The following is a 72,089-nucleotide window of genomic DNA, read 5'->3' as shown; positions in this document are numbered from 1 at the left end:
ATAATAAAGATTTAGATAATATCAGAATTTAGGATTATAAACCATATTTAACTTATAAAACTGTCAGATGCAGTTTAAATGTGAAACAATATCTCCTTTGTTACTGGCAGCAGTAAATAGTGAGAAATAATCAAGAAGATGCAGAACAAGATAGCATGTCTTGCATGACTTCTAAGTAAAAAATATTAATAATCTAAACTTCTCTAAAAAAACCTAGATTTTAGCAATATAATTTTTTTTCTAAGGAAATTTTTATATAAACTTGGTCTCGAGTTTAAAAAGTAAAAAAGAAGAAATATATCGTGATATCAATACATCAAAAGATAAAAATTTATTAATCTATCAATAGCTGCTGACAGGAATTAATAAAGAATGAAAAGCCTGTTGATAAAAAAAAAAACTGCATCATTACTAAGAATACAATGATACTTTCTTAACTTGATACCTCAAAATTACTGAAATAATGGAGGCATTCTAATAATATCAGGAATAAGCATGTATACTCTATCAATTATTACTTAATACTATCCTAGAATTTGAGGCAATGCAATAGGATATGAAACAGAAATAAAAGGTACATTCATCAGAAAGGAGGTGAACTTGCAATATGCAGGTGATCTTTATTTCTCCAGAGAATCTAAAAGAATTATGTTAAAAACTACTGGAATTAATCAGTAAGATTTGATCTGAAATCTGTATATTAAATCAATTGTCTCATAGACCAAAATTGCCAATTAGATACTAAGCCTATTTGCAAAACCTTTTCTAAGCAATGTATAAACATATATGAAGAAAACTTTTAAAAGTAACTGAAAGAAACTGAACAAATAAGAAGATAATACCATTCTCCTTAAAATCAAGTCTGTGTATTATAAAGACAGTTCAATATTTCACAAATCAGTCATACAGCTATACAAGTCTTAAAATTCCAATCCTTAGTCATCTCTCTCTCCTGTCCTCCACAGTGGGACCTTTAAATCTTTAATATAATCTACATTTGTGATCTTTTCTGGCTCATTCTTAATGGACTTTCCTTCTGCCTTATAGAGAAAAAGTAATCCATAAGCTAACTAACCTTGATTTTCTGCCACCAGATCCATCTATCTCTTCTTTCTTCTCTGTTTCAGTGGGCAAGGTTACCTTCATTTCTGGATACTCCATGCCCTGAATTGTGCTTTCTTAAGGACAGTGTAATGGATCGAATTGTGTCCCCCCAAAATATGTATCAATTTGGCTGGGCCAAGATCCCCAGTATTCTATGGTTGTCCTTTATTTTGTGATTGTAATTTTATGTTAAAAAGGATTAGGGTGGGATTGTAACACCACCCTTACTCAGGTCACCTCCCTGGTCCAAAGTAAAGGGAGTTTCTCTGGGATGTGGCCTGCACCACCTTTTATCTCTCAAGAGATAAAAGGGAAGCAAGCAGAGAGTTGGGAACCTCATACCAAGAAAGCAGCACCAGGAGCAGAGCCTGTCCTTTGGACCTGGGGTCCCCGTGCCTGAGAAGCTCCTCAGCTGGGGAAAGATTGATGACAAGGAATCTTCTTCTGGAGCCGACAGAGACAGAAAGGCTTACCCTGGAGCAGACACCCTGAATTTGGACTTTTAGCCTACTAAATTTTTTTTTTTTTTTACTGTGAAGTAATAAATTTCTCTTTATTAAAGTCATCCACTTGTGGTATTTCTATTATGGCAGCACTAGGTAACTAAGACAGAATTTGGTACCGAGAGAGTGGTGTGTTGCTCTAACAGATACCAAAAATGTGGAAGTTGTTTTGAAACTGTGAATGGATAGAGTTGGGACAGCAGCAGAGGACCAGTGCAGCAGAGAACCTGTGGCAGCAGAACCAGGAGACCAGTGCCAGACAGCACGGGATCCAACCACAGAGCGAGAAAGCTGAGTGCCTGTGTGCAGGAGGCTTCCTGGTGGAGAAGGGTGACTCCAGGTACTTAACGGTAGAGCTACAGGGCTTCGGAACACTTACCCCAGCAGGACAGATGCCTAGAGGCCTAGAGGCCAAGAAACCAGGAAGCAGAAGCTGAAGAGACAACACAAGAAGCCAAGCTGCCTCAGTCTCAAAAGGTATGGCCATGACCTCAGGGGTTTCAAAGGTGGAGCTATGGCCTCTGATGTTTCTAAGGATGGAGTCGTCACTCAGATGGACTAGGAAAATGGTGTGCCTAAAAGCCAAGGGAGCAGAATTGCTCTCCCAGTGGGCCTGGAAGATGGAGCTGAACCCCAGGGCTAAGGGGCCTCCACTCAGAATCCAGAGAGTGTGGCCAATACCTATAGGCTGGAGGGCAGGGTTATCGTGTAAACTGTCTCAGAAAACAGAGGATTATTTTCAAAGCTTTGAAGGCTAATGTAAACTGTTCTGCTGACTTTTTTGGTTCCCGTTATGCCTTCTTTCCCTTCAGTTTCTCCCATTTGTAATGGAAATGTCTCGTTTGTACCTGTTCTGCCATTGTACCATCAGAAGCAGATAACTTGTCTTCTAGATTTCACAGATGGAGAGGAGTGTTTAGATTTTGGACCTGGAGTTAAGACTTTTGCTATGACATGGTGGGGTAAATATGTTTTGCATGTCGCAAGGATGTGAATTTTTGGGGACCAAAGGGTGGAGTGTAATGGATTAAATTACATCCCCCAGAAAATATGTGTATCAGCTTTGTTAGGCTAAGATTCCCAGTGTTGTGTGGTTGTCCTCCATTTCGTGTTTGTAATTTTATGTTAAGAGGATTAGGGTGGGATTGTAACACCATCCTTACCCAGGTCACAACCCTGATCCAATGTAAAGACAGTTTCCCTGGGGTGTGACCTGCACCACCTTTTATCTCTCAAGAGATAAAAGGAAAGGGAAGCAAGCAGAGAGTTGGGGACCTCATACCAACAAAAAAGCAGCACCAGGAGCAGAGCGCATTCTTCAGACCGGGGTCCCTGCACCTGAGAAGCTCCTCAACCAGAAGATTGATGACAAGGGATCTTCCTCCAGAGCTGACAGAGAAAGAATGCCTTCCCCTGGAGCTGACACCCTGAATTTGGACTTTTAGCCTACTTTACTGTGAAGAAATAAATTTCTCTTTGTTAAAGCCATCCACTTGTGGTATTTCTGTTATGGAAGCACCAGATGACTAAGACAGGCAGTGTATGACACCTCAGCCCATAGTACTCACCTGACACTGCTGTCACCATTGTCTTCAATAATGTCCCCCATCGGTCAGTCTAATACCTCTTATTAAGGTCATTCAATAGCTGTAACAGTTATTGTGATTTTTGCTAAATGTTATCACTTCCACCATCACCCTCCTCCAGACATATAGTCAACATTGACTTGTTGGCCCCCTTTTGGTTGGGGAAACTGTAACCCCATTGTTAGGATCCATGAGTTATGACGTGAAGAGATACGGTTTTTCTGGGCCAAAAAAGTATTGGTTGGTGCACAAATCTGAGAGCTTCTGTGTTTCTCTGGCACAGTGACAGTGAACATCCAATAATATAGATACTCTACCAACCCGGGTCACCAAGCAGGTATGTTGAGAATGGGATAAATATGAGGCACAAGTGAAAGCTGCCTTTGTTTTTTATGCCACCGAGATTTGGGGGCTGTTTGTTGCCACAGTGCCATCTGGCCTATCTTCACTGATACAGCACCTTAGCAAAATTCAGCACTGTTGGCCAGCCCTTTTTTTAATCAAAATTCTATTTCTTCATTGCTTCTGATTATATCATATTTTTTCCTTCCCTCATACACTTTTCTCTTCATCCATCCTATAAATGTTAATGCTTCCCAATATTTGGTGCTAGGTCTTTCTCTCATGTAATTTTATGGCTTCAATTACTATTTGCAGTCAAATAACTTTCCAATCTTTTCCTATAGTCCTGAAAATAGATAAATAGGTAGGTAGGTAGATTGGTATATAGATAATTGTTGTTAGTTGCCTTCAAGTCAGCTTTTGGTTATGCCAACCGCATGTACAACATCGTGATCCCATGTACAATCATCTTTGGGATGCCTGAGTCCATTGTTGTGGCCACTGTGTGTTTTGAGTGTCTTCCTTAGGTGCTCATCTTTCAGCACTATATATACTCTATTGTGATCCATAGGTTTATCATTGACTAATTTTTGGAAGTAGACTGTCAGGCTGTTCTTCCTAGTCTGTCTTAGTCTGGAAGCTCCACTGAAACCTGTCCACCATTAGAGATCCTGTTGAGTATTTGAAATACTGGTGACAAAACTTCCAGCATCATAGCAACACACAAACTACCACAGTATGACAAACTGACAGACAGGTAGTGGAGATAAGTTGTTGTTCACTGCCATCGAATCAGTTCCGAATCATAGCGACCCAGTGTACAACAGAATGAAACACTGCCTGGTCCTGTGCCATCCTTACAATCATTATGCTTGAGCCTATTTTTGTAGCCACTGCCAATCCATTTCATTGAGGGTCTTCCTCTTTTTTGCTGACCCTCTACTTTACAAGAATGATGTCCATCTCCAGGGACTGATCCCTCCTGATAACATGGCCAAAGATAGGTATATAGATAAAAATGCATAAAAGTTTTTGCTTAAAGGCTTTTTATTTATTTATTTATTTATTAAATCCAATTGCCTACCATTTCACTAGGATACCTGGCAGGCATTCCTGTCATATACTAAATGGATGAGCTTCCTTCATTCAAAAAATTTTTACTCCCTTTTCCCTGTAGATTCCCGATTCAATGAATTAGTAAATTCGGTATTTATGTGCCATACCTTGTGCACATATGGAGCTTCCATTTCTGGGAAGGAAGGTTGATCACAGTACCATACAGTTTCATGTTTTTAAGGTCCACCCCCAGAGATGGGAGCAGGTTGGGTCGTATAAGTTGCAGATGAAAACAGTTCAAGTTTGTAGGTGCTAAGAAATTATTCAAAACCACATGGTAGGAAGTGTTAGTGTCAAGAGCAAAAGAGAAATCTGATGCAGGGCACAGTCTTGTTGATGTTTTCTTTTATTCAAGGGGGCAATGTAATTCCTGTATGGTGTGTTTCCCAGCTTTTCATTTTGCATGCCCCTTCTTCCCCCTCAGTCCTTGACAACCTGTATCACAAGAGGTCATTGACTTAAGTTTTATAACCGTGAGAGGCCTAAACACCAGAAAGAGTACTTTAGAAGATGAGGCACTAATATTTATACATGGCCAATGTTAAGGCACACTTTTTCCAAACTAGTAAAGTTAGCCCCTCTTAAAGTAAAAACCAACATTAATTATTATTAAATTATAATGTCTTGCCATTACTTTCAACCCAAGAGGTGAGTAGTTGTTCCAGACACACGACATGACAAGGAACAACAGCTGAATGAAAGAGGGCACATTGAGTTTATAAATCAGCTACTTAATCATGTTTCATTGAAATTCGCATTCATTTTTATACATAAATGGTAGATTGTTTTCTATTTTCATTGAAGGTAAAGCTTACAAGAAACCATATGAAGTTAATGAACAAATGTGTTCTGAAATTATTAAACTAAGTAAAAATAGCCAATGTATACAGTGATTACATGTGATAAATAGAAATCATTAAACAAAATAACTAGGAGGCGGGGCCAAGATGGCAGAATAGCCAGATGATTCCTGCAAATCCCCTTACAACAAAGACCCAAAAAAAACAAGTGAAGTGATTATATTTATTACAACCTAGGAGCCATGAACATCAAAAGCAAAGTTAGAAAATGGACTGAGTGGCAGGGGGAGAGAGAGGGGCTGTTCAGAAGTGGAGAGGAGTTGCCGGACCTGAATCACTGGGAGCCGTCAGACACCACTCCCAGGAGTGGCTGCGGTGGGCTGGTAGTAGCATTCAGCCAAAGTTTCCATAAGGAGAAGCAGCCAGCCACACAGCCTGCTCACATGTCCGGAAGCAGAGAAGAATGGCACTCTTGGCAAAAGCTAAGTACTTCCGTATATTTTACCTTGCCCCCACACCCTAGCCAGTGCCAGTGGCTGTTGATTTCTCTGGCCGATATAGGCCCTGTTCAGCACCTGGAGCCCTCCTCTCAGCCTTGGAGGAGGAATAAATTTGCAATTTGGGGAAAACATAATTTGCAAGCTCCACTAACATGGGAGCTCAGGACAGAAGTGGCTCCTGTCCAGGCATAAATGGTCTGTGGACTTTGAATACCTTTCCCCAATGCATGGACATGTGTGGGCCTATTTCAGGAGAATAGGCCCTAATTGGCCGATTACAACTGTTTCAGCTGTGCAGTGGAGAGGTAGGTGTTTGATGTTTGACACCACTTTGCCTATTAAACAGGGTCCTCATCTACCCACATCAGGGGCCTAAGGACGGGTGGCTCCACTCAAGTCACCCAGCCACCCATGACAGTGGTCAAAGAATAACTGGTACCTTCCAGTCCTTACAACCAAAAACACTGGGTGCCCATGGTCCGTCTGCAGTACCCACCCACCTGTACACTCTTGGGAACAGGGACACACTTTCCTCAGAGATACATGACAGGTGATTATTAAACCCCTGCCTTGTTCAGAGCGTGACACCTGCTGCAACCCGATACTGGTACCTACACCAATTACCCCTGCCCCTCTAAGACTGTAGGGCAGAACCTATAGCACACACTTGATGATCAGCTACCTGGACACCTGAGCTGAATTCAAACAGAAAAGTGAAAGGACTCCTAGACTGCTTTACCTGATAACAGCTCTAGCCATCTGGGGACAGAATGTCAGAGCTTCAAAGGGGAAAATAATCAAGGTAGCTCACTCAAGCAAACCATTTGGACATATCAAAACAAAACAAAGAAAGAAGCTATGATACAGTAAGCAAATGGAAAATGAATTAATACAATAAATTACAGATGGCTCAGAGTCAACCATCAATACCAAATCACACGAAGAAACAGACCATGATCACCTCAACAAGCTCTCAAAACAAAGAATCAATGAATCTTCTGCATGAAGGTGCCTTTCTGGAATTACTGGATGCAGAATTCAAAAGATTAATATACAAAACACTTCAAGAAATCAGGAATGAAATTAGGAAGGAGATCAGGCAATATGCAGAACAAGACAAGGAATACACAGATAAAGTACTCAAAGGAATTAATAGGTTATTCAAGAACATAACAAAAAATTTAATAAGCTGCAAGAATCCTCAGAGAAACAGCAATCGGAAATTCAGAAGATTAACAATAAAATTACAAAATTAGACAACTCAATAGTAAGTCAGAGGAGCAGAGTTGAGCAAGTGGAAGGGAGAATAAGTGAAGTCGAAGATGAAACTAGGCACCAATATATTTGAAGAAAAAACAGATAAAAGAATTAAAAAAAAAAAAAACTGAAGAAACCTTAGAGATCATGTGGGACTCTATCAAGAAAATAACCTACAAGTGATTGGAGTACCACAAGAGGGAAGGATAACAGAAAATACAGAGATAATTATGGAAGATTTGTTGGCAGAAAACTTCCATGATATCATAAAAGACCAGAAGATATCTATCGAAGATGCTTATTCAACTCCACATAAAGTAGATTTTAAAAGAAAGTCACCAAGACATATTATAATCAAACTTGCCAAAACCAAAGATAAAGAGTGAATGTTAAGAGCAGCTAGGGATAAACGATAAGTCATCTACAAAGGAGAGTCAATAAGAATAAGCTTTGACTAATTGGCAGAAACCATGCAGGCAAGAAGGCAATGGTATGACTTATATAAAGTATTGAAAAAATTGCCAGCTAAGAATCATATATCCAGCAAAACCGCTTCTGAAATATGAAGGTGAAATTAGGACATTTCCAGAGAAACAGAAGTTTAGGGACTTTGTAAAAACAACAAACCAAAGCTACAAGAAATACTAAAGGGAGTTCTTTGGTAAAAAAATTAGTAATATCAGGTTTCAACACAAGACTAGAACACTGGACAGAGCAATTAGAAATCAACCCAGACAGGGAAATCACAAAAATAAATAAATCAAGATTAAAAACACTCAAAACAGGGAAACAGCAATGTTATTATGTAAAAGAAGACAACATTAAAACAATAAAGAGGAACTAAGAAATACAGACATAGATCTTTCATATGGAGAGGAAGAGACAAGACAATAAAAGAAATAAAAGTTAGGTGTAAATTTAGAAAAATAGGGGTGAATATTGAGGTAACCACAAAGGAGACAAACTCTCCTACACATCAAAATAAAATACAAGAAAAAAATAGAGACTCAGCAGAAAGAAAATCAACAACAATGAATATGAGGAAAAGACATATAAAGATAAACTATTCAGCACAAAAAATTAAGTGGGAAAAACAGTCAATAACACACACAAAAAAGACATCAAAATGGCAGCACTAAATTCATACCTATCCATAATTACCCTGAATGTAAATGGACTAAATGCACCAATAAAGACACAGAGAGTGGCAGAATGGATTAAAAAACACAATCCACCTATATGCTGCCTACAAGAGACACACCTTAGAATTAGAGATACAAACAAACTAAAACTCAAAGGTGGAAAAAAATATATCAAGCAAACAACAATCAAAAAAGAACAGGAGTGGCAATATTAATTTCTAACACAATAGACTTTAAAGTTAAATCTACCACGAAGGATAAGGAAGGACACTATATAATGATTAAAGGGACAATACACCAAGAAGATATAACCATATTAAATATTTATGCATCCAATGACAGCTCTGCAAGATACATAAAACAAACTCTAACAGTGTTGAAAAGTGAGAAAGACAGCTCCACAATAACAGTAGGAGACTTCAACACACCGCATTCAGTGAAGGACAGGACATCCAGAAAGAAGCTCAATAAAGACATGGAAGATTTAAATGCCACAATCAACCAAATTGACCATATAGACATATACAGAGCACTCCACCCAACAGCAGTCAAGTATGCTTTCTTTTCTAGTGCACACAGAACATTCTCTAGAATAGAGGACAAATTAGGATGTAAAGAAAGCCTTAGGAGAATCCAAAACATTGAAATATTACCAAGTATCTTTTCTGACCATAATAGACCCATAACAAAAGAAGAGATGGAAAAGGTGATCAAAAAGCTCCCAACAAAAAAAAACCCTGGCCCAGATGGCTTCACTGCAGAGTTCTACCAAACTTTTAGAGAAGAGTTAACACCACTACTACTAAAGGTATTTCAGAGCATAGAAAAGGATGCAATACTACCGAACTCATTCTATGAAGCCAGCATATCCCTGATACCAAAACCAGGCAAAGACACCACAAAAAAAGAAAATTACAAACCTATAGCCCTCATAAACTTAGACACAAAAATCCTCAACGGAATTCTAGCCAATAGAATTCAACAACATATCAAAAAAATAATTCACCATGGCCAAGTGGGATTCATACCAGATATGCAGGGATGGTTCAACATTACAAAAACAATTAATGTAATCCATCATACAAATAAAACAAAAGACAAGAATCACATGATTTTGTCAATTGATGCAGAAAAGGCATTTGACAAAGTTCAGCACTCATTCATGATAAAAACTCTCAGCAAAATAGGAATAGAAGGAAAATTCCTCAACAAAATAAAGGGCATTTATACAAAGCCAACAGCCAACATCATCCTAAATGGAGAGAGTCTGAAAGCATTCCCCTTGAGATTGTGAAGCAGACAAAGATGCCCTTTATCACCACTTTTATTCATCATAGTGCTGGAGGTCTTAGACAGAACAATTAGGCTAGATAAAGAAATAAAGCGCATCCAGATTGGCAAGGAAGAAGTAAAAGTATCTATTTGCTGATGACATAATCTTATTCACAGAAAACCCTAAGGAATCCTCCAGAAAACTACTGAAACTAATAGCAGATTTCAGGAGAGTATCAGGAGACAAGATAAACATACAAAAATCACTTGGATTCCTCTACACCAACAAAAAGAACATCGAAGAGGAAATCACCAAATCAATACCATTTACAGTAGCCCCTAAGAAGATAAAATACTCTGGAATAAATCTTACCAAAGATGTAAAAGACTTATACAAAAAAAACAACAAAACACTTCTGCAAGAAACCAAAAGAGACCTACGTAAGTGGAAAAATATACCTTGCTTACAGATAGGAAGACTTAATATTGTAAAAATGTCTATTCTACCAAAAGTCATCTACAGATTTAATGCAATTCTGATCCAAATTCCAACGACATTCTTTAATGAGATGGAGAAAGAAATCACCAACTTCATATGGAAGGGAAAGAGTCCCCGGATAAGTAAAGTATTACTGAAAAAGAACAGAGTGGGAAGTCTCACTGTACCTGATTTTAGAATGTATTATATCACCACAGTAGTCAACACAGATACATAGACCAATGGAACCAAAGTAGAATCCAGACATAAATCCAGACATAAATCCATCCACATATGACTAGTTGATATTTGACAAAGGCCCCAAATCAGTTAAATGGGAAAAGACAGTCTTTTTAATAAATGGTGCTGGCATAACTGGATATCCATCTGCAAAAAAGTGAAACAAGACCCATACCCCACTCCATGCACAAAAATGAACTCAAAATCGATCAAAGACCTAAATATAAAACAATAAAGATAATGGAAGAAGAAATAGGGACAAAGTTAGGAGCCCTAATACATGGCTTAAACAGTATACAATACATTGCTAACACTGCAGAAGATAAACTAGATAACTGGGAGCTCCTAAAAATCAAACACCTATGCTCGTCCAAACACTTCAGAAAAAGAGTGAAAAGATTAGCTACAGATTTGGGAAAAGTTGTTAACTATGACATATTTGATCAGCACCTCATCTCTAAAATCTACATCATATTGCAAAAGCTCAACTACAAAAAAACAAATAACCCAATTAAAAAATGGGCAAAAGATATGAACAGACTCTTCACTAAGAAGGCTTTCAGGTAGCTAACAGATACATGAGGAATTGCTCAGGATCATTAGCCATTAGAGAAATGCAAATCAAAACTGCAATGAGATTCCATCTCACTCAACAAGGCTGGCATTAATCCAAGAAAACACAGAATAATAAACTTTGGAGATGTTGTGGAGAGACTGGAACACTTATACACTGCTGGTGGGAATGTAAAATGGTACAACCAGTTTGTAATTCGATTTGGCATTTCCTTTAAAAGCTAGAAATAGAACTATCATACGATCCAGCAGTCCCACTCCTTGGAACATATCCTAGAGAAATAAGAGCCTTTACACAAACAGGTATATGGACACCGATGTTCGTTGCAGCACTGTTTACAGTAGCCAAAAGATAGAAGCACTCAAGGTACCCATCAATGAATGAATGGATAAATAAATTATGGTATATTCACACAATGGAATACTACGCATCAATAAAGAACAGTAATGAATCTGTGAAACATTTCCTAACATTGAGGAATCTGGAAGGTATTACGCTGAGTGAAATTAGTCAGAAAAGGACAAATATTTTATGCGATCACTGTTATAAGAACTCGAGAAAGAGTTTAAACAGAGAAGAATAAATTCTTTGACGGTTACAAGAGTGTGAAGACAGGGAGGGAGCGAGGGGGTATTCACTAATTAGATAGTAGATAAGAACTACTTTAGGTGAAGAGAATGACAAAAACACAATGCAGGAGAGGTCAGCACAACTGGACTAAACCAAAAGCAAAGAAGGTTACTGAATAAACTGAATGCTTCGAAGGCCAGTGTAACAGGAACGGGGGTTTGGGAACCATGGTCTCAGGGGCCACCTAAGTCAATCGGCATAATAAAACCTATTAAGAAAACATTCTGTAACCCACTTTGGAGAGTGGCATCTGGGGTCTTAAACTCTAGTAAGTGGCCATCTAAGAGGTATCAATTGGTCTCAACCCACCTGGAGCAAAGAAGAATGAAGAACACCAAAGACACAAGGTAATTGTGGCACCAAGAGATAGAAAGGGCCACATAAGCGAGAGACTATATCAACCTGAGACCAGAAGAACTAGATGGTGCCAGGCTACAACCGATGACTGCTCTGAAAGGGAGCACAACAGAGAACCCCTAAGGGAGCAGGAAAGCAGTGGGATTCAGACCCCAAATTTTCGTAAAAAGACCAGACTTAATGGTCTGGCTGACACTAGAAGGGCCCTGGTGGTCATGGTCCCCAGACCTTCTGTTATCCCAAGACAGGAACCATTCCCAAAGCCAACTCTTCAGACAGGGTTTGGACTGGACAATGGGAAAGAAAATGAAGTCAGTGAAGAATGAGCTCCTTGGATCAAGTAGACACATGGGATTATGTTGGCATCTTGTGTCTGGAGGGGGGATGAGAGGGCAGAAGCTGGCCCAATGGACATAAAAAGACAGAGGGGAAGGAATGAGTGTGCTGTCTCATTAGGGGGAGAGCGATTAGGAATATATAGTGAGATGTATATTAATTTTTGTATGAGAGAGTGACTTGGTTTGTGAACTTTCACTTAAATCGCAATAAATATGAAAAAAGAAAAAAAGAACTGCATCAGGAGATCGGGCCAAGATGGAAGACTAGTCAGATGCTTCCTGTGATCCTTCTTGCAACAAAGACCCTCCCCCCCCAAAAAAAAAACAAGTGAATCAATCATATATGACAACGTAGGAGCCCTGAACATCGACAACTGACAAGTCAGGCTGAGTGACGGGGAAGGGAGAGGCAGTTCAGAAGCAGCGAGGATTTGCCACACCTGACCTGGCCAGCACTCTACAGGTTGGATCGGCCAGTGCATGTGGGCTGAGGGAAACAGTAGCAATCGGGGTGTGTATTCCCACAGTGGGAGAAATGGAGCAGCAGACAGTCTGCGCAAGCCTGCGGAATCAGGAGAAAGCAGTGCTGAATCTGCAAAAGTTAAGTGCAAGCATCTAAACTACTGTGCAGAATCAAAAAACCCTTCCCTCCACTGGGAAGTAACTCTTTCCCATTTACTCACCCCCTCCACTCTCTGCTTTGCTTCAGATCCAGCTTCATCGATTGCCACTCCCCCTAGGCCGAAAGTGGTATCTGTTGTGTGCCCTGAGCGATTATCCCGACTTTGGAAAGGGAACAAATTAACAAACAGGAAAAAATAATCTGCCATCTCCCCTAAGTCAGGAACTCCAGGCAGGCACAGCCCTTTGCCTAGTCACGGGCGTCAGGGGTCCATGGACTTTGAATGCCTTTCACCCCTGCCTAAACCTGTGTGGGCCCATTTCAACAGCATAGGCCCTCCTTAGCACAGTACAACAGGGTATATATCTGCAATCTATTTTCAACTGCTACAGCTAAGGGGGAGTGGCAGATTCATGACATTTGACATTGCCCTAACAATTAAGCAAGGTCCTCACCTACGCACATCAGGGGCCTGAGGACTGGTGTCTCAACACACTCCACCTAGCCACCCATGACAGGGGTCTGAGAATAAGTGGCACCTCCCAGTCCTTATAGCCAACAGCATTTCCCAAAGTATGGCTGCAAAACACACCCAACTAGGTGCTCTAGGGAACAGCGATATGGCTCCCACCCAGGCACTCAGGGGCAGCCTTCAGCTCCCTACCTTGCTCCACACATAACTCCCTATTGCTGCCAGATACCTTTGTCTACTCCAATCACACCTACATAGCCTTGATGATCTAGGGCTGTAGGTGAGAGCCTGTACTACACACTTGGTGACTGACAACTGGGACACCTGAGCTGAAACCACAGTAGAAAAGAAAATGGACTCCTGGGCTCACATACCTAGTAACAGCTCTAACCCCCAGCTGACAGTGCACGAGGGCTTCAAAAATGCCAATAATGAAAGTAGCACACATGACCAGACTATTTGGGCATATCAAAACAAAACAAAACAAGAAGCTAGGACACAGTAAACAAACATAAAGAATTAAGTATAATAATTTATTGATGGCTCAGAGACAACAGTCATTATCAAGTCACATAAAGAGGCAGACCACGATGGCTACAGCAAGCAACCAAAACAAAGAACCAAGAAACCTCCCAGAGGAAGATTAAACTTGGAATTACTGGAGGTAGAATTCAAAAGGTTAATATACAGAGCTCTTCAAGAGATCAGGAAGATCAGGCAAAACAAAGAACAAGCCAAGGAACACACAGACAAAGCTACAGAGGAACTCAAGAAGGCTATACAAGAGCATAGTGACAAATTTAACAGGCTGCAAGAGTCCACAGAGGGACAACATACAGAAATCGGAAAGATTTAACAATAAAATTTCAGAATTAGACAACTCAATAGAAAGTCATAGGAACAGAATTGAGGCAATGGAAGTCAGAATTAGTGAGATTGAAGATAAAGCACTTGACATCAATTTATTTAAGGAAAAATCAGATAAAAGAAACCCTAAGAATTATGTGGGACTCTATCAAAAGCAATGACCTACGAATGATTGGAGTACCAGAACAGGACAGAATAACAGAAAATACAGAGAGAATTGTTGAAAATTTGTTGGCAGAAAACTTCCCTGATATGTTGAAGGATGTGAAGGTATCTATCCAAGAACTCATCTGACCACACAGGGTACATCCTAAAAGAAAGTCACCAAGACCTATTATAATCAAGCTTGCCAAAACCAAAGATAAAGAGAATTTTAAGAGCAGCTAGGGATAAATGAAAAGTCATCTACAAAGGAGAGTCAATAAGATTAAGCTTGGACTACTCAGGAGAAACCATGCAGCCAAGAAGGCAATGGGATGACATATATAAAGCCATGAAGGAAAAACGTTATTATCTAAGAATTATATATCCAGCAAAACTGTCTCTCAAATATGATGGCAAAATTAGGGCATTTCCAGGTAAACAGAAGTTTAGGGAATTTGTAAAAACCAAACCAAAATTATGAGAAATACTGAAAGGGAGACCTCCAGTTAGAAAATATCAGCTAACAATCCAAGATTAGAACACTGGACAGAACAAACAGATATCAACTCAGATAGTCACAAAAATAAATCAAAGCTAAAACATTGAAAATAGGGAAACAATGATGTCAATATGTTAAAGATGACAACATTAAAACAAAAAAAGAGGGACTAAATAATGTAGTAATAGAACTATCATACAGAGAGGAAGTCAAGGCAATATCAAGAAATAAAAGATTGGTTTTAACTTAAAAAAATTGAGGTAAATATTAAAAAAACACAAAGGAAACTAACAATCCTACACATCAAAAAAGAAAAAGAAAAACATAGACTCAGCAAATACAAAATCAACAATAATGAAAAGATGTAAAGAAAATAAAGAAAAATGACTCAGCACTGAAAATTAAGTGAGACAAGGAAACTGTCAACAGCACACACACACACACACAAAAAAAAAAATGACAGCACTAAATTCATACCTGTCAATAACTATACTGAATGTAAATGGACTAAAAGTACCAACAAAGAGACAGAGAGTGGCAGAATTGATTAAAAAAAAAAAAGATCTGTCTGTATGCTGCCTGCAAGAGATATGCCTTAGACTCAAAGATACAAAGAAACTAAAACTCACAGATTGGAAAAAATATATATATCAAGCAAGCAACAATCAAAAAAGAGCAGGGGTGGCAATATTAATCTCTGAGAAAATAGACTTTAAGGCAAAATCCACCACAAAGGATAAGAAAGGACACTATATAATGATTAAAGGGTCAAGACACCAGGAGGACATAACCATAATAAATATTTATGCACCCAATGACGGGGCTCCAAAGTATATAAAACAAACTCTAACAGCATTGAAAAGCTCCACAATAATAGTAGGAGACTTCGACACCCCACTTTCAGTAAAGGACAGAACATCCAGAAAGAAGCTCAGTAAACACACAGAAGATCTAAATGCCACAATCAACCAATATGATCTCATAGACATACACAGAACACTCCACCAAACAGCTGCCAAATATACTTTTTTTCAGCGCAGATGGAACAGTTTCCACAATAGATCATATATTAAGCCACAAAGCGAGCCTTAATAGAGTCCAAAACATCAAAATATTACAAAGCATCTTTTCTGACCAGAAGGGCATAAAGGTAGAAATCAATAACAGAAAAAGCAAAAAAAGAAAAACCATGGAAACTGAGCAACACCTTGTTCATTTTATCCTTATAGAAGAAATAAGGACAGAGTAAAGAAATTCATAAAGTCAAATGAAAATGAAAACACTTCTTACCAGAACTTTGGGACACAGCAAAGACAGTGCTTGAGGAAAATTTGCAGTAATAAATGCACACATCCAAAAAAGAAGAAAGAACCAAAGTTAAAACCTTAAACCAACAACTCAAACAAATAGAAAGAGAGCAGCAAAAGAAGCCCATGGGCACCAGAAAAAAGCAAATAATAAAAATTACAGGAGAAGTAAACAAAATAAAAGTGTGGTAAAAACAAAATAGAGAAGAGAAAAACAATTGACAGAGTCAGCAAGAAGAAAAGCTGGTTCTTTGAAAAGATCAACCAAGTTGATAAACCATTGTCTAAACTGACAAAAGAAAAACACGAGAGGAAGCAAATAACCTGGGCCATATCACAACAGACTCAACTGAAATTAAAAGTATCATAACACAATACTATGAAAAATTGTACCCCAACAAATTTGAAAACCTAGAGGAAATGGACAAATTTCCAGAAACATACTACCTACCTAAACCAGCACAAACAGAGGTAGAACAACTAAATAAACCTATAACAAAAGAAGAGATTGAAGAGGTAATTAAAAAACTCTCAACAACAAAAAAGTCCTAGCCCTGATGTCTTCACCAGAGAATTCTACCAAACTTTCAGAGAAGAGTTAACACAATACTACTAAAAGTATTTCAGAGCATAGAAAACGATGGAATACCCTCAAATGTATTCTTCTAAGCCAGCATAACCCTGACACCAAAACCATGTAAAGACACTGTCATAGATTGAATTATGTCCCCCCAAAAATGTGTGTATTAACTTGTTTACACCATGATTCTCAGTATTCTGTGGCTGTCTTCCATTTTGTGATCGTAATTTTATGCTAGAGAGGATTAGGGTGGGATTGTAACTCCCTTAGCAGGTCACATCCCTGATACAATGTAAAGGGAGTTTCCCTAGGGTGAGGCCTGCACTACCTTTTACCTCTCAAGAGATGAAAGGGAAGGGAAACTAGCAGAGAGTTGGGAACCTCATACCACCAAGAATGCAGCACCAGGAACAGAGCACTTCCTTTGGACCTGAAGTTCCTGTGCTGAGATGCTCCCAGACCAAGAGAAGACTGAGGACAAGGACCTTCCTCCAGAGCTGACAGAGAAAGCCTTCCCCTGGAGCCAAAGCGCTGAATTTGGACTTCTAACCTACTGGGTTGTGATAGAATAAATTTCTCTTTGTTAAAGGCACCCATTTATGGTATTTCTGTTATAGCAGCACTAGATGACTAAGACAGACACCAAAAAAAAAAAAAAAGAAAATCACATATCAATATCCCTCTTAAACATAGATGCAAGAATCCTCAACAAAATACTAGCTAGTAGAATTTAACAGCATATCAAGAAATAATTCACCATGACCAACTGGGATTCATACCAGGTATGCAGGGATGGTTCAATATCAGAAAAACAATCAGTGTAATCCATTACATAAATAAAACAAAAGATAAGAACCGTAAAATCTTATAAATTGATGCAGAAAAGGGATTTGACAAAGTCCAACACCCATTCATGATAAAAACTCTCTGCAAAATAGGAACAGAAGAGAAATTCCTCAGCATAATAAAAGGCATTTATATAAAGCCAACAGCCAACATCATCCTAAATGGAGAGAGTCTGAAAGCATGTTCCCTGAGAACAAGAACCAGACAAGGATGCCCTTTATCACCACTCTTATTCAACATTGTGCTGAAGGTCCTAGCCAGAGCAATAAGGCAAAATAAAAAAAAGCATCCAAATTGACTAGGAAGATGTAAAAGTATCCCTGTTCGTAGATGATATGATTTTATACACAGAAATCCCCAAAGAATCCATAAGAAAACTATTGGAACTAATGGAGGACTTCAGCAAAGTATCAAGTTACAAGATAAAGAAAAATCAGTTGGATTCCTCAACACCAACAAAGAGAACTTTGAAGAGGAAATCTGCAAATCAATACCATTTACAATAGCCCCCAAGAAGATAAAATACTTAGCAATAAATCTATCCAGAAACATAAAAAGACTTTTACAAAGAAAACTATAAGACACTTCTGCAAGGAAAAAAAAAAAAAGAGAGAGAGAGCTACATAAGTGGAAGAACATACCTTGCTCGTGGATAAGAAGACTCAACATTGTGAAAATGTCAGTTCTACCCAAAGTGATCTAAAGATACAATGCAATCACAATCCGAATTCCAACAACATTTTTAATGAGATGGAGAAACAAATCACCAACTTCATATGGGAAGGGAAGAGGCCCCAGATAAGTAAAGAAGAAGAACAATGTGGGAAGCCTCACACTACCTAATTTTAGAACCTATTATACTGCCAGGTAGTCAAAACAGCCTGGTACTGGTACAACAACAGATACGTAGACAAATGGAACAGAATTGAGAATCCAGAATTGAGAATTCATCCACCTATGAGCGACTGGTATTTGACAAAGACCCAAAGTCCATTAAATGAGGAAAATGCAGCCTCTTTAAGAAAAGGTGCTGGCATAACTGGATATCCATCTGCAAAAAAATGAAACAAGATTCATACCTCACACCATGCACAAAAACTAACTGAAAGTGAATTAAAGACCTAAACATAAAATCTCAGACGATAAAGATCATGGAAGAAAAAATAGGGACAATGCTAGGAGCCCTAATAAATGGTATAAGCAGAATGCAAACCATTAACTAACAATGCACAAACACCAGAAGAGAAACTCGATAACTGGAAGCTCCTAAAAACCGAACACTCATGTTCATCAAATACTTCACCAAAAGAGTAAAAATAGAACCTACAGACTGGAAAAAAATTTTTGGCCAGGACATAACCAATCAGTGTCTAATCCCTAAAATCTACAAGATAACTGTAAAATCTCAACAACAAAAAGACAAATAACCCAATTGAAAAATGGGCAAAGGATATGAACCGACAGTTCACCAAAGAAGACATTCAGGAAGCTAACAGACATATGAGGAAATGCTCATGATCATTAGCCATTAAAGAAGTGCAAACCAAAACTATAAAGAGATACCATCTCACCCCAACAAGGCTGGCATTAATCCAAAAAACTCAAAATAATAAATGTTGGAGAGGTTATGGAGAGACTGGAACACTCATACACTGCTGATGGGAATGTAAAATGGTACAGACACTTTGGAAATCGATTTGGAGCTTCTTTATAAAGCTGGAAATAGAAGTACCATATGAACCAGCAATCCCACTCCTTGTAATACATCCTAGAGAAATAAGAGCCGTCACACACATAGATACGTACAGATTCATATTCACTGTACCACTGTTTACCGTAGCAAAAAGATGGAAACAACTAGGTGCCCATCAACAGATGAATGCACTAACAAATTATGGCATATTCACACAGTGGAATACTAGGAAATGATAAAGAAAAAGTATGAATCCATGAAATACTGCACAACATGGATGAACCTGGAAGGCATTATTCTGGGTGAAATTAGTCAGTTGCGAAAGGACAAATATTGTATGAGACCACTTTTATAAGAACTGAAGAAAAGTTTTAAATACAGAAGAAAACATTCCTTGATTGTTACAAGGGTGGGGAGGGAGGGAAAGGGAAATTCACTAACTAGATAGGAGACAGAAATTATCTTAGGTAAAGGGAAGGACAGCATACAATACAGGGAAAGTCAGCAGAGTTGGACTTAACCCAAAGCTAAGAAGCTTCCTGAACACAGCCAAACACTTCGAGGGACAGAGTAGCAGGGGTGGGAGTCTTGGTACCATGGTTTCAGGGGACACCTCAGTCAATTGTCATAACAAAGTTTATTATGAAAATGTTCTGCATCCCACTATGGTGAGTGGCATCTGGGGTCTTAAAAGCATTTGAGAGGAAAGCTAAGATGCATCAATTGGTCCCAGCCCACCTGGACCAAAGGAGAATGAAGAACACCAAAGTCCCAAGGAAAATATTAGCCCAAGAGACAAAAGGGCCACATAAACCAGAGACTCCAATCAGCCTGAGACCAGGAAGAACTAGACGGTGCCTGGCTATTACCAGTGAGCACCCTAACTGGGAACACAATAGAGAATTCCTGATGCAGCACGAGAAAAGTGGTATAAAAGTCAAATTCACACGAAAACACAAGACTTAATGGTTGACTGAGACTAGAGAAACCCCAGAGGACATGGCCCCTGGCGTCTCTGTTAACCCAGTACTAAAACAATTCCGGAAGACAACTCTTCAGACAAAAATTAGACTGGACTATATATAAAACAGAAAATAATACTCATAAAGAGCATGCTTCTTAATTCCAGCAGAGGCAGGAGACTAAATGGGTAACTCCTGTCCAGAGGCGAGATAAGAAGGCAGAAAGGGACAGGAGCTAGTTGAATGGACACAGGAAATGCGGGATGGAAAGGGCGAGTGTGATTTCACATTATAGGGATTGCAGTTCGGGTCACATAAGAAATTAACTTGAGCTATAAACTTCCACCTAAAGGACAATAAAAAAAATAATAACTGCATCCACTTGATGATTTGACTCTTTTTACATTTGAAACATGCATATTTTGTGTTTTCAAAAGGATTTTAAGTTTCTTGTGGTTTGATTCTCATTACTTGTGTTCATGCCCATATGTGTAAATACCGCAATTATCTAATACAGTATTGACTATATAGAAGTGGTAGAATGCATTCTGGTTTTATTAATTGAAAGCAAGAATTACAATTCATAGCATAATAAGGGCTACCACCTGTTCTGTTCCCGTTGAGTCAATTCCGACTCATAGCGACCTTATAGGGCAGAATAGAACTGTCCCTAGTGTTTCCAAGGAGCAGCTGGTGGATTTCAACCATTGACCTTTCAGTTAGCAGTCAAACACTTTAACCATTATGCTACTAGGGCTCCAGGACTACCACATCAAGATAAAATTTGCTAAATTACTCATGATTATTTCAGGTAATTAAATTTTATCTGTTTTCTGGATTTTTAACTTGAATTAAGTGGACACATGGCATCTCTTTCTCACCATACTTAGTGCTCATAGATATAGTCTACACCTGGGAACAATAATGCCTGTGCTAAGAGACTATGTCATCACTGTTCATCAGACTCTCAACAATTCAGAATCAGTGACAGTGTACCAGCATGCCAGAGGAGAACACTTCGTAGTGCCTATTAATGTATTTTACACAAATAATACATGCCTTCTATATTTGTTTACTAGCTGTGTCCTCCCCTGAGAGATATTTTCATAAGAGCTGCTATGCCAAAATTTTTAACATGTTATGTAAAAAAAATTAGCATGGGGTGCTTATGAAAATATCTCACAGGGGAGGGTGCAGCTGACCAACCAATGTAGAAGGCACACGTTATTTGCATAAAATGTGGTAATTAGTTCAAAGACAATTACAGTTATACTTTATCATTATATGAATAGTAATATTCCACTGCAGTTATAAACTTGTCACATTCAAACCTTGTTTAATTTTGCAAAATGCATAATATTGACTTTAGGGAATTTTTCATCCAAGAAATTAATCTATTTAAATCATGCATATAAATTATCTTCAGCATATTAATGGTCGCCATTTCTAAACCATCAAGTATTATATCTGCCTTTAAACTAAATAGATTGGTAAATTTGGAGATAATTGGCATTGCTTTCATTTATTATTACCATTTATTGTTTATTTTATTCTCTCCCATTTGCCCAGCTTATAAGCTCAGCCTCACAGCTCTTCAATCATTAGAATAGGATGTTGAATAAAGTAGACTTTTATTTCCTTTTTCTCTTACAGTCCTACAGAGCTGGTCTTAACAGTTCTCTAAAACACAGGAGAATTTGAAATGTAATTGAAAGTGGTTTCTGACAACATCTGCTCATGTGCCACAGCAGGCTGTCATTTCCAGAGCATTGTTTCAAAGGTACAGAACGTTTAGCATCCTGCTTGGAAAAAAATGTATTTCTCAAGTGACAGTTTCCTCTCTATTTTGAGAAGGCATTCAGGTGTAACACCAACTCTGACCTGACCACAGTGAATGTCACACTGAACATTCAATTCCTCTAGCTCATTCTCTTCTTATCTTCTAGCTTGTTCTTCTAGTTAGTGCTCTTAACTCATTTCCCCTGGATTTATTTTATTCACAAATTTATCACAATTGCACTATTTTTACTCAGTCCAGATATTCGCAGTACTGATGGTCTGAGATGTGAAGCTAGTTCCTTTGTTTGAGAAATAGACCATCAAGTTAATTTGCCTTAAAACAAAATTAAAAACAAAAAAACCTGTTGCCGTCAAGTCAATTCTGACTCATAGTGACCCTATAGTATAGAGTAGAAACTGCCCCATTGGGTTTCAAAGGCTATAAATCTTTACAGAAGAAGACTGTCACATCTTTCTCCCATGGAGTTCCAACCGCCATCCTTTTGGTTAGCAACCTAGCTCTTAATCACTGCATCACCAGGCCTCCTTATAACAAAGTTAGGTGGTCAATAAAATATGTTTGAAAATTTTTATAATTTGTAAAATTCCTTGATAAAAGAGAATTCAGGAATAAAAGTAACATAAGAGCAGCATTACAATTTATTTTCACTACTGAAAAGTTCAGGCTCCCTGGGTGGTGCAAATGGTTGCACTCAACTACAAACCTAAAGGTTGGCAATTGGAATGCACTCAGCAGTACCATGGAAGATAGGCCTGGTGACCTGTTACAAAGATTATAGCTAAGAAAACTCTATGGAACAGTTCTACCCTATAGCACATGGAATTGCCATGAGTCAGGATTGACTCAAGGGCAAAGGGTTTTGTATGGTTTATTAATAAGTTAATTTTTCCCTCTGGCTAGCAGAGATCATTGATTCCATCTGGAGCTCAATTTTCTAGTGCTTTGCTGATTATTTTCAAAGTGCATTCCACCTCAACAACAGCAATAGTAAAAACCAGCCTTACCCAGAACTATGTACCAGTTAATCTTCCAAGTGCTTTTCATGTGCTTATTAGTTTAGATCTGTGAGGTAGTGCTGCTATCGTGTACTGCTATGTACAGGTGAGGAAAAGGCCCACTGCCAAGAGGGAGCATGCCCAGGTCTATCACTAGTTCCACATGGACTAGGGATGTGCGCCGAGGAGGTAACTCTCGCAGCCTTGACTTATGGCCATGAGGCCATACTGTGATTATATGAATTTTTTTTTTTGTAAATTTTATAATTTTTGCTTCATTTTCTCAGTAATAACACGTTTTCATTATGTTTTCTTAGATGCCTTACTGGAAGAAAATATGGCATCTTAACAATACCATATTGATTTTTAACAATGCTTGTTAAAATCTTGGCTTTTATTAATTACATAAAGTAGCCCCAAGTTTTAAAGGAATAGATACAGTTCATGTTTATTTTCGTATTAAGATTGTTTTCAATCAAACTAATTGTTTCTGTATTTACACTGCATATATTCTAATTACTTTTTCTATGTTTAGCAGTTATTTTATCATGCTGCCTTTTCCTGTTTATATTTTATGAAAATATAATGTTTTATAATCTTTTACAATAATTTTGATAGATGTAAAGAAGCTCTGTACATGACTTGTAAGCTTTCAATTGTTTTCAGGTTCACTTTGGTTTTCTTTGGGAGCCTGACACTCTTGGTGAACTCTAAACTAGCAATCTGAGGGCATTGCATATGCATGTTTCCTTTCTGAACTGTGAAATTAAAGACAAGTGGAAAAAATGGCTGATGAATATATAAACTGACAGACTGGAACATGCTATTCAAAAGTGCTTTGAATCTAGGACCTTGCTTCTTAAAATCACCACTGATTTGTAAGAAATAGAAAGAAAAGAGATATAGTTGGTGGCTCGTAATGTACTATAAACATTCTCTTAAAGTGTAGGTAATTTTCAAGATGTTAAGGGATTTTGGTTGCATTTGAATTGTGGTAACATTTTCCTGGGTAAATGTACCTGTTTTATTACCCAACATAAGCTTTCTTGGTGGCCAGGAAATACGTTATAATATTTCATTTACCAAAGGACAAGTATTATAGAGTTGGATTTTTCAAGAGATAATTTGGAGTTTTGGTGTGCATAATATGTGAAGGGATAATTGAGGGAATTATTGGTGAGTTAATGGGGAAATTTTTTTAAAAAGCCTTGTTTCTTGAACAATAACTGGTATATGTTGGAAAGAAATACAACAGGAGGTGGTAGTTGCTGCCTGGCCACCCTTCCCCTTCATTGATGCCTTAGTGGGCACAGCCTGCTTCATGAGGTTTGGAACCAGGATTTGAGTACCAGGTGCTTCGAATGGGGCACAGCTTCCTACTCATAGCCACCAAGCTCCCTCAGAACCAGCCAGACCATGGATTGGGGCCTTAACTTTTACAGACAAGGTAAAAAAGATAAGTTTGGTTAACTAATCCAAAGGGCAGAAGCAGAATTATAAAGAAGGGATAAGCCCAAAAGAATCCAAATGAAACATAAACAAAGGACATTGTTGTTAGTGACACTGCTGAAAGTGCAGAAAATACCCATGGCTTACCTGCATGACAGACAGACTAACTTGAATGCTCATTTTTTGGTCAACTCAGGACTTTTCTCTGGTTAGCAGAGAATTCTTCACAGGATACCAAGGCTAAGGGATAACTCATTGCTAGAGTTTGTGCTGATATAGCCAGTGCTACTCTTCAACTTACTCATATATACAACAAACAGAAAATGGAAAAACCCTGTGCCCAAAAGTAGTTCCTTAGCATCCATCCTATCATGATGACCATAATTTTATTATAATAATAAGAATAAAGAGAAGTATAGTAGCTAATATTATGGAATGTTTAATTTGTCCCAGGTACTGTGCTAAGACTGCATTATCTCCATTAGTTTTTCTAACACTCCTATGAAGTTGTTACTATTGCTAACCAGTGGAGGTTTATAAAATTAAATAACTCACTAAAATCATACAGCTTATTAGTGAGTCACCCAGAACTGGACCCAGTTCTGTCTAACTCTTAGTCTATGATCTTATTCACTAGTTATATAACAATTTTTTCCTTATAAATGTTGATAAAAATCATCATTAGGAAGAATGTTACCTGAGTGCTAGGGCACAGCAGGCATTCAGTGAATGGGGGAAGAACCACTAAATTGTGTTCCCTATTCTGGACAATACTTTCTTTTTCTTGCACCCCCTCTCTCATGCCAATGCTTTAGGAAAGACTTTAAAAATAATTACTTACTGTCAAGCATGCGTTAGTCATCTCTCGAAGGGAGCTGCATGTGGGCATTGGGGAACAAGGATAAAGGCTCTTAGTAGCAGGGGGTGGTGGTGCTGAGAGGAAGAACCCAAGAGAGGGAGTCCCACACAGAGGCACCAGTATAAGCTGACAGATCACATCAGTGACTCCTGGTATCATCTTCCTGGGGCTGCTCAATGGGGAACTCAGAATGATTCCAGAGGAAACTGAATTTGAGTTCTCTGCTTTTGAATGTGGATGGGAAGCTTGTCATTGCAATTATAATAAAGAAAAAGTCATTATTAATGAGGGAGATACAGACTTCTGGCCAACATGGTACCATAAACAGAAGCACCATGCTGTCCTTCAACAGTAAAGACTTGAAAAACTAAGAAACACAGACAAATGTCACTTCTGGAACCCAAAGGGTCAAATGAAGAGATAAAGAATCCAGCCAAGCACCGAATGGAATAAGAAACTGACAGAGACAGAGGGCGAGGAGAGATACATGTGGGATTCCCTATCAGCTAATGCAACATGGATCTGCCATCTTTGACTTCTGCCTGAGATCGGTAGCCGAGAAGCAGGGGAAAGCAGCTTCATGGAACTCCCAGCAGGAGACAGAGTGCCCGGTAACCAGTGACACACGCTTCCCCTATCCCCTCCCCACTTCTCTACCTCCATACTTCCTGGCTGGCAACAGTGGTTTAGCTGGCCAGGAAGTGCAGGATCCATGTCACTTGAATTCGCCCCACCCACATCAGAGATTGGTAGACAGGGAGTACCGGAAAGCAGCTTCATGAAGTTCCCAGCAGGAGACAGACCACCCAGTAGTCAGCAATATATGCTTTCTTAACCCCTACTGTTCTCTCTGCACCTTGACCTCCTCGCTTTCCCCTGGCCACAATCTCTTGGGGAGGCCACTGCTTCCATCCTGGGCAACTTGGATTCACCCCACCCATACTGGCCAGCTACCTGAGTGTCATTTGTCAGTTGTTGGTGTCGCTTTTTTCTGTTACTTTTGATTTCATCCCTGCCTTCCACCACCTACCCCTTTTCTGTCGAACACCTGGCTCCATATGCCATCTTTGCTTCTTCTCGAAAGGCTGTGAAGTGCTACTCGACTGCGGAACCACCCCCCCCCACCCATGACACCACGCTTGTGAGATTTCTGGTTTTTTTTTTTCTTTTGTTTTGCTTTATTCTGTTCTCTTTTATTTGCTTTCTTTTTCTCCTTTTTTTGGATTGGGAGCACCTTCTAGCTAGGCTGCACTGAATGGTTTAGAAGCCACTTCCCCATTCGGTGGGATCCCTGGGAGATATTTCTTTTTTCTACATTTTTAAAAAATTTTTCCTCTCTGTCTTTCTTCATCTCTCAGTTCTCATCTCTAACTCACCTTCTTTTCCTGTCTCCTGAATACCTGGCACTGAGTGACTTCTATACTCCCACTAGCCAGGCTATACTGTGTAGCCTCGGAGTCATTCTCCTGTCTTTGCTCCCACAATGGTGGAACCCCTGGGGGCTTTTGTTTTGATTCTTTTTTTTTAAATTTTTATCCAGTTTTTTTTTCTTTTTGCATTTCTCCATTTCTTGGTTTCTCATCTCTCCACTCCAATGGCAAGCTCTCTTAGCACTCTTTTTTGTTTGTTTGTTTTTGGATCTTGTCTCTCTCTCTGCTCTCTTCTCTTTCCTATACACATATTAGCAGCACACATCACAACCTCCCTCCTCCTTCCTGCCTACCTACAATATAAAACACCAGATGACTTTCCATAGACAAAAAGGCACTAAAACTAGCTGGCAGCAAATTCAAATCTCTAATATTCAGAACTATCCAAGAGCTGAGGCAAAAAACAGACAAAAATGAGGAAAAAATAGACTAATTTATGGAAAAGGCAGACAAATCCATGGAAAATACAGACCAAAAAAGGAAGAATTCAGCAAAATAATATAGGAACAAAATGCCCAAATAAATTCACAACTAGAAGTCATACAAAAACAACGATTAGAAATCCAAAAGATAAACAACAAGATTTCAGAAATAGACAGTGTCATAGAAGGGCTGAGCAGGTTTGAAATGATGGAAGGCAGGATCAGCAAAATTGAAGACAAACACTTGGGTACAAGTCTGAGGAAAAATCAGAAAAAGAACAAAGAAAAATGAAGAAACCCTGAGATTATGTGGAATAAAATCAAAAGCAAAAATTTGCAAGTGATTGGAGTGCCAGAACAGGGGGAAAAAATGGAAAACACAGAGGATCATTGAAGAATTGCTGACATAAAACTTCCTTAATGTCATGAAAGATGAAAAGCTGACCATCTAAGAAGCTCAACAAACCCCGTATAGGATAGACACCAAAATAAAATCACCAAGGCAAGTCATAATCACAATTACTAAAACCAAAGACAAATTGGAAATCCTGAGAGCAGCTCGGGAAAAACAAAAAGTCACATACAGAGGAGAAACAATAAGAATAAGCTCTGATTATTTGGCAGAAACCGTGCAGTCAAGAAGGTAATGGAATGACATATATAAAGTATGAAAGAAAAAAAATGCCAACCCAGAATAATATATCCTGCAAAACTCTCTTTCAAATATGATGGTGAAATTAGGACATTTACAGATAAACAGAAATTAAGGGAATATGTAATACCAAACCAACCTTACAAGAATTATTAAAGGGAGTCTTTCAGCCTGAGAAGAAACAACATCAGACCAGAGCCTGAATCTAGGATGCAAGATTGTACCAGCCAGATACCAACCTAGGAAATTAACTCTCGAGGAGTATCTAAAACCAAAAGAAATACAGCAGGGAACCAGTGAACTTAATCTGTAAAAAAATCTGTAAATGACAACAATGTCAGAACAACAAAAGAGGGAATAAACAGTGTACGTATAGAATTTTCTAATGGAGAGGAAGGCATGGCAATACCAAACCTAGGAAGATAAGGGTAAATTTCAAGGTAACCACAAAGAAAGTTAACAAATCTACTCATCAAAATAAAGAGGAAAAACATAAAGTCTCCATAAAAATAAAATATACAAAAACAAAAGAAATGAAAGAGACACCTACAAACAAAAGGAATTCAGCACAGGACAGTAAGCAGAACACACACACACACACACACACACACACACAGAGCACTACAAGATAACAGCAATAAATTCACACCTATCAATAATTACACTGAATGTAAATGGTATAAATGCACCCATGAGGAGACAGAGAGTGACAGAATGAATAAAAAAATAAGATCCATCAATATATGCTGTCTACAAGAGGCTCCTCTTAGAAACAAAGATGTACATTTATTAAAAATCAAAGGATGGAAAAAAATAAATATCAAGCAAACAGCTACCAAAAAAAGAGCAGGAGCAGCAATACTAACATCAGATAAAATAGACTTTAAAACAAAATCCACAGTAAAAGACAAAGAAGGGCACTACATATTGATTAAAGGGACTATCCGTCATGAGGAATTAACTGTAATAAACATCTACACATCCAATGACAGGATTCCAAAGTACATAAAATAAACTTTAACAGCATTGAAAAGAGAAACTGACAGTTCTACCATAATAGTAGGAGACCTCAACACACCACTCTGGGTAAAGGACAGAACATCTAGAAAGAAACTCAACAAAGACACAGAAGAGCTAAAGGGTACTATCAGCCAACTTGACCTCATAGACATATGTAGAACACTCTACCCAATAGCTACAAATTGCACATTCTTTTCCAATGCATGTGGAACATTATCCAGAATAGACCACATCTCAGGCCACAGAACAACCCTGAATAAAATCCAAAGCATTGAAATAATGCAAAGGACCTTCTCTGACCACAACACCATCAAAGTAGAAATTAACAACAGAAGAGCAAGGGAGAAAAAAAATCAATGACATGGAAACTGAACAATACCAAGCTTAAAAACCACTGGTAATAAAAGTAATCACAGATGGAATCAAAAACATTCCTAGAATCAAATGCGAATGAAATCACATCATACCAAAACCTCTGGGACACAACAAAGGAGGTCTTCAGAGGTCAATTTATAGCACTAGATGCACACATCAAAAGAGAAGAAAGGGAAAAAATCAAAACTTTAGCTACACAACTTGAACAAATACAGAACAGCAAAAGAAGCCCACCAAAAACAAACAAACAAACCCAGTTCCGTTGAGTCGATTCCGACTCATACTGACCCTGTAGGACAGAGTAGAACTGCCCCATAGAGTTTCCAAGGAGTGCCTGGCGGATTCGAACTGCCAACCCTTTGGTTAGCAGCCGTAGCACTTAACCACTACACCACCAGGGTTTCCAAAGAAGCCCACAGCCACCAGAAAAAGGAAATAATAAAGACCAGAGCAGAATAAATGAAATGGAGAATAGAAAAACAATAGAAAGAATCAACAAAACCAAAAGTTGGTTCTTTGAATGGATCAACAAAATCGACAAACCTTTAACCAAATTAACAAAAGAAAAACAGGAGTGGACACAAATAACCCAAATATGAAATGGGGTCCATTACAACAGACGCAGCTGAAATGAAAAGGATCATAACAGAGTATTATGAAAACCTATACTTCAACAAATTTGAAAACCTACAGGGAATGGATAAATTTCTAGAAACACACTACCTACCCAAACTAAAACAAAATAATGTTAAAAATCTGAAAAGACCCATAACAACAGAAGAGATTGAAAAGGTAATTGAAAAAAACTCCCAACAAAATAAAAAGCTCTGGCCCAGATGGCTTTACTGGAGAATTCTACAAAACATTCAGAGAAGAGCTTATGCCAGTACAACTCAAACAATTTCAGAACATAGAAAAGGAAGCAATACTTCCAAATTCATTCTGTGGACCCAGCATAAGCCTGGTACCAAAACCAGGGCAAAGGCACCTTAAAAGGAAATTACAGACCAATTTCTTTCATGAATATAGATGAAAAAATTCTCAACAAAATTCTAGCCAATAGAATTCAGTATCGTATCAAAAAAATAATATACCACGACCGAGTAGGATTCAAACCAGGTATGCAAGGATGGTTTGACATTAGAAAATCAATCAACATAATCCACCAAAGAAATAAAAGGGAAGAAAAGAATCACACAATCATCTCAATCGACACAGAAAAGGCATTCAAAAAAGTCCAACACCCATTGCTAATAAAAACTGTCAATAAAATAGGTATAGATGAGAAATTTCTCAACGTAATAAAGGGCATCTATGCAAAAATAATGGCCAACATCATTCTTAATGGAGAGAGGCTGAAAACATTCCCCTTGAGAACAGGAACAAGACAAGGATGCCCTTTTTCAACACTCCTCTTTGACATTGTGCTGGAAGTCCTAGCTAGAGCAATAAAAAAAAAAAAAAATTTTTTTATAAGGCAATAAAAAGAAATAAAGGGCAACCAAATTGGTAATGAAGAATTTAAACCATCCCTATTTGCAGATGATATGCTACTATACGTCGAAAACTCAAAAGACTCCACTAGAAAACTACAGGCACTAATAGAAAGTTTCACCAGAGTAACAGGATACATGATAAACATACAAAAATCAGTTGGATTCCTATATACCAATACAGAGGGTGACAACAAGGAAACCACAAAAACAATACCATTTATAATAGGCCCTAAAAAAAAATAAAACACTTAGGAATTAATCTAACCAGGGCTGTAAAAGACCTATACAAGGAAAACTGCAAAACACTACGGCGAGAAACCAAAAGAGACCTACATAAATGGAAAAACATACCATGCTCATGGACAGTTAGACTCAACATTGTGAAAATGACAATTCTACCCATAGCAATTTACAAATACAATGCAATCCTGATCCAAATACCAACAACATTCTTTAAAGAGATGGAAAATATTATTATTAACTTTATATGGAAAGAGAAGAAGCCCTGGATAAGTAAAGCACTACCGAAGAAGAATAAAGTAGGAGGACTTGCACTACCTGACCTCAGAACATATTCTACAGCTATGGTAGTCAAAACAGCCTGGTACAACGACAGACACACTGACCAAAGGAACAGAATTGAGAACCCAGAGATAAATCCATCGACCTATGGTCATCTGATCTTCAGCAAGGGCCCAAAGTCCAAAAGTGGAAAAGATTCTTTTTAACAAATGGTGCTGGCAAAATTGGATGTCCATCTGCAAAAAAATGAAACAGGACCCATACCTCACACCATATACAAAAACTAATTCGAAATGGATCAAAGACCTAAATATAAAGCCAACAACTATAAAGTTCATAGCAGAAAAAATAGGATCAACCCTAGAGGCCCTAATACGCAGTATTAACAGGATAGAAACCATAACCAACAACTCACAAACTCCAGAGGATAAGCTAGATAACAGGGATCTTCTAAAAATTATACACTTATGCTTTTCAAAGACTTCATCAAAAGAGTAAAAAGAGAAACTACAGACTGGGAAAAAAATGTTGGCTATTACAAATCAGACAAAGGTCTAATCTCTAAAATCTACAAGAAAATACAACACCTCTACAACAAAAAGGAAACCAAATTAAAAATGGGCAAAGGAAATGAACAGACACTTAACCAAAGAAGACATTCAAGCGGCTAAAAGACACAAAAGGAAATGCTCACAATTAGGGAAATGCAAATCAGAACCACAATGAGATACCCTCTCCCTCCGGCATTACTGGTACAAATAAAAAAAATAGGAAATGGGGATGTAGGGGTGGGGATGGAAAAACACTAAATAGACAATAGATAAGTGGTAACTTTGGTGAAGGGTAACACAGTACACAGTACTGGGGAAGCCAGCACAAGTCGTACAATGCAGGGTCATGGACGCTCCATAGATACATCCAAACTGCCTGAGGGACTGAATTGCTGGGCTGAGGGCTGTAGGGACAGTGATCTCAGGTAACATCTAGCTGAATTGGCATAACATAGTTTATAAAGAAAATGTTCTACATTCTACTGTGGTGAATAGCATCTAGGGTCTTAAAAGCCTGTTCGCAGCCATCTAGGATACTCCACTGGTCTCACCCCTTTGGGAGGAAGGAAGAATGAAGAAAACTAAAGATACAAGGGAAAGATTAATCCAAAGAACTAATGGACCACATCTACCAAGGCATCCACCAGACTGAGTGCAGTACAACTAGATGGTGCCCAGCTACCACTTCTCACTGCTCTGACAGGGATCACAACAGAGGGTCCCAGACAGAGCTGGAGAAAAATGTAGAACAAAATTCTAACTCAAAAAGAAAGACCAGACTTTCTGGTCTGACAGAGACTGGAGAAACCCTGAGAGTATGGCCCCCGGACACCCTAATAGTTCAGTAATAAAGTCACTCCTGAGGTTCACCCTTCAAAGATTGGACAGGCCCGTAAAACAAAAAAAGACTAAAGGGGCATACCAGTCCTGGATCAAGGACTAGCAGGCAGGAGGGGATAGGAAAGCTGGTAATAGGGAACCTTAGCTTGAGAAGAGTGAGTGTTGACATGTTGTGGGGTTGTTATCCAATGTCATAAAACAATATATGTACTAATTGTTTAATGAGAAATTTGTTCTATAAATATTCCTCTAAAGTGCAACAAAAAATTAAATTAAAAAATGAGGGAGATAATCGGGACCATCTGGTTGGGTTATGTTGCAAGGTGTTATGTTCGGACCTCTTAATGACTTGAGGGTTTTCCGTGGGGCAACTCCATCCCCTTCTGATTCCATCTACAACAGAAAAGACGCAAGCATGGCATTGATGTTTACCAGTTTATTAAGCACTACTCTTACAAGACAAGACAATGATAGTGCTGAGGGCAGGGCACCCTAGTATACAGGGAATTCAACTGACTGACTGGGCAGTTGTCCATCCAACCGCAGGTCTCAATTTGGGGTCTGACTTGCCCTGTTTCTTATAGCTGAGTTTTGCCCAGGTGTTATTTTCAGTTATTCTACTTTAAGCTAATCTTGTACAGGTCAGCATTATTATAATCTATGCAAGTTGCATCTGCTGTGCTCCTGGAGAACTACTCTGGTGTTACCATGGTGATCTGTTCTTAAGTTAACTCTTTTGGAAAGTTCCTTTGCAGTCACAAGAACAAACTATTCTTTTCTGAGCAGCTGGCAGTTTTGATATTCTGTCCCTCCTGTGTATCCTAGGGGCATGTAGTGTAGTGGCCTTGTGAAATGCTTAATGGCCATGTAGTCTTGGTAGCAACCATAGTGTTTCTCTAAAAATACTAGACAAGGCACTTACCCTTATCTAGTTTCTTCTCAGAAGATTCCACATTGACATTCTTCTAGGCTAAAACAAGGTTGTTATATTCTTTCTTGTGTATCATTTAAGAAATAATCTTGGGCATAGTATGTGCATATATTAAATCTTGCACAATAACGTTGGTGATATATGCTTGAATTTCCAATTATCATTAGATTTACTTAAGCTTTGATAAGATTTAGTTAATTGTTATACCCCAAGAAAAGTTTACAAAACAGCCCAGAATGCTTGTTTCTAACTGATATGCAGTACATGCAATAAAGCCTCATATAAACACTCTCACAGCTTATTATTAGCTGCCAAGTATGCATCTTTTAATCAAATATATTATTTAAAATATGTCAGATAAAATTAGAATTTTGTCAAGTGCAAGTACTGTTTAGTCAACTATAAAACCCTCATACTGGTATTTAACCAGTTTATTCAGAAGGTTTTTTGAAATTCAGGACATGATATTTCATGTTCCCTTAGGACTCTGTAAATATACTATGCTTCACTAGCATATATCCATATCAATGTTTCCAATTAATTCTAGTCTTAAGTTTTGCTTCTATTTTTTTTTTTTGCCAGTCATGGCATTGCAGACACCATGAGTGCTCAGTAAAAATTTTAGAATCAAAGAATTTAACAGCTACAAGAGATGTCAAACAATACCTAGCCCAACTACCCACACATGCTTGAAGCCCGCTAATTAATTTTGAATAATCTAACACTAATAAAGTCACCTCCAAACAAATGGACATCTCAATCTATTTAGTGCACCAACTTTATAGTTTACTGAGTACATTAAAATGGTAAAACTGATTTGATTTTTTTTTTTTCTTCTTGTGCAAGTTTAGAAGAATTCCAGTTTTAGCCAATTGTTGATAATGGCTACACAGTCGAGAGTTTAAGTGAGTTGATATTGTTCTTGTTAGGTGTGGTAGAGTCGGTTTCAACCTAGAGCGACCGTATTACAGCTGAACAAAACTCTGCCTGTCCCTGCACTATCCTAACAATTGTTGTTATGCTTGAGTCCCTGTTTCCATTCACCAGTTTTCCTGTCCCTTCCTGCCTTCTTTGCTTTGGAGCCGGTGTGCCCATTTAGTCTCTCATAAATGATTGAACTATGAAGCACATTCCTGATGTGTGTTATTCTTTGGTGTATTGTTGATAGGTTCAGTCCAGTTGGTTCATTCCAACTCATAGCTACCCTATGTACAACGGAATGAAACACTGCTCAGCTCTGTGCTGTCCTCATGATCGTTGTTACCTTTGAGCCCATTGTTGCAGCCATTGTGTCAATCCATCTCATTGAGGGTGTTCCTCTTTTTACTGACCCTCTACTTTACCAAGTATGATGTCCTTCTCCAGAGACTGGTTCCTCCTGATAACATTCCCAAAGTATGTGAGAAGAAGTCTCACCATCCCTGCTTTTAAGGAGCATTCTGGCTGTACTTCTTCCGAGACAGATTTGTTTGTTCTTCTGGGAGACCGTAGTATATTCAATATTCTTTGCCAAAAACATAATTTAAAAAGCATCCATCCCTCTTTGATCTTCTTTATTCATTGTCCAGTTTTCACATATATATGAAATTAAAAAAAAAAAAACAAACATTGCCGTCAAGTCAATTCCTACTCATAGTGACCTTATAGGATAGAGTAGAACTGCCCCACATGGTTCCAAGAAGCAGCTGGTGGATTCAAACTGCCAGCCTTTTGGTTAGCAGCTGAGTTCTTAACCATTGTGATTGAAAATACCATGGCTTGGATCAGGCATACATTAGTCCTCAGAGTGATACCTTTGCATTTAAACATTTTAGAGAAATCTTTTGTAGCAGACTTGCCCAATGCAATGTCTCGTTTAATTTCTTGACTGCTGCTTTCATGGGCATTGATTGTGGACCCAAGTAAAATGAAATCCTTTACTACGTCAATATGTTCTCCGTTTATCATGATGTTGCTAATTGTTCCAGTTGTGAGGATTATTTTTTTCTCTATGTTGAGGTGTAGTTCATACTGAAGGATGTGGTCTTTGATCTTTGATCAGTAAGTGCTTCAAGTCCTCTTCACTTACAGCAAGCAAAGTTATATCATCTGCATATTGCAGGTTGTTAATGAGTCTTCCTCCAATCCTGATGCTACTTTCTTCTTCATACAGTCCAGCTTCTTGGGTTATTTGTTTATCATACAGACTGAATAAGAATGAAGAAGTGATGCAACCCTGATTCAAACTTTTTCTGACTTTAAACCAAAGTGAGTAAATAGTTACTTTAAATCTAGAAAACTCAGATAGCTATGCCCAGTTGCAGAAAGAGTATTCAGAGTGAAAACTCAGGAGGCAGAATGTGCTTAAAATATAAAACAAGCCTGAGTCTTAAATTGAGCAGAAGCTGGAAGTAATTTGAAACAAACCACAAGGAGAAGGAGGAGAATCCAGGGAAACAAAAGATGCAAAGTATTTAAACAGGCCCAGGAGTGGCTGAGTGGGTTAGATTGATATTGGAGTGTTTCATCTAAAGTACAACTAAAAAAAAAAAGATTGGCCTGGCCAATTCAAAGATGTATCAAAGCAAAAAAAAAAAAAATCATTAAATTGAGTGGTCAAGACAAATGTCACTTGGCCCTGAAAATTTGTGTGTTTTCTTATGGACATGTGCCCCAAACTTGAATCAGTTATTTTAGGTAGTAGGTCACGATGTGTTCATACATATATATATACCCAAAAATATATAAAACATATCTTTGGTTGCAATTATTGTTTAAAATGGTAAAGGTATATTCTGCATATATATATATATATACATTAAAATAATTATCATTTAAAACTATAGCTTCTACTGTCTCGCTATGAGTCGGAATCGACTCGATGGCACTGGGTTGGGTACTGTCTGAAAAGAATTTGGAGGTATTTTGAATGATGCAAAGGTACAGGGATAGGCACACATCCTTTTCTGAGCAGGTGAACTATCCAAATGCACAATATCAGGTAATTTTTCTTAAATTGTGTTCATTGTGTTGGTAATAACAAGAAATCTAATAGATTTTATTGGAAGTTAATTCATTACTGATCTTCCAGTTCAGTAATTTCCTCTTCCCCTCACTGTGGTGTCCATTCTATTGTGAAATCCATCATTTCAGTCCTTAATACTTTCTTCATATTGTCATCTATCTTCTAGAACATGTTAATCACAGCCATTTCTAAGTTTATTCTCAATATGTCTGATAACTGGGTCATCATTATTATTTTCTTTGCATTATAATTCTTCCAGTTATTTTCAGCAGGAACATTAGCCTCTTGTGAGTGATTCAAACAGAGTGAAAAGCAGAGGTCCCTCTCCAGCAGCACTCTCCATGGCTCAGAGTGTTGGCAATCTTGCAGGTGTTAGTTGAGATTATAATAGCCCAAAATTCAAACTCTTTGAAAAACAGCTATTTTCAGTTACTTGAAAATATTCCTCCTGCATTAAAATACTTCCAATATCATAATCAATTCCTATCAACAAACACAGCCCCTAGTCAATGCCTTCATATGATAAAATCCTGTATGAACCTTATAAAAAGGCAACCCACGACTGTTCTCTATAATAGCACTTACTATTTTCCTTGAAATAAATCTCAGTGGGTAGACCTTTCAAGTTTTTGATGAGTGAATTCCACCTTCTTAGATGTTTGATGTATGTACCATATATTCTGCACCTTATTTAAGTCTTATGAGCTCATGTTGGATTCATTGGTGGTTTACAGGATTTTTTAGCCCCAAAGCTTTCAGATTAAATAGCGCAGTGTAATACGAGATTTATGTTGTATTCCAAGTGGAATCTATGAGTTTGAAACCATAAATAATAAGCAAAACATATCATGACTATGTCTTTGTGATGGACATGGTCTTTATTTCCAGTTGATGAGACTTCTTAGTCTCATATTTCCTCATGGTTGCATTCAGTAGTTCATTAACCATCTTCTTTATGTCTCTAACTGCTGAAACCCTCATCCTGAATTGGCCTTTGTGTGCATTCTCTCTCTTCTTCTAGCTCAGTGCTGAGTGAGGAATACCAGAACACATGTATCATTGTATTTGTGGCACCAGAGATTTGTGGGGTACAAACTGAGAATAAATCATTCTATGCAGTTTTGGAAGTTTCTTTTTTCTTTGAAAAATAGTAATATAAAAAAACAAAACAGTTACTTGTCTTTTGAAAGAATAGATGATTCTAAAGCAAAGGTTGTGATTTAATCCGAGAATCATTAGCAGCAGAAAGCAGGTGTTCCTAATATTCAATAGTGGACTCTCAGGAGGCTGAGCCTGAACTTACCACATCAAATGTTTCACTAATATCAGGAGAGAAGTAGGTGAGGGCAGAAGAAAAGAATAGTAGACAGCAACAGAAAATTACATTTGTGTTCCCTGTTTCAGAATGCAGCATTCTTAACCAGTAAAAACAAACATACAACCAAAAGCTCTCTTCCTGCTGAGCAGTGTTTCTGAGGTCTAGGAGCCTAACACCTCTATTCCCTGAGCTGGGGCCTGTTCTCCACCATGTGGAAGAGCGCATTGGTACTAACCTTGCAGGAGCATCTGTCCCTCTGACTGGAACATGAACTACAGATCCTACAGTATTTCTGAGGGGTGGGAGCCCTCCTTCAGGAAGAAGCTGTGAATATTGGCCAGACACACTTTGTACTGCTCTAGGAATGGTATATAATTGAAGCTGAGAAATGGTGCTCCTCTGTGGAAAACCAGCTCCATCAGGTCTATCTTTGATTTAGCTGTGGCATTGGCCCAATGACAGAACACTTGAAAGTAGGCCTTCCGGGACACTGAAAGCCTGAGTAAATACCAAGTGAATTTCTATAATGCCCACTGGAAGGCTATGGAAATGCTGTATAATTTTACTTTGTGCTGCCCAGCTGATTGAGAAGCTTATAGCCTAGAGGTGTGGATCTGATCTGTTCAAGACAACTACTGTCAGACACAAAATTTTCCATCCAAGTTTCAACCAAGTAAATCCTTGGAAATGTTTCCAGCAGCTGAGCTGATTTAGTCTAGCTGCATGGGTGTATGTGAGGCCTGTGAGCCCACGAACCTCAGGTCTGAGCCTAAATTTCCTTTTCCTCTAGCATATTTCTTGTGCTTTGGCCAGGCTCAGTCAGAGCCCTGGTTCTGAGCTAACAGAAGGGGAGTCGCCCCAAGCCAAGAAGACTTTGATCAGCACACCCGCCCTCTCAGGGCAGCCTTACAGGTCCTGAACTCTCAATGTCTACCCAAGAACACAAAGCTCTGGTTGGCTTTCAGCAGGTCCTTGCTTTACTCTTTACCCTCTCTCCTGTCCAGGTTCAGAATACAGCACTTTTCTTGAGGGAGATGCCTCAAGTCTTCACCTCGATCTGCCCAGCTTCAAGAAATGGACAAAAGCTTTGTTGCTTACTCTGTCCCTAACAGCGTTCCTCCATCCATGCAAATCTGGACTTTTCAACCTTGATCTCAATCAGCAAATGCTTCCAGGAGAAAGCAAAGGGAGACTGTGCCTTCCATCCTGTATGTACATGTCTGTCTATCTACATTGCAGGCAGACTGTGCCTCAAACTTCCAGGCAGCCATGAGACTATTAGGAATGAGGCACATGCACCCAGCGGCATCAACCATTCTATTGATGTTGTTCTGCGATGTTCATCTGTGATAGAGCTGGACACGCAAGACACAGAATGTTGCCAAAGTGAAAGCCATTATTATTATTCATAGATAGCAAACAGTGAACAATAACACCTGACTCTCAAAAAGAAAGCCACTTATCCTTCCTCAAATTACCCATGTCCATTCTTGTGTTGCTGGGCAGGCACGCCACGGTTCAGGTCAGGTGCTGTGTTTATGTCACCACTGCCTTCAGCTACGACTATGCTGCCCAAGGTTTCTGTTCTGCTAGTGGGCTTCACTGGCTTCTGCAGCCAGCTTTCACCATGCTAGCCAGGCCTGCAGGACTCTTGCCACCGCATTACCTGAGCCCTCATTGCCCAGGAGGGGAGGCATGCAACCCTTTCATGGGGCACACTCATGATTCTGGTAATCCTCCTGTCCCAAAGCATCCAGCTCCACCCTGCTGTAGGAAGGATTCTCCAAGGCAACCCCTGCATGGGACACACTGAGTCCTCTTCCCTGCACTGGCAAGGGGATACCTCTCTCTTAGCTTCACTGGCAAGCTTCCTGCCTGCAGGTGCTTAGCTATTGCTCCATGGGCCAGCAAGCACACCACCACTGTCTCTCACCATGTCTTGATGTCTTCAGTGTTACAGGCCTTTCTTCTGGGTCTAGGAGGTTCTCAGTGCAGGGATCCCGGGTCCTTGGCCTAAAGGATGTGCTCTGCTCCAGACTCTTCTTGATGGTTGTGAGATCCCTTTAAACTTATGAGGGATTAGCCTTTATATAAACACACTCCTCTTCAGTTTCAGGGCATGGCCCTCCCACAAAGGCCACAAACAGATCAATCCCCTCAGCAGATCATAAGTCACTCAATTTGCATAGTAAATTGACAAATCCCCCTCAGTAAACCACAAGTCACTCAGTTTGCATAGTTCCAGCCAATCATTTTGTGGGAGTTACATACCATGGATAGAAAGGCCTTGTAAAAATGATTCATTACACCACACCTCCACAGAGTTCATCTCTCTATACTCTGAGCTTCTTTGCACTCATGGCTTCAGAAAGTCTCCAGACTTTTACAAATCTGTGTGTGATTTATTCTGCATTTTTAGTTGTTCTTGGCGTGAGTGTTGTTGTGCAGTGAATATCTCCATCCTACCCCAACTGAAACTGTGTATGTCCATTTAAGATAGAATATATCGTGAGTTCATAATGACACTTCTAGTTCAAATGCAGGACTAGAACATTTTTTATATAACCTCATCCCTATTACACATACATCTTTATTTTCTCTCTTGTTATTGTTTGCAATAACATAAATATAATTCCTAAATTTGCTTTATCCACAATCTCATAAGTCAAATTAAAATCCACAAAACATCTCACAACATGGATGAACCTGGAAGGCATTAGTCAGTCACAAAAGGACAAATATATGAGGCCACTATTATAAGAACTCAAGAGAAGGTTTAAACACAGAAGAAAACATTCTTTGATGGTTTCAAGGGTGGGGAGGGAGGGAGAGAGGAATTCACTAACTAGACAAAAAAAAAGAAAAATTTTCTTTTTCAGTAGACAAGAATTATCTTAGGTAAAGGGAGAGAAAACACAATACAGGGAAAGTCAGCACAACTGGACTAAACCAAGAGCTGAGAAGTTTCCTGAGCACAACCAAACACTTCAAGGGACAGAATAGCAGGGGTGGGGGTCTGGGTTTCAGGAGACATTCAGGTCAATTGACATAACAAAGTTTATTAAGAAAATGTTCTGCATCTCACTTTGGTAAGTGGCATCTAGGGTCTTAAAAACTAGCAACCAGCCACCTAAGAGGCATCCATTGGTCCCAACACACCTGGAGCAAAGGAGAATGAAGAACACCAAACACACAAGGAAAATATTAGCCTAAGAGACAAAAAGGGCCACATCGACCAGAGATTCCATCAGCCCGAGACCAGAAAAACAAGATGGTGTCTGGCTACCACCAATGACTGCCCTGACAGGGCACAACAGAGAGTCCCCGATGGAGCAGAAGAAAAGTGGGATGCAGAACCAAAATAGTAGTATTAAAAAAAAAAAGAATTAATGGTCTGACTGAGAGTGGAGGAACCCCAGAAGACACAGCCCCTGGACTTTCTGTTAACCCAGAACTAAAACCATTCTTGAAGCAAACTCTTTAGACAAAGATTAGACTGGACTATAAGACATAAAATGATAGTCATGAAGAGTGTGCTTCTTGGTTCAAGTAGATAACATGAGACTAAATGTGCAGCTCCTGTCCAGAGGTAAGATAAGAAGGCAGAAAGGGATAGGAGCTGTTGAATGGACACAGGAAATCTGGGGTGGAAAGTAGGAGTGTGCTATCACATTATAGGGATAGCAAGTAGGGTCACATAACAATGCGTGTATAAATTTTTGTATCAGAAACTAACTTGAGCTGTAAACTTTCACCTAAAGCACAATTAAAAATTGGAAATTTCAAGAAATACCAATGCAAACATTAAAAATATGATTACATAAAAATTATTATTGTGCTGTTGTATTTGTTCTTAGTTTTTAGTCTGGTAAGCCCAAATACTCTCATTCTGGATAAGCTCAAACCAAACTGAAATAAAGAGAGGCATGGTGAGTCATTTTATAACTCTATCTGCTGCAACAGGAATAGAATATGTTTAAAGAGAGAAAGTTGGGTTCACCAATAAATACTTTTGATTATAATTGAATTCCATGTTTATAGAACTATGTTGAAAGTGTTAGCATATACCATACATACATATATAGGTAATATACACATATATATGTATATATACACAATCACACATATATGTTCTAGGAGCACTGGTGGTGCACTGGTTAAGCGCTCAGCCACTAACTGGAAGGCTGAAAGATTGGCATTTCAAAACCACGAAGCTGCTCTGTGGGAGAAAGACCTGGTGATAAGCTCCCCTAAAGATTACAGCCTAGAAAATTCTATGGGGCAGTTCTAGTCCATCACATGTGGTCTCTAAATCTGTTGCTGTTGAGTCAATTCTGGCTCATAAATAGCCTGTAGGATAGAGTGGGATTGCCCTGTAGGGTTCCCAAGGAGCAGATGGAGGATTCTAACTGCCAATCTTTTGGTTAACAGCTGGAGCTCTTAACCACTGCACCAACAGGGCTTCATGGGTTCTCTGCGAGATGAACATTGACTCGAAGGCACCTAACACCAACTTATACAAATATATACATATATGCATTAAAGACATAAGTGAGTAAAGCAAAATAACATTAAAAATAACACTCTGGGTTAGATGTTTTCTTAAATACTTCATAATATAAAGGAAAATGAATACATTTATAATTAAAATACTTACAGTACCACTAACTCCATTTAAGCTGCAAATTATAAAAGAAAAATGAGAGAGAACATTTTCAATATGTAAACAAAGGACTTATAATGAGTATTCTGTCTTATAGCATTTCAACATAATTAGAAAAAATAAAATAAAATAAGTGGAAAAGTAGACAAAAATTATAGAGGCAGTTTAGTGAAAATTAAAAAGGTAATGAGCTAATAGTTTCTACCTATTATTGGAATATTGGTCCCTCCACCAATATCAAGTGTTGATTATATGGGAAGTGGGTACTGTCATGTGCTACTTAGAGTATAAGTTTGTATATCACTTTGAAGAATAATTTAGAAGAATGTAGTAAAACAAAAACTGGAAATATTCTATAACCCTATGATTCAAATTCTAGTATCTACCATACAGAAGTTTGATTTGTTGAGGTGTTTTTTGGAATCCTCCAATTAAAAAAAAAGAAAAAGATATTTTACTGTATGTACTTTGTTGTTGTTAGGTGCCATCGAGTCTGTTCCAACACATGTCAACCTTATGTAAAACAGAACGAAACACTGCCTGGTCCTGTGCCATCCTTATAATCATTGCTATGTTTGAGCCCCTTGTTGCAGCTACTATGTCAATACATCTCATTGAAAGTGTTTCTCTTTTTGGCTGGCCCTCTGCCTTACCAAGCATGATGTCCTTCTCCAGGGACTGGTCCCTCTTGATAAAATGTCCAAAGTGTGTGAGAAAAAGTCTCACCATCCTTGCTTCCAAGGAACACTCTGGATGTACTTCTTCCAAGACAGACTTGTTTGTTCTGGCAGTCCATGATATAGTCAATATTATTCACCAACATCATAATTAAATGAGGTAATTCTTTGGTCTTCTTTATTCATTGAACAGCTTTCACATGCCTACAAGGCAATATACTTAGAAATATATTATTTTAAGGTACAATACAAGTAAATATTTTGTTTATCCATTAATTTCAGTTATCTATGCCTAAATAAAGGAACATTTGTGTAAGATAATGATAATTCCCTGAATAATAAAAATGTCTTCTTTGAGTGTATTTTTCAATTCAACCCCTTCAATGACAAGACCATATCACATGGAAGAATAACAGATATATCCTTATATAAATGCAAGTTGTCCCTCCTAGGATTAATGTCAAGAGGATTTAAGTTTGCTCTTTGTCAGAGGAGAAGATGGTAAGAGGAAGACATGATTGAAGCATGTTTGCAGTTGAAATCTTGAAGTAAATAACGCGACACTTTTCACCCATGGAAGGCTGGTGGGTTCGAACTGCCAACCTTTTGGTAAGCATCTGAGCACATAACCACAGTACTACAACGGCTCCTTCAAAGTAAATATTAGAGAATATTAGATTATGGAATAGAAGTTTCTAATGATCAAAATTGATTAAAAATTGATACGTTCTAATGATTCACGTTTAGATGACCTACTGCTCAACAGGAGGAAGATTAGATTTGCTTATCATTTTTAAAGGTCTAGTTTTTGGGAAAATGTTAATATATATGTTTGTAGCATAATACCCCCACGTGTCTGTTGGTTTGTCATATTGTGGGAGCTTCCATATTGCTGTGATACTGGAAGCTATGCCACCCGTATTCAGATACCAGCAGGGTCACCCATGGAGGACAGGTTTCAGCTGAGCTTCCAGACTAAGACAGACTAGGAAGAAGGACCCAGCAGTCTACTTCTGAAAAGCATTAGCCAGTAAAAACCTTATGAATAGCAGCAGAACATTGTCTGATATAGTGTTGGAAGATGAGCCCCCCAGGTTGGAAGACACTCAAGAGATGACTGGGGAAGAGCTGCCTCCTCAAAGTAGAGTAGACCTAATGATGTGGATGGAGAAAGCTTTCAGGCGCTTCATTTGCTGATGTGCCATGACTCAAAATGAGAAGAAACAGTTGCAAATATCCATTAATAATTGGAACCTGGAATGTGCAAAGTATTAATCTAGGAAAATTGGAAATCGTCAGAAATGAAATGGAATGCATGAACATTGATATCCTAGGCATTAGTGAGCTGAAAGGGACCGGTATTGGCCATTTTTTAATCAGACAATCATATAATCTACTATGCTGGGAATGACAACTTGAAGAGGAATGGTGTTGCATTCATCATCAAAAAGAACGCTTCAAGATCTATCCTGAAGTACAAGGCGATCAGTGATAGGATAATATACATACACCTAGAGTAAGACCAGTTAATACGACTATTATTCAAACTTATGAACCAACCACTAGGGCCAAGGATGAAGAAATAGAAGATTTTTATCAGCTGCTGCAGTCTGAAATTGATCGAACATACAATCAAGATGCATTGATAATTACTGGTGATTAGAATGGGAAGTTGAAAACAGAGAAGAAGGATCAGTAGTTGGAAAATATGGCCTCAGTGATGGAAACAATGCTGGAGATCGAATGATAGAATTTTGCAAGACCAGAGACTTCTCCATTGCAAATACCTTTTTTCACCAACATAAACTGCGACTATACACGTAGACCTCACCAGATGGAACACACAGAAATCAAATTGACTACATCTGTGGAAAAAGACAATGGAAAAGCTCAATATTATCAGTCAGAACAAGGCCAGGGGCCGACTGTGGAACGGACCATCAATTGCTCATATGCAAGTTCAAGCTGAAACTGAAGAAAATCAGAGCAAGTCCACGAAAGCCGAAATATGACCTTGAGTATATCCCACCTGAATTTAGAAACCATCTGAAGAATAGATTTGACGCATTGAACACTAGTGACCGAAGACCAGACGAGTTGCGGAATGACATCAAGGATGTCATCCATGAAGAAAGCAAGAGGTCACTGAACAGACAGGAAAGAAAAAAAAGACCAAGGTGGATGTCAGAGAAGACTCTGAAACTTGCTCACAAACATCGAGCAGCTAAAGCAAAAGGAAGAATTGATGAAGTAAAAGAACTGAAGATTTCAAAGGGCAGGTCTAGAAGACAAAGTAAAGTATTACAATGACATGTGCAAAGAGCTGGGAATGGAAAACCAGAAGAGAAGAAAACGCTCAGTGCTTCTCAAGCTGAAAGAACTGAAGAAAAAATTCAAGCCTCAAGTTGCAGTGGTGAAGGGTTCTATGGGGAAAATATTAAATGACGCAGGGAGCATCAAAAGAAGATGGAAGGAATATACAGAGTCATTAGGCCAAAAAGAATTAGTCGATATTCTACCATTTCAAGAGGTAGCATATGATCAGGAACCAATGGTACTGAAGGAAGAATCCAAGCTGCTCTGAAGGCGTTGGCGAAAAACAAGGCTCCAGAAATTGGTGGAATATCAACTGAGATGTTTCAACAAACGGATGCAGTGCTGGAGGTGCTCACTCGTCTATGCCAAGAAATATGGAAGACAGCTTCCTGGCCAACTGACTGGAAGAGATCCATATTTATGCCTATTCCCAAGAAAGGTGATCCGACTGAATGTGGAAATTATAGAACAATATCATTAACATCACACACAAGCAAAATTTTGCTGAGGATCATTCAAAAACGGCTGCAGCACTATGTCAACAGGGAACTGCCAGAAATTGAGGCCAAATTCAGAAGAGGATGTGGAACCAGGGATATCATTGCTGATGTCAGATGGATCCTTGCTGAAAGCAGAGAATACCAGAAGGATGTTTACCTGTGTTTTATTGACTATGCAAAGACATTCGACTGTGTGGATCAGAACAAATTATGGATAATGTTGCAAAGAATGGGAATTCCAGAACAATTAATTGTGCTCATGAGGAACCTTTACATAGATCAAGAGGCAGTTGTTCGGACAGAACAAAGGCATACTGATCAGTTTAAAGTCAGGAAAGGTGTACGCCAGGGTTGCATTCTTTCACCATACCTATTCAATCTGTATGCTGAGCAAATAATCCTTGAAGCTGGATTATATGAAGAAGAACAGGGCATCAGGATTGGAGGAAGACTCATTAACAACCTATGTTATGCAGATGACACAACCTGCTTGCTGAAAGCAAAGAGGACTTGAAGCACTTACTAATGAAGATCAAAGACCACAGGCTTCAGTATGGATTACACCTCAACATAAAGAAAACAAAAATCCTCACAGCTGGACCAATGAGCAACATCATGATAAATGGAGAAAAGATTGAAGTTGTCAAGGATTTCATTTTACTTGGATCCACAATCAACAGCCATGGAAGCAGCAGTCAAGAAATCAAAAGGTGCATTGCATTGGGTAAATCTGCTACAAAGGACCTCTTCAAAGTGTTGAAGAGCAAAGATGTCACCCTGAAGACTAAGGTGCGCCTGACCCAAGCCACAGTGTTTTCAATCACATCATATGCATGTGAAAGCTGGACAGTGAATAAGGAAGACTGAAGAAGAGTTGACACCTTTGAATTGTGGTGTTGGTGAAGAATATTGAATATACCATGGACTGCCAAAAGAACGAACAAATCTATCTTGGAAGAAGTGCGGCCAGAATACTCCTTAGAGGCAAGGATGGCGAGACTGTGTCTTACATACTTTGGACATGTTGTCCAGAGGGATGAGTCCCTGGAGAAGGACATCATGGTTGGCAGAGTACAGGGTCAGCGGAAAAGAGGAAGACCCTCAGCGAGGTGGATTGATACAGTGGCTGCAACAATGAGCTCAAGCACAACAACTGTAAGGATGGCGCAGGACCAGGCAGTGTTTCATTCTGTTGTGCATAGGGTTGCTATAAGTCAGAACTGACTTGACGGCACCTAACAACAACAACAACAACAACAATTGCTTGGTTTGACTCAGCAGTTCAACAGTGACATCAGAGAGCTGCTTTATTCCCATCAGAATTCCTTCCTATCTTTCTGTTCTAAGGCCAGGCTTCCTCTCATGGTCACAGATGACTGCAAGGATCCACCATGGCTTACTGGTTTGCCTTGGGGAGATAAATGTGAGTTTATTCTCTGGCTTAACAGTGGAAAAGGATTCAGGTCTTTGCTTTTTGTCTTTATTTTTTACCCTATTTCAATCAAAAACACAACCAACCAAATAAATAATGTGAAGTCTTACCAACTTTTACACTGACTGGCAGTCAGTATAAAGTGGCAACCTAATTCACAGGATGGCTTTTGAGAATCAGGTAAAAACCATCCTCCAAGCTGCCAGTTGGATGGGACTGTACTACTTGGACAAGTGAGAAATTTATATTCAGAAGTGGAGATGCCTTCAGTAACCCCTCATTCATTGATAATGACTATTGGTCTTCACACTTCTACTCTCCCCTAGGGTTGCTATGAGTTGGAATCAACTCGATGGCAACAGCTTAGATGGTAAAGATAGAGTGAGTATCATCTCCTCCTCTGAGAGAATTTAACTCAATAATGTGAGAAGTTCTTGTGATACTTTTCCCATCCAGATACATATCTAGTTGCTTATGAAGCTTTTTCAGACAAAGAAGGGTGTTTCTTTCCCCATAATTGTTCTTTAAAAGTGTTCTAGACTCATTGGTCTAAAATGGGTCATATGCTCAATATTTAAACAATTAAATGGAGCAAGAGTTATAATTTCCCTAACTACAGCAGGCCTGGGCCACATCCCCTCACTTAAAGCAGAAGTTAATAAGAAGAATATGAGCTGTGTCAGGGAGGAAGGGGATTGATTAAGAGTTAGGTCCTTATGAGAAGGTAACATGTAGAAAGCCAAATAATAGGCAATTCTAGACACTTTAAAGGAAAATTTTCTATTTTCTCCCCCAATTAGTTTTTCTTAGCTCAGTTAATTGCAACAAAATGCATCTAGTTGCTAACTTCAAAAAAAAAAAAAAAATGGCGAGAAAGGACAGAAAGAAAGGAAAAAAAAAAAGGGAAACTAAGAGGCATTCGTTTTATCTTTGCATCACTGCTGGCGTATGATCCTTAGCACATCTCTTGGCTCTAGCTACCATCTTGATACCACTAAATCCAATCAGCTCTCATTACCAAGCCTCATACTTACATGGGGGCTGCTCCACAACCCCTTCTCTACAAATGAAAATAGATTCCTTCCCTCCAGGCCCCAGGATAACCAATAGGCTTGAGATCTGGAAATAAAGGCTGTGAAACAGTGTACTCTTGAGATATGAATTATAGATGTGCCTGCCATTCTGTCTCCACAACATGTAATAAATAAAAATGGCTGACTTCTGGTTCACAGTGAAAACTTGTTCCATAAATATTCTATATGATAAGGACATTTTTAAGAAGTGATTGAACAAAATATCATCTCTACAAACCTTTAATTGATTCATTTGCAAATTTCATATATGATGAAAGAAGTTGTCTTCTTCAAAACAATATAGACATTGCCTAGTTGTAAAGCCATTCAGCAATGACTGACTATACAGATTGTTAATTTACTGACAACAAGAACAATAACAACAACAACAACAACAAAAAAGCAAAAACAATTAACTCTACCCCTCAGCTACAATTAGATAAAAGAACATTTTTCTAACCCTAACCCTAATCCTTTTCTTCATTATTCTTGCTGGGTTTTTATCTATCACTAACCTTGATGTCAGAAAGCTGAATTCTATCTATGGCATTGCAAATATCAGTTGTGTGATTTGGAGCAATTTAATAAGATTTTCCAAACTTCCGTTTCCTCATCTGTAAATGCGAACTTTCCAGTGTCATTTGAGGCACTCAATAAACATCAGTTAAATTTGCATCTAAGCAAACACTAAGATCAATTTGAAATTAAAGCTTTTTGTATATTAAAGTAAATATTTTTATAATCTATATAAAACTTCTACTCTTCTATTCTTTCTTCTTCTTTCAAAATATTTCATGCCTGAACTACTAAACACATCTTTGTTAGATGAACCATTACATAGATAATTTCCCTCAAAGACAATATAAGATTGGATGAGGAAGGGGAGGCAGAATGTGATAGGGCCCCTTCTTCACCTTGGGGTCCATTTATGATGCAATTTGGGGATATATTTTAGCTGGTAGCTTCACTTTGTAGTCCCCAGAAACAGTCATTTTTAAACATCTATTGTCACTGCAATGTTTGTTACTATTTTAACAGTTTTTTTCATTTGTTTGTGGTAGGAAAAATCAAAGGAGTAAGAAGAAGCCTACAAACAGGTGCCTAATATTTTAGGTACTTCAAATATTTTCTTATTTAATAATCAAATTCTTCTAGAATATTGGTATTACCAGATCCGATTTATACAGCAGAAATCAGATTAAGAAAAAATTACGTAATTTGGCAGTTTAAAAGTACCCAAACTGAAAGTGGCAGAATCAGAATTTTAACATTTTTGTTGCTCCAAAGAAAATATTATCTAGATAAATCAGAATTACTTGTATATATTTTTGTGATTGACTTGAAAGAAAGGAAGCTTTACTAATCAATATTTTTTTTGTTGTTGATTCAGATAACTTGAAAAATTATAATTGGAATTAAAAAAACAAAAAACCTCATTGCTGTGGAGTCGATTCCACTCATAGCACCCCTATAGGACAGAATGGAACTGTCTGCATAGGGTTTCCAAGGAGCAGTTGGTAGATTTGAACTGCCACCCTTTTGGTTAGCAGCTAAGCCCTTAACGACTGTGCCACCAGGGCTTCATAATTAACGTTGGCATCTAAAATGCATAGATTTATTTTATATGATTATTGTTGTTATGTGCCATCAAGTCGATTAAGACTCATAGTGACCCTATGTACAACAGAAGGAAACACCGCCCAGTCCTGCTGCATTCTCACAATCAGTTATGCTTCAGCCTATTGTTGCAGCCATTGTGTCGATTCCATCTCGTTGAGGGTCTTCCTGTTTTTCACTGAACCTCTACTTTACTAAGCATGATGTCCTTCTCCAGGGACTGATCCCTTCTGATAACATGTCCAAAGTATGTAAGACATAGTCTCGCCATCCTTGCTCCTAAGGAGCATTCTGGTTTTGCTTCTTCCCAGACAGATTTGCTCATTCTTTTCGCAGTCCATGGTATATTTGATATTCTTTGCCAACACCACAATTCAAAGGCTTCAATTCTTCAGTCTCCCACGTTCATTGTCCAGCTTTCACATGCATATGAGACTATTGGGAACACCATGGCTTGGGTCAGGAGCACCTTAGTCTCCAAGATTTCACCTTTGCTTTTCAACACTTTTTAAAGAGGTCTTTTGCAGCAGATTTGCCCAATGCAATGCATCTTTTGATTTCTTGACCACGCTTCTGTGAGTGTTGATTGTGGATCCAAGTAAAATGAAATCCCTGACAAAGTAAATCTTTTCTCCGTTTATCATGATGTTGCTTATTGGTCCAGTTGTGAGGATTTTTTATTTCTTTATGATGAGATGTAATCCATACTAAAGGCTGTGGCCTTTGATCTTCATCAGTAAGTGCTTCAAGCCCTCTTCACTTTCAGCAAGCAAAGTTGGGTCATCCACATAACGAGGTTGTTAATGAACCCTCCTCCAATCCTGATGCCCCATTCTTCTTCATGTAGTTCAGCTTTTGGGATTATTTACTCAGCATACAGATCGAATAGGTATAGTGAAATGATACAACCCTAAAGCACACATTTCCTGACTTTAAGCCATGCAGTATCCCCTTGTTCTGTTCCAAAACTGCCTCTTGATCCATGTACAGGTTCCTCCTAAGCACAATTAAGTGTTCTGGAATTCCCATTCTTCACAATGTTGTCCATAATTTGTTATGATCCACACAGTGAAATGCCTTTGCATAGTCAATAAAATCTTTCTGATACTCTCTGCTTTCAGCCAGGATCTATCTGACAAGAGCAATGATATCTCTCATTCCATGTCATCTTCTGAATCCAGCTTGAATTTCTGGCAGTTCCCTGCTGTTGTACTGCTGCAGCTGCTTTTGAAAAATCTTCAGTAAAATTTTACTTGCCTGTGATATTAGTGATATTGTTCAATAATTTCCACATTTGGTTGGATCACCTTTCTTGGAAATATGCACAAATAGGCATCCCTTCAAGTCAGTTGGCCAGGTAGCTGTCTTCCAAATTTCTTGTCATAGACGGGTGAGTACTTCCAGCACTGCATTTGTTTGTTGAAACATCACAATTGGTATTCCGTCAGCTCCTGGACCTTTGTTTTTCACCAATGCCTTCAGTGCAGCTTGGACTTCTTCCTTCAGTACCAGTGGCTTCTAATCATATGCTGCTGCCTGAAATGGTTGAACATTGATCAATTCTTTTTGGTATAGTGACTCTGTGTATTCCTCCCATCTTCTTTTGATGCTTCCTGTGTCCTTTAATATTTTCCCCAGAATAATCCTTCAATATTATGACTCAAGGCTTGAATTTTTTCTTCAGTTCTTTCAGCTTGAAAATGTTGAGCTTATTTTTCCCTTTTGGTTTTCTATCTCCAGGTCTTTGCACATGTCATTACAATACTTTACTTTGTCTTCTAGAACTGCCCTTTGAAATATTCTGTTCAGTTCTTTGACTTCATCGTTTTCTCCTTTTGTTTTAGCTACTGGATATTCAAAAGCAAGTTTCAGAGTCTCTTCTGTCATCCATTGTGGTCTTTTCTTTCTTCCCAGTCTTTTTAATGAGCTTTTGCTTTCTTCATGTATGATGTCCTTGATGTCATTCCACAACTCCTCTGGGCTTTGGTCATTAGTGTTCAATGCATCAAATTTGTTCTTGAGTTGGTCTCTAAATTCAGGTGAGATATACTCCAGGTCGTATTTTGGCTCTCTTGCATTTGTTCTAATTTTCTTCAGTTTTGACTTGAACTTGCACGTTAGCAATTGATGGTTTATTCTGCAGTCGGCCCCAGCCTTGTTCTAACTGATGATATTGAGCTTCTCCATCATCTCTTTCCACAGATATAGTCAATTTGATTCCCGCGTATTCCATTTAGTGAGGTCCACATGTATAGTTGCCTTTATGTTGGTGAAAAAAGGTATTTGCAATGAAGAAGTCATTGGTCTTGCAAAATTCTATCATGGGATCTCAGACATCATTTCCATCACCAAGACGATGTTTTTTAGCTACCGATCCTTTTTTGTTTCCAACTTTAGCATTCCAGTTACCAGCAATTATCAATGCATCCTGAGTGCATGCTTGAGCAATTTCAGACTGCAGAAGTTGGTAAAAATCTTCAGATTTTCATCTTTGGCCTTGGTGGTTGGTGCATAAATTTGAATAAGAGTCATATTAACTGGTCTTCCTTGCAGGCATATTGATGTTATCCTATTCCTGACAGCGTTGTACTTCAGGATATATCTTCAAATGTTCTTTTTGATGATGAATGCAATGCCATTCCTCTTCGAGTTGTGATTCCTAGCATAGTAGGCCATATGATTGTCTGATTCAGAATGGTCAATACCAGTCCATTTCAGCTTACTAATGCCTAGAATATCAATGTTTATGAATTCCATTTCATATTTGATGACTTCCAGTTTTCCTAGATTCATACTTCATACATTCCATGTTCTGATTATTAATGGTTGTGGCTGTTTCTTCTTATTTTGAGTCATGCCGCATCAGCAAATGAAGTCCTGAAAGCTTGACTCCACCCAAGTTATTAAATTAAGGTCAACTCTACTTTGAGAAGGCAGCTCTTCCCCAGTCATATTTTGAGTGCCTTCCAACCTGAGGGGCTCATCTTCGGGCACTGTATCAGACAATGTTCTGCTCCTATTCATAAGATTTTCACTAGCTACATGTTTTCAGGGGTAGACCCCCTCGTCCTTTATCCTAGTCTGTCTTTGAAAGCTCACCTGAAACCTGTCTGCCATGGTGACCCTGCCAGTGTTTAAATACTGGTGGCATAGCTTCCAGCATCACAGCAACACACAAGCCTCCACACTGCGACAAACTGACAGGCACGTGGGGGATTGTGTGATTACTATATATTATTTACTAAAATATTTCAGGTATCATTTAATGTGTTTTAAATGCTTTCCTTCATTTTATTTTCAAAATTAACCCACGGAGTAGGTACTGTTTTAATCCTCATTTTAAAGATGAAATAAAATTTTAAAAAGAAAGAAGCTTGAGTCACTGAGAAGGACACCTTTCTGGAGTTCACACAGTAAGTTAACTGAGTGTGTCCTGACTGCAGAGCTGGGCTGCTTCCAGTATGTAAGATGTCCCGGTTTCAGACTTTCTACTAACCAGAAAAGTTACTGTTCTTTTACGGTGTTATAGATATTATTGAAAATATGTGAAATACTTTATACTATTAAAAAAATAATAATAATAAATATGTAAAAGAAAGAACACTTTTATGGCAATCATGGAAATATGATTATTGTCCTTTTTATGGCCAAAGAATAATGATGGGAAATTGTTGTTATGGCATCCTCAAACTAAGGGGGTTTACCAGATTGTCTCTAAAGCCATCCGTATTTCTAAAGGCTTAGAATTTTCTGTCTTTGGTCCATGAGACATATTTGGCTGTATAGAAATTAAAGTTTCCCTAAGAGTTGATCCATGCAATCGTTTCCCCAATTAAGAAATAAATTTTCATCATCCCAGAAATTGCCCCTTTATAGTAAATCACCCACCCTCACTGTCAGCAACCACAGAGCTAGTCTCTATGTCTATATATTTGTAGTGTATTCTAGCACTTCAGATGAATGAAATCATACTGTATACACCCTTTTGTGCTTGGTTTATTTCATTCAAAATAATATCAGTGAGGTCCACCCATATTGATGCATGCATTAGCAATATGGCCATCTTTTTATGAATTTAATTCCTCTGTATTAATTTATTACAGATTGTTTATCTATTTGCATGCTGATGAACATTTATGCTATTTTCAATTCTGGATGATTTAAAATAAAATGCTATGAACAACTTTGTACAAATATTTTTTGAAAACACGTTCTTATTGCTATTATTTAAATACAAGCACTGGAATTTATTTATCCTATGATAAGTATAAGAAGCTCTGGTGGCACAGTGGTTAAAGCACTTGGCTGCTAACCCATAGGTCAGTGGGGTTCGCTGCATGGGAGAAAGATGTGAAAGTTTGCTTCTGTAAAGATTACAGCCATGGAAACTCTATGGGGCAGTTCTACTCTGTCCTATAGGGTCGCTATGAGTCAGAATTGACTCAGTGGCAATTGTTTTTTTTATGATAAGCATGTGCTATAATTATAAAAAACTACCAAACACCTATCCAAAGTAGTTGTACCATTTTACATTTCCACCAGCAATATTTGATATATCTAGTTATTTGAAGTCCTCAAAAATTCTTTTTTACATGTTTTTAATATTATTACGCTAATGAAAGTGATCTGCTATCAAATTTTGGGTTAACTTTGCAGATCACTAAGGAGGTTGAGCATCTCTTGATGTACTTTGCGGTAATTCGTCTATATTTGTGTGTGGTTTCTCTTAATGACTTTTGCAAGTTTTTAATCGTTAGTTTTTGCCATTTTAAAATTCTACTTGTTTTCTAATTATTATTGCATTTTAAGACTGCATCTATATTTCAGATATAGTTCCTATGCCAGATATATACATTGTGAATATTTTGTCCCAATCTTTGACTTGCCTTTTATTTTTATTTGAGTGTTTCATGAAGAACAGAAATTTTAGATTTGATGAACCCAATGCATCAAAATATTATTTTTTATGGGTCATGGATTTTTGTGTCCCATCAGCCCAAAGGTGAAAAATTGCTTCCTTATATATTTTCTGCAGGTTTTATAGCATTTTTGTCTAAGGTTCATTTTGAGATAATTTTTTGTGTAAGTTGCATGATACAGGTCAGGGTTAATTTTTTCAAATGCACACCCTTTGGTCCCAGGTTTATCGGTCCCAGGTTTATTGAGGTGTACTTGGCATAAAATAAACTGCACGTATTGTAAGTGTATCTTTTTTTCTAATTTTGCCTGAGGTAGCTGCAGATTCATATGCAGTTGTAAGAAATAATACAGATATCTCCTGTGTACCTCTTATCCAGTTGCCTGCAATGATAACGTCTTTCCAAATTACATTAAAATATCGCAATGAAGATATTGACACTGATACACTCCACCAATCTTATTCAGCTTCTACAATTTTACTTCTACTCATCTGTGTGTGTGTATGTGTATATATGTGTGTGTGTGCACATTTAGTTTTATACAATTTTATCACATGCATAGCTTTGTATATGCACAGTCAAGCTGCAGAACACTTTCACTACCACAAAGATTCCCTTCATGCCACCCTTTAGTCACACCCATCTCTCCCCATGACTATTGCTATCCCCTGGCAACCATTAATTTGTTTTTCATATTTATAGTTTCCCATTTCAAGAATGTTATATAAATGGAGTCATGTAGTATGTGATCTTTAAGACTGACCTTTAAAGTGTGTGACCTTTTTCACTCAGCATTAGTTCCCTGGAGATTCATCCAAGTTGTTGCGTGTATGTTCATTCTTGTTTTTGCTGAACACCATTCCATGAATAGATGTACAAATGTTTGTTTAACAATTCATCTGTTGAAGAACAACTAGAGCGTTTCCCATTTTCAGCTTTTATGAATAAAGCTTCTATAAATATTTATTTAATAGTTTTTGTGTGAATGCAATTTATCATTTCTCTGAGATAAATGTTCAAGAGTGCAATTGCTGGACCGTATGGTAATTACATGTTTACATTTACAAGAAACTTCCAAGCTTTTCCAGAGTACCTATGCCATTTTAAATTTCCATCAGCTATGTGATTGATGGAGTTTCTTGGCATCTCACCAGCATTTGATTGTGCCACTTTTTTTTTTTTTTAATATTAGCCTTGCTGATAGTTGTGCAGTGACACCATATTGAGGTTTAAATAAGCATTTCTCTAATGGCTAATTAATAGTGTTGAAAATGTTTTCATGTATTTATTTGCCATATGTATATTCTCTTCTGTGAAATGTCTGTACATTTATTTTGCCAATTTTCTAATAGGCATGCTTGCTTTTTTTAGCGGTTGAGTTTTGAGAGTTCTAGATACTAGTTCTTTGTCAGATATGTTGTGTGAAAATTTCTCACAATTGATAGCTTGTATTTTCAATGAGAGTATTTTGCAAAGCAGGTATGTTTTTGTATTTTATTTATTTGTTTATTTATATAATCCAATTTACCAATTTACCCTGTTATGCTTGTGCCTTCGGTGTTGAGTTCTTAAAGAACTATTTGAATACCTCTCTGCTGTAAGGATTTTCCTCTATGATTTTTTCTAAAACTGTAAGTCCATGATCCGCTTTGAGTTAATTTTTGTATAAGGTGTGGGGATTAGGTCGAGGTTCATTTTTTGCCTATGGATATCCAATTATTCCAACACCATTGATTGAAATAGTAATCTTTCCTCCAATAAGTTGCTTTTGCACCTTTGTCAAAAATAATTGGACATATTTGGGCAGGTGTCTTTCTGGACCCTAATCTGTTCTATTGATCTATGTGTCTGTGTCTTCACCAATACTACACTCTCTTGATTATTGCAGCTGTATAATAATCCTTAATATTGAATAGAGCAATTCCTCCTACTTAATTTTTCTTTATCAAGATTGCTTGAGCTATTACAAGGTTGTTGACTCTCCATATAAATTTTAGAATAAGGCTTTCTATTTCTGCAAAGCACCACGCTTGTGTTTTGATAGAAATTTTACTTAATCTATAGGTCATTTGTGTAGAATTGATGCCTATATATCACCTTTTTAATTGTTGTGGGATGTATAGTAGCATCCCCTGTTTCATTACTGATGCTGGTAATCCATGATTTGAAATGCTTATTCATTTATTTAGGTCTTCTTTCATAAGGCAATTTAATTTTCAGCATACAGAATCTGCATGTTTTTTAAAGTGTATATACAAGTATGTAATTTTTCTCTAGAGTGATTGTAAATGATATTGAGCTTATGATTTTGATTTCCACATGTTCATTATTAGCGTACAGAAATCAAATTGATCATTCTTTGTATCTAGACACATTGTCAAACTCATTTATTAGATTTTTAAATTTACATTTTAATTTTAATTTATTTAATAGATTCCTTGGGATTTTCTACATAGGTGATCATGTCATCTGCTAATAGACACGGTTTTTATTATTTCCTTACTATCTGTAAGGCTTTTATTTCTTATTCTAGCATTACTTAAATTACTAGAGCTTCCATTACCCTGTCGAAGGAGAGTGGTGAAAACGGATATTCTCGTCTTGTTGCCACTCTCAAGTAGAAAGTGTTCGATTTTTAAATATGGTATTAGCTGTAAACTTTGTTAGCTCTGTTATATTCCTAATTACTGAGAATTCTTATCATGAATGGGTATTGGATTTTGTCAACTGCATTTTGCTGCCTCAATTGATATTATCATTTTATTTTCCTTCTTTTCTATGGCGGATTATGTAAACTGATTTCTGAATGTTGAATCAGCCTTGCATATGTGGAATGAAGCCCAGCAGTTCCAGGTGTTTAATTCTTTTCAGACATTTCTGGATTTGATTGTCTAATATTTTGTTGAGGGTTTTTTAGTCTACATCCAAGAGGTATTAATCATTAGTTTTTTTTGTTTGTTTTCCTGACAGGTTTTGGAATCAAGGTGATTACGGCCTCATAAAATGGTTTTCTAAGTGTTCCCTGCTCTTCAGTTTTCTGGAAGTCATTGTGCGTTGTGTAAAATAGTGTTAATTCTTCCATAATATTTGGTAAATATTTATAGTGCAATCATCTGTCCCTGGGGGGGTTCTCAATTTCTCTTTTTTCTAGATTTTTAATTACAAATTCAATTTCTTTAGTGGTTATGGGACTAATCTGGTTATCCGTGTCATCTTGGGTGAATTTCAGTAGTTTGTGATTTTCAAGGTTTGTTTCCTCTAGGTTCTTGTATTAGTAAATTTTTTATCCTTTTATTGGCTGTAGGATCTGTAGTAGTAACCCCTGTTTCATTCCTTATATTGGTAAATTGTGTCTTCTCTCCTTTTTTAAATTAAAAAAAAATTTTTTTTATTTTACTTTGGATGAAGATTTACAGAACAAGCTAGTTTCTCATTAAACAGTCAGTATACACATTGATCTATGACATTGCTTAACAACACCATGACATGTCAACACTCTACCTTTTCAATCTTGGGTTCCCTATTATCAGCTTTCCTGTTCCCTCCTGCCTCCTAGTCCCTGCCCCTGGGCTGGTGTGCACCTTCAGTCTCATTTTTTTTTTATGGGCCTGTCCAATCTTTGGCTGAGGGGTGAACTTCAGGAATGACTTCATTACTGAGCTGAAAAGTGCCCAGGGACCTGCTTTCAGGGTTTCTCCAGTCTCTGTTAGGCCAGCAAGTCTTGTCTTTCTTTTTGAGTTAGAATTTTATTCTACATTTTTTCCAGCTCTGTCTCTGTTGTGATCCTTGTCAAAGCAGTCAGCGGTGGTAGCTGGGCACCATCTAGTTGTACTGTCTGGTGGAAGTCGTAGTAGATGTGGACCATTAGTCCTTTGGACTAATCTTTCCCTCGTATCTTAAGTTTTCTTCATTATTCCTTGCTCCCGAAGGGTGAGACCAGTGGAGTATCCTAGATGGCTGTTCACAGGTTTTTAAGACGCCAGATGCTACTCACCAAAGTAGAATGTAGAACATTTTCTTTATAAATGGTGTGATGCCAATTGAGCTAGATGTTCCCTGAAACTATGATCCCCACAGTCCTCCGCCCAGCAATTTTGTCCCTCCGGGAGTTTGGATGTGTCTATGGAGCTACAATGACCTTGCATTGTAGAGGTTGTGCTGGTTTCCCCAGTATTGTGTACTGTCTTACCCTTCACCAAAGTTACCACTTATCTATTGTCTATTTAGTGTTTTTCCATCCCCACATCTGCCATCCCTCATAACCATCAACCATTGCTTCTTTTTGTGTGTAAATTTTCTCATGAATTTTTACAGTAGTGGTTTCATACAATATTTGTCCTTTTGTGATTGATTTATTCACTCAGCATAGTGTCCTCCAGGTTCATTCATGTTTTGAGATGCTTCAGAGATTCATCTTTGTTCTTTATTGTTGCATAATACTCCATTATCTGCATGTACCACAGTTTGTTTATCCATTCACCTATTGATGGGCGTCTAGGTTGTTTCCATCTTTTTGCTATGGTGAACAATGCTGCAATGGGCATGGGTGTGCATATGTTTATTTGTGTGATGACTCTTATTTCTTAGGATATATTTCTAGGAGTGGGATTGCTGGGTCATATGGCATTTCTAATTCTAGCTTTCTAAGGAAGAGCCATCTCATTTTCTAAAATGGCTGTATTATTTAACATTCCCACCAGCAGTGCACAAGAGTTCCAATCTCCCCACAGCCTCTCCAACATTTGTTATTTCCTGTTTTATTGATTCTTGCCAGTAATGCCAGGGTGAGATGGTATCTCATTGTGGTTTTGATTTGCATTTCTCTAATGGCTACTGATCACGAGCATTTCCTAATGTGTTTGTTGGCCACTTGAATGTCTTGTTTGGTGAAGTGTCTGTTCATTTCCTTTGCCTATTTTTAATTGGGTTATTTGTCTTTTTGTTGTAAGGGTGATAGATTTCCTTGTAGATTTTAGAGATTAGACCTTTGTCTGATTTGTAATAGCCAAACATTTATCCCCCAGTCTGTAGGTTCTCTTTTTACTCTTTTGGTGAAGTCTTTTGATGAGCAACAGTGTTTAATTTTTAGAAGATCTGTTATCTAGCTTATCTTCTGGAGCTTGTTGTTGGTTGTGGTGTATATCTTGTTAATGCTGTTTATTAGGACGTCTAGGATTGATTCTATTTTTTCTTCTATGAACTTCATAGTTTTTGGCTTTCTTTTTAGGTCTTTGATCCATTTGAGGTTAGTTTTTTTAAATGGTGTGAGGTGTGAGTCCTGTTTAATTTTTTTGCAGATGGGCCATTTTGCCAGCACCATTTGTTAAAAAGACTGTCTTTTCCCCATTTGATTGACTTTGGGCCCTTGTCGAAGATCAGGTGACCACAGGTGGGTGGATTTACATCTGGGTTCTCAATTCTGTTCCATTGGTCAATGTATGTGTCATTGTACCACTACCAGGCTGTTTTGACTATCATAGCTGTATAGTATGTTCTGAGGTCAAGTAGTATGATCCCTCCTACCTTATTCTTATTCTTCAATAGTGCTTTACTTCTCTGGGGCTTCTTCCCTTTCCATATAAAGTTAATGGTAAGTTTTTCCATCTCTTTAAAGAATACTGTTGGTGGGGGCGGAGCCAAGATGGCGGACTAGGCAGACGCTACCTCGGATCCCTCTCACAACAAAGACACGGAAAAACAAGTGAATCGATCACATACATAACAATCTACGAACCCTGAACAACAAACACAGATTTAGAGATGGAGAACGAACTAATACGGGGAAGCAGCGATTGTTTCCAGAGCCTGGAGCCAGCGTACCAGTCAGGTACAAGCACACAGAGCTGCTCCACCCCCCTGAACTAACCCCGGGAGGGAGACCAGCCGGTTCCGCGGGCGGCGTGGGACACAGCCGGTAGGAGAAGTCCCCGGGAGGCAGTGACTGGTCTTGGAGCAGGAAGAGCAGCGTCCCAGCTGGGGAACCGTCTCGCCGGGATTTGGACTGGACGCAGGTACGGCATAAAAACGGAGAGCTGCTCCACCCCCCTGAACTAACCCCGGGAAGGGGCCCAGCCAAGTCGCGCGGGCAGCGTGGGACGAAGCCGATAGGAGAAGTCCCCGGGAGGCAGCAACTGGTATTGGAGCGGGGAGAACAGCGTCCCAGCCGGACACTCGGTCACGGCACAAGCACGGGGAGCTGCTCCACCCATCTGAACTAACCCCGGGAGGGGGCCCACCTGGTTCACGGGAGCGGCACGCACGGCTGGAGGGACGAGAAGTCCCCGGTAGGCAGCGACTGATTTTGGAGTCAAGAGTGCACCATCCCAGTAGGGGAGCCTTGAGGCTGGGCGTGGGGCTGGAAACGGAGGATCTGACCGTGACTCCAGCGGGCCAGACCCCCCGGGCAATCTCCACACAGCCAGCACACAAAGGCGATGCGCCCGCGGGAATCTCAGATATAATAGTCATTCCAAGCAAGACAAGCAACTCTGGCTATATTCTGAGGTGCTACTCTCCTATCTCTCTGTTCCCTCCCCCACCCTCCCCAGGGGGCTTCATTAACATCCAAATAGCCTGAGCCAGAGGGAGAACTCTGATAGGGATCTGACTGCATTTTTTTTTTTAGCGGATTTTCTGGAAAAACTAGTTTCCCAGTGATGGCTCGGAGACAACAATCCATATCAAACCACTTAAAGAAGCAGACCATGACAGCTTTTCCAACCCCCCAAACAAAAGAATCAAAATCTTTCCCAAATGAAGATACAATCCTGGAATTATCAGATACAGAATATAAAAAACTAATTTACAGAATGCTTAAAGATATCACAAATGAAATTAGGATAACTGCAGAAAAAACCAAGGAACACACTGATAAAACTGTTGAAGAACTCAAAAAGATTATTCAAGAACATAGTGGAAAAATTAATAAGTTGCAAGAATCCATAGAGAGACAACATGTAGACATCCAAAAGATTAACAATAAAATTACAGAATCAGACAACGCACTAGGAAGTCAGAGGAGCAGACTCGAGCAATTAGAATGCAGACTGGGACATCTGGAGGACCAGGGAATCAACACCAACAGAGCTGAAAAAAAATCAGATTAAAGAATTTAAAAAAATGAAGAAACCCTAAGAATTATGTGGGACTCTATCAAGAAGGATAACCTGCGGATGATTGAAGTTCCAAAACAGGGAGGGGGGACAGAAAGCACAGAGAAAATAGTTGAAGAACTCCTGACAGAAAGCTTCCCTGATATCATGAAAGACGAAAGGATATCTATCCAAGATGCTCATCGAACCCCATTTAAGATTGATCCAAAAAGAAAAACACCAAGACATATTATCATCAAACTTGCCAAAACCAAAGATAAAGAGAAAATTTTAAAAGCAGCCAGGGAGAAAAGAAAGGTCTACTTCAGGGAGAATCAATAAGAATAAGTTCAGACTACTCAGCAGAAACCATGCAGGCAAGAAGGGAATGGGACGACATATACAGAACAATGAAGGAGAAAAACTGCCAGCCAAGGATCATATATCCAGCAAAACTCTCTCTGAAATATGAAGGCGAAATTAAGATATTTACAGACAAACACAAGTTTAGAGAATTTGCAAAAACCAAACCAAAGCTACAAGAAATACTAAAGGATATTGTTTGGTCAGAGAACAAATAATATCAGATATCAGCACAACACAAGGTCACAAAACAGAACGTCCTGATATCAACTCAAATAGGGAAAGTCACAAAAACAAACAAATTAAGATTAATTAAAAAAAATACACATAACAGGGAATCATGGAAGTCAACAGGTAAAAGATCACAATAATCAAAAAGAGGGACTAAATACAGGAGGCATTGAACTGCCATACGGAGAGTGATACAAGGCGATATAGAACAATACAAGTTAGGTTTTTACTTAGAAAAATAGGGGTAAATAATAAGGTAACCACAAAAAGGTATAACAACTCTATAACTCGAGATAAAAACCAAGAAAAACATAACGACTCAACTAACATAAAGTCAAACACTATGAAAATGAGGATCTCACAATTTACTAAGAAAAACGCCTCAGCACAAAAAAGTATGCGGAAAAATGAAATTGTCAACAACACACATAAAAAGGCATCAAAATGACAGCACTAAAAACTTATTTATCTATAATTACCCTGAATGTAAATGGACTAAATGCACCAATAAAGAGACAGAGAGTCACAGACTGGATAAAGAAACACGATCCATCTATATGCTGCCTACAAGAGACACACCTTAGACTTAGAGACACAAACAAACTAAAACTCAAAGGATGGAAAAAAGTATATCAAGCAAACAATAAGCAAAAAAGAAGAGGAGTAGCAATATTAATTTCTGACAAAATAGACTTTAGACTTAAATCCACCACAAAGGATAAAGAACGACACTATGTAATGATAAAAGGGACAACTGATCAGGAAGACATAACCATATTAAATATTTATGCACCCAATGACAGGGCTGCAAGATACATAAATCAAATTTTAACAGAATTGAAAAGCGAGATAGATACCTCCACAATTATAGTAGGAGACTTCAACGCTCCACTTTCGGAGCAAGACAGGACATCCAGTAAGAAGCTCAACAGAGACACGGAAGATCTAATTACAACAATCAACCAACTTGACCTCATTGACTTATACAGAACTCTCCACCCAACTGCTGCAAAATATACTTTTTTTTCTAGTGCACATGGAACATTCTCTAGAATAGACCACATATTAGGTCATAAAACAAACCTTTGCAGAGTCCAAAACATCGAAATATTACAAAGCATCTTCTCAGACCACAAGGCAATAAAACTAGAGATCAATAACAGAAAATCTAGGGAAAAGAAATCAAATACTTGGAAACTGAACAATACCCTCCTGAAAAAAGACTGGGTTATAGAAGACATCAAGGAGGGAATAAGGAAATTCATAGAAAGCAACGAGAATGAAAATACTTCCTATCAAAACCTCTGGGACACAGCAAAAGCAGTGCTCAGAGGCCAATTTATATCAATAAATGCACACATACAAAAAGAAGAAAGAGCCAAAATCAGAGAACTGTCCCGACAACTTGAACAAATAGAAAGTGAGCAACAAAAGAATCCATCAGGCACCAGAAGAAAACAAATAATAAAAATTAGAGCTGAACTAAATGAATTAGAGAACAGAAAAACAATTGAAAGAATTAACAAAGCCAAAAGCTGATTCTTTGAAAAAATTAACAAAATTGATAAACCATTGACTAGACTGACTAAAGAAATACAGGAAAGGAAACAAATAAGCTGAATAAGATAGGAGAAGGACCACATCACAACAGAACCAAATGAAATTAAAAGAATCATTTCAGATTATTATGAAAAATTGTACTCTAACAAATTTGAAAACCTAGAAGAAATGGATGAATTCCTGGAAAAACACTACCTACCTAAACTAACACATTCAGAAGTAGAACAACTAAATAGACCCATAACAAAAAAAGAGATTGAAACGGTAATCAAAAAACTCCCAACAAAAAAAGGCCCTGGCCCGGACGGCTTCACTGCAGAGTTCTACCAAACTTTCAGAGAAGAGTTAACACCACTACTTCTGAAGGTATTCCAAAGCATAGAAAATGACGGAATACTACCCAACTCATTCTATGAAGCCACCATCTCCCTGATACCAAAACCAGGTAAAGACATTACAAAAAAAGAAAATTATAGACCTATATCCCTCATGAACATTGATGCAAAAATCCTCAACAAAATTCTAGCCAATAGAATCCAACAACACATCAAAAAAATAATTCACCCTGATCAAGTGGGATTTCTACCAGGTATGCAAGGCTGGTTTAATATCAGAAAAACCATTAATGTAATCCATCACATAAATAAAACAAAAGACAAAAACCACATGATCTTATCAATTGATGCAGAAAAGGCATTTGACAAAGTCCAACACCGATTTATGATAAAAACTCTAACCAAAATAGGAATTGAAGAAAAATTCCTCAACATAATAAAGGGCATCTATGCAAAGCCAACAGCCAATATCACTCTAAATGGAGAGAACCTGAAAGCATTTCCCCTGAGAACGGGAACCAGACAAGGATGCCCTTTATCACCGCTCTTATTCAACATCGTGCTAGAAGTCCTAGCCAGGGCAATTAGGCTAGACAAAGAAATAAAAGGTATCCGGACTGGCAAGGAAGAAGTAAAGTTATCACTATTTGCAGATGACATGATCTTATACACAGAAAACCCTAAGGAATCCTCCAGAAAACTACTGAAACTAATAGAAGAGTTTGGCAGAGTCTCAGGTTATAAAATAAACATACAAAAATCACTTGGATTCCTCTACATCAACAAAAAGAACACCGAAGAGGAAATAACCAAATCAATACCATTCACAGTAGCCCCCAAGAAGATAAGATACTTAGGAATAAATCTTACCAAGGATGTAAAAGACCTATACAAAGAAAACTACAAAGCTCTACTACAAGAAATTCAAAAGGACATACTTAAGTGGAAAAACATACCTTGCTCATGGATAGAAAGACTTAACATACTAAAAATGTCTATTCTACCAAAAGCCATCTATACATTTAACGCACTTCCGATCCAAATTCCAATGTCATATTTTAAGGGGATAGAGAAACAAATCACCAATTTCATATGGAAGGGAAAGAAGCCCCGGATAAGCAAAGCACTACTGAAAAAGAAGAAGAAAGTGGGAGGCCTCACTTTACCTGACTTCAGAACCTATTATACAGCCACAGTAGTCAAAGCAGCCTGGTACTGGTACAACAACGGGCACATAGACCAATGGAACAGAATTGAGAACCCAGACATAGATCCATCCACGTATGAGCAGCTGATATTTGACAAAGTACCAGTGTCAATTAATTGGGGAAAAGATAGCCTTTTTAACAAATGGTGCTGGCATAACTGGATATCCATTTGCAAAAAAATGAAACAGGACCCATACCTCACACCATGCACAAAAACTAACTCCAAGTGGATCAAAGACCTAAACATAAAGACTAAAACGATAAAGATCATGGAAGAAAAAATTGGGACAACCCTAGGAGTCCTAATACAAGGTATAAACAGAATACAAAACATCACCAAAAATGATGAAGAGAAACCCGATAACTGGGAGCTCCTAAAAATCAAACACCTATGCTCATCTAAAGACTTCTCCAAAAGAGTAAAAAGACCACCTACAGATTGGGAAAGAATTTTCAGCTCTGACATCTCCGACCAGCGCCTGATCTCTAAAATCTACATGATTCTGTCAAAACTCAACCACAAAAAGACAAACAACCCAATCAAGAAGTGGGCAAAGGATATGAACACACATTTCACTAAAGAAGATATTCAGGCAGCCAACAGATACATGAGAAAATGCTCTCGATCATTAGCCATTAGAGAAATGCAAATTAAAACTACGATGAGATTCCATCTCACACCAGCAAGGCTGGCATTAATCCAAAAAACACAAAATAATAAATGTTGGAGAGGCTGTGGAGAGATTGGAACTCTCATACACTGCTGGTGGGAATGTCAAATGGTACAACCACTTTGGAAAACTATCTGGCATTATCTTAAACAGTTAGAAATAGAACTACCATACAACCCAGAAATCCCACTCCTGGGAATATACCCTAGAGATACAAGAGCCTTCATACAAACAGATATATGCACACCCATGTTTATTGCAGCTCTGTTTACAATAGCAAAAAGTTGGAAGCAACCAAGGTGTCCACCAACGGATGAATGGGTAAATAAATTGTGGTATATTCACACAATGGAATACTATGGATCGATAAAGAACAGTGACGAATCTCTGAAACATTTCATAACATGGAGGAACCTGGAAGGCATTATGCTGAGCGAAATTAGTCAGAGGCAAAAGGACAAATATTGTATAAGACCACTATTATAAGATCTTGAGAAATAGTAAACCTGAGAAGAACACATACTTTTGTGGTTATGAGGTGGGGAGGGAGGGAGGGTGGGAGAGGGTTTTTTTATTGATTAATCAGTAGATAAGAACTGCTTTAGGTGAAGGGAAAGACAACACTCAATACATGGAAGGTCAGCTCTATTGGACTGGACCAAAAGCAAAGAAGTTTCCGGGATAAAATGAATGCTTCAAAGGTCAGCGGAGCAAGCGCGGGGGTCTGGGGAATATGGTTTGCGGGGACTTCTAAGTCAATTGGCAAAATAATTCTATTATGAAATCATTCTGCATCCTAGTTTGAAATGTGGCGTCTGGGGTCTTAAATGCTAACAAGCGGCCATCTAAGATGCATCAATTGGTCTCAACCCACCTGGAGCAAAGGAAAATGAAGAACACCAAGGCCACACGACAACTAAGAGCCCAAGAGACAGAAAGGGCCCCATGAACCAGAGACCTACATCATCCTGAGACAAGAAGAACTAGTTGGTGCCCAGCCACAATCGATGACTGCCCTGACAGGGAGCACAGCAGAGGACCCCTGAGGGAGCAGGAGATCAGTGGGATGCAGACCCCAAATTCTCATAAAAAGACCAAACTTAATGTTCTGACTGAGACTGGAGGAATCCTGGCGGCCATGCTCCCCAGACCTTCAGTTGACACAGGACAGGAACCATCACCGAAGACAACTCATCAGACATGAAAGGGACTGGTCAGCGGGTGGGAGAGAGACGCTGATGAACAGTGAGCTAATTATATCAGGTGGACACTTGAGATTGTGTTGGCAACTCTTGTCTGGAGGGGGGATGGGAGGATAGAGAGAGAGGGAAGCTGGCAAAATTGTCAAGAAAGGAGAGACTGAAAGGGCTGACTCAAGAGGGGGAGAGCAAGTGGGAGTAGGGAGTGAGATGTATGTAAACTTATATGTGACAGACTGATTGGATTTGTAAACGTTCACTTGAAGCTTAATAAAAGTTATTAAAAAAAAAGTAAACACTATAAAAAAAAAAGAATACTGTTGGTATTTGGATCAGGATTGCATCTTTTTTTTAGTTGCTTTGGGTAGAATTATCATTTTCACAATGTTGAGTCTATAAATGAGCATGGTATGTTTTTCCATTTATGTATATCTCTTTTGATTTCTTGCAGTAGTGTTTTGTACTTTTATTTGTATAGATCTTCTACATCCTTGGTTGATTAATTCCTAAGTATTTTATTTTGGGGGGGCTATTATGAATTGTATTGTTTTCCCGATTTCCTTTCCATCACTCTCTTTATTGACGTATAGGAATCCAACTGATTTTTGTATGTTTATCCTGTATCCTGCTAATCTGCTGAATCTTTCTATTACTTCCAGTAGTTTTCTCGTGGAGTCTTTTGGGTTTTCTATGTATAGTATCATAACATTTGCAAATAGCAACAGTTCAACTTCTCCATTACCAGTTTGGATGGCCTTTATTTCTCTTTCTTGCCTTATTGCTCTAGCTAGAACTTCCAGCACAATGTTGAATAGGAGTGGAGATAAAGGGAATCCTTCTTTTCTTCCTGTTCTCGAGGGGAATATTTCAAGCCTCTCTCCATTAAGAATGTTGTTAGCCTTTGGTTTTATATAGATGCTTCTTTATTATATTGAGAAATTCTCCTTCTATACCTATTTTATTGAGAATTTTTATCAGAAATGGGAATCTGACTTTGTCAGATGCCTTTTCTGCATCAATTGAAATGTTCATGTGATTTTTTTCTTTCCTTTCATTTATGAGGTGGATTATGTTGATTGATCTTCTAATGTTGAACCATCCTTGCGTGCTTGTATGAATCCTACTTGGTCATGGTGTATTATTTTTGGGTATGATGCTGAATTCTATTGACTAGTATTTTTTTGCATTTATATTCATGAGAGATATTGATCTGTAATTTTCTTTTTTGTAGTAACTTTGCCTGGTTTTGGTGTCAGGTTTATGCTGGCTTCATAGAATGAATTTAGCAGTATTGCTTCCTTTTCTATGTTCTGAAATAGTTTCAGTAGTACTGGTGTTAAGTCTTCTCCGAATGTTTGGTAGAATTCTCCAGTGAATCCACCTAGGCCAGGGAGTTTTTGTTATTGTTGTTGTTGGGAGTTTTTTTTTTTTTTTTTTTTTAACCTTTGCAATCTCTTCTCTTGTTACGGTTCTGTTCAGATTGGCAACATCATTTTGTGTTAGTTTGGAAAGGTAGTGTGTTTCTAGAAATTTGTCCATTTCCTCTAGGTTTTCAAATTGGTTTTTCATAATACTCTGTTATGATCTTTTCTATTTCAGCTGGGTCTGTTGTAATGTCCCCCATTTCATTTCTTATTTGGGTTATTTGTGTCTTCTCTTGTTTTTCTTTTGTCAATTTGGCCACTATTTGTCAATCCTTTCAAAGAACCAACTTTTGGTTTTGTTGGTTCTTTCTATTGTTTTTCTATTCTCTATGTCATTTATTTCTCCTCTGATCTTTATTATTTCCTTTCTTCTGGTGGCTCTGGACTTCTTTTGTTGTTCTCTTTCTATTTCTTCAAGTTGTGTAACTAATGTTTTGATTTTGTCCCTTTCTTCCTTTTTGATGTGTGTGTCTAGTGCTATAAATTGACCTCTGAGGACTGCCTTTGTTGTGTCCCAAAGGTTTTGGTATGATGCATTTTCATTCTCATTTGATTCTAGGAACTTTCTGATTCCATTTTTTTTTTTATTATTACTCAGTGGTTTTTAAGCAGGATGTTATTCAGTTTCCATGTAATTGATTTTTTTTTTCCTTACTCTTTGGTTGTTAATTTCTATTTTATGGCATTGTGACCAGAGAAGACATTTTGTATTATCTCAGTGTTTTGAATTTTGTTCAGGGTTGCTCTGTGGCCTAAGATGTGGTCTGGAGAACATTCCAAGTGCTTTGGAAAAGAATGTGTAATTTGCAGCTGTTGGGTGGAGTGTTCTATATATTTCTATGAGCTCAAGTTGGCTGACTGTGCTCTTTAGCTCTTCTGCATCTTTGTTGAGTTTCTTTCTAGATGTTCTGTCCTTTGCTGAGAGTGGTGTGTTGAAGTGTCCTACTATTATTGTGGAACTGTCAGTTTCTCTTTCAGTGCTGTTAGAGTTTTATGTATTTTGGAGCCCTGTTATTTGGTGCATAAATGTTTATTATGGTTAAGTCTTAATGATGGATCATTCCTTTAATCACTATATAGTGCCCTTCTTTGTGTTTTATGGTGAATTATGTTTTAAAGTCTATCTTATCTGAGATTAGTATTGGCACTGCTGCTCTTTTGAGTAGTTATTTCTTGATTTTTTTTCCAACCTTTGGTTTTTAATAAATTTATGTCTTTGTTTCTTAGGTGTGTCTCTTGTAGACAACATATTGATGGATCCTGTTTTTTTAAGCATTCTCTCACTCTATGTCTCTTTATGGGTATATTCAGGCCATTACACTCAGTGTAAATATCGGTAGGTGTGAGTTTATTGCTGTCATTCTGTAGTGATTTTTTTCGTGGTGCTGACGTTTCTTTTGTTCCTCTTACTCTTCTCTGCTGCATTCCTTTTGTTTGTGGATTTCTTTGTCTTTTGTTTTTGTAAATTTTTAATTGAGACTTAATGTTTTTCTTCTTTATTATGGTGAGTAGGTTTGTTAACTTTCTTTGTGGTTACCTTGAAATTTCCCCTAATCTTCCTAGGTTTGAACCAGTCTATTATTACTTAGCATCACCTTGCCTTCCTCTCCATTAGAAAGTTGTATATCTACACCATTTATTCCCTCTTTTATTCTTCTGATGTTGTTGTCATTTATAGATTAACCTCTCTGGTTCCTTGTTGCAATTGTTTTGGTTTTGGATATCCTTGAGAGTTCACATCTTAGGTTAGTATCTGGCTGGTACAATCTTGCATCCTAGATTCAGGCTGTGGTCTGATGTTGTTTTTTCTCAGATCAAAGGACTCCCTTTAATAACTCTTGTGAGTTTGGTTTGTTTTTTACATATTCCCTTAGTTTCTGTTTATCTGGAAAAGTCCTAATCTCACCATCATATTTGAATGAAAGTTTTGCATGTTGAAAAAAACTAGAGAGACATCATGTATTTTCACCCATTGTCCAGTCTCAATATTAATTGAATGGCCAAAGGGAAGATGGTGGCTTTCCATCTCACTGAGTAAGTGAAGATTTGGAGCAGCTGCAGGGACATAGTGCTGAGGCCAATCTGTGGGAGCTTTCCTCTTCTCCTCTATTCTTTTGTTTGTGCTTCCTTGATGCTGTGGTTATAAGCAACATTACAATTATTGTTTAACCCAGACTAAACTTGGCCAGACTTTGGGCCTGACCCTGCCCAGTGGGTGATATGATTGATTTGCTTGTCTTCAATGACCCAGCATATTTATAACATGCTGGACTCCCCCCGGCAGCAGAATGGGGCATTGTCAATATCTCCAAAACAAGCAAAAGTGCCAGGAGCATGAAAAGGGTCTACACAAAGAGCATGAGAATGAATTGGAAAAGACCCTACAGGATCCTTATGATAGCAGGTAGCAACAGCCTGTTGATATTTTAGTTAAGCCTTGAGGGCCTTAAAACTTGTCCATCTAGCTGAAAGCCTGTTATGCACCCACTCAGTCATATATGGAGATTTACCCTTTGCTGCTTTAAAATAACTACTACCTTTTGCCTTTCTCAATGGTATCACAATCACATTTGTAAAAATTCTTAATTCATCCTAGAAGTAATTCTTAATATATTATACAAGGATTTCATATAGATTAAAAGTTTGTGTGTATACTTATATATAATATACATATAAGCATATGCATACATACACACACACACATATATGTATGTTGTTGTTTTGTGCTCTTGAGTCAACTCTGACTCGTAGTGAGCCTGAACAACAGAGTAGAACTAACCCAATAGGATTTTCTAGTTTGTAATCTTTATGGGATGAGATCAACAGGTCTTTCTTCCTGTGGAATCTTTGGTCGGTTTGAACCACCAACCTTCCAGTTAGCAGCCAAGCCCTTAACTATTGTGCTACCACACAC

Source organism: Elephas maximus, chromosome 15 (assembly GCF_024166365.1).
Source record: "Elephas maximus indicus isolate mEleMax1 chromosome 15, mEleMax1 primary haplotype, whole genome shotgun sequence".
NCBI lineage: Eukaryota > Metazoa > Chordata > Mammalia > Proboscidea > Elephantidae > Elephas > Elephas maximus.
This window is presented reverse-complemented; position numbering follows the sequence as displayed.